Source organism: Aquarana catesbeiana, linkage group LG01 (genome assembly GCF_042186555.1).
Source record: "Aquarana catesbeiana isolate 2022-GZ linkage group LG01, ASM4218655v1, whole genome shotgun sequence".
Classification (NCBI taxonomy): domain Eukaryota; kingdom Metazoa; phylum Chordata; class Amphibia; order Anura; family Ranidae; genus Aquarana; species Aquarana catesbeiana.
The window spans coordinates 389170880-389242968 of record NC_133324.1 but is presented as its reverse complement, the minus strand read 5'-3'; positions in this window follow the sequence as shown (position 1 = coordinate 389242968).

Genomic DNA, 72089 nt, shown 5'->3' with positions numbered 1-72089 from the left:
ATTTGATTTACGTGTCTGATTTATAAACATTTTGCCTAAAAACTGCAGCTTACTGTATGATGCAATTATCATTATAATCTTTATTTTGAAGAATATAACATACAATACAGTAAGAAAAAGGGTCAAAGAGCTGCAATTACAGTACTGCTCCCCATGTAAATCTATCTAATACTGTGGGTTTTACTGTAACATTTCAGTAAGTTGATAATTTTTCCCCTCCCCTTTCTGTCAAATACCCCCTGCAGTACCTCTACATAGGGTACATGTACCCCAGGTTTGGAACCACTGGAATACTGGCCAGTAGTATATTGAACTTGTGTAGAACATAGAACATTCCTATGTAACTGTCTGTAACTGTAGTGTATGACTCTTCTGTATGACTGATTTGATGTTTTTCTTTTTTTTTTCTATTGTAGAGAATAATGGCATTGGAAGGAAACAAGACCTCTCTCATACTTGTGTATGTGGATGAGGCTGGCTTCAACCTGGCATAACTATGTGTGCTGCCATTTCTGAGAATGGTGTGGCCACTCACATCCCCAGCCTTGGCCCATACAATACACAGAAGCTCCTCATCTTCTTGGACTGCCTTCATTTGGATTTGATCCCTGAAAATGAGAGAGGTCTCATAGGCCCTCACCTACCACAATATATAATTGTGTGGGACAATGTGAATTTCCACCGTGGCCCACTTATCAGGGCCTGGTTCACTGCTCATCCAAGGATGGATATGGTGTTCCTACCACCTTACTCTCCTTTCCTCAATCCTATTGAGGATTTTTTCTCTGCTTGGAGGTGGAGAGTGTATGAGCATCGGGCTCAAGATCAGAGGTCCCTGCTCCATGCAATGGACGCTGCCTGTGAGGATATTACAGGAGATCAGTGTAGGGGATGGTTGCGACATGCACGCCGTTCCTTCCCTCATTGCATCGCAAGGAAGGATATACACTGCAATGTTAACAAGAATCTGTGGCCAGACAGACAGCAGCGTGTGGATGGGCAGGAGGGTGAGGACGGTGGCCAGTGAAGAGATGTTACAGTAGTTGTGAAACTCTAGCTTTATTTACAGCATTGTAGGCTAAATGTAATTTTCCTTGTTTTTTGTTTGTGTGTTTATATTTCCATATATTATGCTGTAAACATTTTCTTTTTACTCTGATGTATGGAAGTTACTTTGTGTGTGAATGATAATGGTTACAATACTGTAAAGTAATTTTTCCTTGGCAGTATGAGTGCAATGTGTGATGTCAAACCTTGGAGGCTACTCTTACCCTAAAATCTTTTCTTTTTTTTCAGCTTTATACACAATTGTATTCAGTTAGCTAGACAAAAACTGTACAGTAACCATTGTCAATGAAGGACTGGGCTAAGACTGAAAAGTGGACATGAGGGATATTCCAATGGTCCTCTGCCATAGAGACAAAACATCTAAACATTTTGACTTGCAGTGCTTACACAATGCCAAAGGACAAAGCATTTTGGGCACTGACTATTTGAATGAGAAAGACATTTATTTTTTACACATGAGTGAACTGTTTTGGGAAAGATGTGAGCTTTTGAAGGTGAACCATGGTGTTGTGTCGAACCATCCAGGTTATTTTGGCAAAAGCACCAAGAGAGTTGATAACATCTGGTCTGTTTCAAGAAACGAGCCAAAGCAATTGAGAAGAATCTTTGCCATTTTGGGGGCACTGACTCTTTATATGGGAAAGGAATATGGTTTTGAAGCATGAGTGAACAGTTTTGGGAGAGATATGAGCTTTTGCACCAGAGTTATAGTGTTGTGCTGAACTGTAAAACTGTTTTGCCTAATGATCTTAAAGTTTTGAAAATGCAATTTCTGTTTCAAGAAATGAGCCAAAACAATGGAGAAAAATTGTAATACACATACGGATATTATTGCCATCTGTGTACCTTTGGGTAGATTAGCCCTGACAGTTGTCACTGGGGCAGGAAATGAGGAGAAACCCCACCAATGACAAATGCTAAATGCTAAAAGAACATAAGGTAAGGGGAACTCTCCCTATAAGAATGCCCGTCCTGGGAACATCTGTGTGATTTTGGGGATTTTCACTTCCTGTCATGGGCGGGGGGGGGGGGTAGGAAAACACAGATAGCATTATAAATCAATATAAACTAGAAATCTATCAATTCCCTGATCTTTAAAAAAAATCACTGTAAGTGTGCATGAAGCTGATATGATACACCATTGCAGATATTACTCCATTGCACACGTATTCATTCTCACAAGCTCTTTATTGTTATCAGACCTTTTTATAAAATGAAAAACCCACATTAATGTGTGTCTTTAAGAGTGCTCAGAAAATTGAGTTTGGTGACAACAGTAAAAACATAACATGCAAGTAAACCATTTTACCATTTTCAGACCAGAATTTATTGCATTTGAAAACTTTGGTTAGTGGCCGTAGGGAGATTTTTTTAGAAATTGATCATAAAGCCAGTAGAAAAGTAGTGCCATTGCTCATAAACAACGAATCAAGCTTTATCTTTTATTTTTGTTATCCTTTTATATATAAAACTGCTTGTTTTCTGCACGTTATTTCATTGTTATTTCAGCACTCTGGTCAGCTCCACGGTATCACTATAATACAGTATACAAATGCTGTATTTTCATAATTTCCCACAGAGCACAGGTGTATGTATTATTGTGAATTAAAATACACTCTAAAAGGCTACTGAAACACAGGCTTAGCCATAAAAAGATATTACTGTTAGTAGAGAAGAAGCACCAGATTTTTTTTTTTGTTTCAAAGTTTTTATTGAAGAATTTTCACAATACATCTAATCAGACATAGAGCAAAATATCAATACATCTTATTCCAATCTTGAAATGCACTATTGAACTGCAATATTATCAACAATATGTCTATAAAATGCAGAAGAAATACAAACAATCAAGTACTAACCGCAACAGAGCTAGAGCCTGTAAAACTACCAGAGGTTTCTTCAAACTGAAAAGGTGCTGTCGCATCTCCTGGAGGGCTCTGTACTGGCTTACACCGAAAATTTCTCAGTGAGATCGGATATTCAGCCTCAGCACCCACACACCCCTTTCGGGATCTAACTGTGTGTGGGTGGAGGCTACGCATGCCTGACTTCAATAAGCCCTATTACCGGTCTCCTGAATGTGTTGTGTTTTATAGATAGTAGTTTAGTTAATTCGGTACCGTCTATATATTCACCTATGTTCTTGGCGTAATGGTAATGAACTAGAATGTCGTCTGCGATACCAATATTTGACTATGTGGGTTGGGGTGTGGGGGGGGGGTAGATGATGGGTCCGGATAGGGAGCTATGGTATTCTGCGGATTCTTTAAAATTAAGCCAGCATTTTATTGAATTTGGATAAAGTGTCTCTCACCTGGTGTATTATATCCTTCATCTCAGCTATCTTACCCACTTGACGGAGCAATTTGGATATGCTGGGGGGGAAGTAGACCTCCAGTGGGTGGGTATGCATAATTTTGCTGCGTTAATGAGGTGGGGGGTGAAGGACTTTTTGTATGCCCCTTGGGGGATGGAAGTGTGGTAGAGTAAGTATTGAGCTGGGTTAAAGTCCAGGGTATAGGTTGTGATGATCGAAGTGAGTCGGTGTATCTCTTTCCAATAGGGTTGGATTAGGGGGCATTCCCACCATATATGTAATAGTGTTCCCTGAGCCCTGTTGCATCTCCAACATAGTGCGGGGACACTGGGGTGGAATTTGTGTATTCTGTCGGGAGTCCTGTACCACCTAGAGAAAATTTTGTATCCGTTTTCCTATGTGGACATGTTCAAAGAGCCTTTTTGTATGTGTGTAAGGATTTGGTCCCAGTCTTTTTGAGTTAGGTCAGTGTCCAGTTCCTTTGCCCATTTTTGTCTGGCTGGATCGTCTTTAGCAGAGGTCTTATCAAATAGCAAGGCATACATATCTGATATGACATATCTTTGGGGCTCAGACCTGGTGCAAATGTTTTCGAAGGGCGTTTACTCCCTGTCCCATTGGGGGTCGGGGTGGAGTTGAGCAAGAAGTGTCTAATTTGGAGAAAGTTAAAAAAGGGTATGCCTATATCCGGTAATTTGGATGAGAGGGTTTGGAAGGAGACCAACTCCCCTTTGTCAAAGAGGGATCCAGCTCTGATGGAGCATTCTACTGGTCTGTCGATGTTGCGGAGGTGTGTTATACCCGGAGGAAGGTCCAGGTTTCGGTCTAATGGAGTCAGTGGCCCGGGTGAAGAGGCGATGTTCAGCTTTTTGCAAATAGTAGGAAAAATCTGTAAAGTGGGGCCGATTAGAGGGTGTGACGTACTCTGCTTCGGGGTCCCGTGTGGGCTTATTCATGGGAAATGGTGTATTGGCAAAGAGAAGAATGCCTCCTTGAGGCCAATCCAGGCTTTAATTCTGCTGTGAACGTGTCAATCCACAATTCTGGCCATATGGCATGCCCAGTGGTATTTTTGTATGTCAGGTAGACCAATACCTCCCATCAGTTTAGGTGTCACTAATTTCTCCCAGCGTATACGCAGATGTTTGTCAGCCCATAGGAATTTCAAACACAGGCGTTTGTAGGTGGCAAAAAAACAGGGGGGAAGCTTGATCAGTATCGTCTGCACAAGGTATAAAAGTCTGAGGAGTATATTAATTTTCAAAATAGCAGCCCTCCTGAACCATGAGAAGGTGCCCCTATTCCAGTCATGAAGGTCTTTTTGTATAGTGTTAAGAATGGGCAAGAAGTTTCTGGAGTAAAGATCCACTAATTTGACTGGCAAATGGATTCCCAGGTAGGTGATGGTATGCTTTTCCCAGCCGAAAGGAAAGTTAGCTTGACATTGTGTCATTACCGTGTCGGGCAAGGAGACATTTAGAGCCTTAGATTTAGCAAAATTAATTTGGAGGTTGGAGAGGGATTTGAAGAGGGAGAAATCTTTTAATAGATTGGGAATTGTGGTTATGGGGTCCGTGAGAAATAGAAGGATATCAACAGCGTATGCAGCTAATTTACATTGGTTGTTCTTGATCGAAATCCCTTTGATTGTCGGGTTGGATCTAAGCCTATGAAGCATGGGTTCCAGCGTGAGGATGAAAATGATGGGGGATAGGGGGCAGCCCTGTCGAGTTCCGTTCGACAAGGAGAAGGCGACCGTTGACCCTGATCCTCGCCGTTGGGGATGAGTATAGGGCAAGAATGTATTGGAGCATATGGTCTCGAAACCCCATTTTGCGTAATGCTTCTGTCATGTAGTCCAAGGCCACTCTGTCAAACGCCTTCTCCATGTCGAGGGAAAGGAAAAAGCCTGGTGTGTTGGATGAGGACATCCAGTGATGTATGCTGATAGCCTTCAGGGTGTTATCTCAGGCCTTGCGCCCGGGGATGAAGCCTACTTGGTCCAAAGAGATTAAGGAGGGGAGTAGAGGGAGTATGCAGTTTGCCAGTATTTTAGCATACAGCTTTATGTCAACGTTTATGAGCGATATAGGTCTATAATTCGAGACCAGGGTAGCATCTTTACCCTGTTTAGGTATCACTGTGATGTGAGCCTCAAGTGGGGAAAGTGGGCAATGCATTAAAAGTATTTAGGAAGTGTGGGACCAGCATGTCTGTGAAGGTTCTGTAGTAACTAGAGGGTAAGCCGCCTGGGCCTGGACTTTTGCCCGGCTTCATTTGTTTAAGTGCTTCGATGGTCTCTTCCCATGTGATCGGTTTCTCTAGATTTGCTGCCTTCTCATCAGAGATGGGTCGGGGGCTGTATTGGGTTAAGAAGTCCTCTATCAGTTTCTTCCGGTCCTGGGCTGGATCAGTCATCAGAGGGGTAGGTAAGTTGTAAAGATTGGAATAGAATTGTTTAAATTGATTTGCTATGCCAGTCGACGTCTCTATTTTGTTTCCCGCAGGATCCAAAATAGAATGGACAGTCGAGGAGGCTCGTTTGTTTTGAAGAGCTCTAGCTAGTAGTTTGCCAATTTTGTTTCCAAATTCGTAGTAAATTCTCTGTGTAAGGGCGTATTTACATCTGGTCGATTTCCCTAGTTCCTCAAGGAGGTCTTCCCTGGCCATCAACAATTCCTGAATAGTGTTCTCAGCTAGTGATTGTTTGTGCTTCTTTTCTAGAGAATGAATGCGCTCCGATAGTTTATCAATACAGGCTTGTCTAGCTTTCTGCCTTTTTGCGGCCATGGATATGAATTTACCATGGAAGACACACTTGTGCGCAGCCCATCGGGACATCGGGTGGGTATTGGAGGAGGCATTATCTTGAAAATAATGCTGTAGGCATGTGTTTATTTTCTGTATGTGCTCTGGGTCATTGAGCAGGGAGTTGTCCAGCCAACTCATTGGTTTCGCATACGTTGTCGGGAAAGTGATGGTGATGGAGATGGGGTGATGGTCCGACAGGATCATGGGGTCTATGGTAGCAGTTAGTAGGGAGTCCAGGTCTGTCTGGGTCAAAAAGAAGTAGTTAATCCTTGTGTATTAATGGTGTGGTGGAGAGTAGAAAGTGAAATCTTTAGTATTGGGGTGTAGCGTGCGCCAAGTGTCGTGCAGGATCAAGTTAGCAAGCTGTGTTTTGATCGCGCGAAGTGCTCTATATGTTATGGCAGAGGATCCCGAGGAGGAGTCAAGGGATGGGGTAAGGGCCAAATTGAAATCACCCCCAACATCCAGCAAGCCCTTGTAGAACAAAGTGAGGCGCTGTAAGGTATTGCGGAAGAAGGGTACTTGCTGCCTATTGGGGGCATAAATGTTAGCCAACGTAACGGGTTTGTTGTGTAATTTGCCCCTGAGAAAGATGTAGCATGCATTGGTATCGAGCATTGTGTCTTGAATCTGAAAGGGACAGTTTTTGGATATTAAAATGGGCACTCCCTTGGATTTGGAGGTACAGTATCGTTAGTCGCGTGAAATACCGTAGGATAGAAGGAGTTATGAAGTTTGGGGACACTGTCAGATCTGAAGTGGGTTTCTTGGAGAAACACCACATCGGCTTTGGCCTTTTTTAATAGAAGAAGCAGCTGTGATCTTTTTTCGGCGGTATTAAGTCCCCTAATATTTAGAGAGTATAGCTTGACCTGAGGGGGAGGGCCCCCGGTGCCGGGAGGAGGCATGATGTGATGAAAGTGTCACTACCTGTCTATGTAAAGAGTGTTGAGGTTTATAGGGGGATGGGGGGGAGGGAAGCAGGAAGGAAATGTGGACGGGGATACAGGGTAGGAGGAACCTACTCCTAATCTACGAACCGAGAAGGTGGGGGACCAGCCCTTTCTTCTGGAAGAAAGAAATCGGTGAGGTACAGATTGATGGTAGAGTGTGCCAACCCTAGGGAGGCCTACTCTAGTCCAAACTACTGTGTGGGGGTTGAGCGAGACCAATCTGGGATGATATAAACGAATGTCAAGGCAAACCGTCGCTGTCCAATCCAAAGACAAGTATATGTAGAGATGTAAGGGAAGCGTGCGGGTTGTGTTTATACTAATACCATAGTATTGCCTTTAATCATGTACTGTAGATCATGGGCCCCTAATAGCTGAACCGCACTCAAGCGACAAGCATCTGGAGTATACATTACTAGGGTGCCAGTGGTGATTGTATCTTCATGCTATCTGCGCAGGTCAAGTCAGCCGTCGGAAGGCAGTAGAAAAGAATAGCGACACTTATAATGTCAACCTCATTAATAATACAACAAAACTAAAACATTTCTAAAACATCTTTTTTCCCCTATGGCGGTAACAGGAAAACTTATAAACACACGGTTAACTATAGTGAGAACATCCCTACATTCTATTTCGCAAAAGGTTCGCAAAAGGTTCTGCAGGAAGTATATGTATCCGTGCCCATTAGTTAAGGTGGCTTTGATATATATTTGGCACAACTCGGTGGTGCCTGGGTTAGCAGTGCAGCCCCCAGGTTTCCGGTGTGAAAGCGGGTTTGAGTGCCCCCCACCTATGAGCTGTAGGGGAGCTCATTAGGATTCTCATTATGTGTTGAAATGGATTATTGGCCAGGAAAGGGGCACAAAATGCTATCTTCCAGTGTGGCTCAAAGAGCGCATCCTGCTGCAATACGGGACACTGAAAACTCTGTGACCATTATTCTGTGCACGCATGATGCGCTGGCAAGGCCCAATAAGCGGGTACTAGAGGCATACTTGCACGGGCCTGCTGGATTCCATGAGATGTAAAGAGACGACCCCAGTTAATCAGCACATATGTGCGGGGGAATTGAGGTGATAGTATTGGGCCCGTAGTGGAAGGAAGTATGGTGTGTGTATATGTAAGAGGGGTCCTCTCAATACCAGAGGTCCCCGGGGTGCGGTCACATGGTGTGGTGATAGCAAAGCGATTCCAGCAGGCCCTCAACAGTTTGTTTGTTATGTTTGCATTGTCCCAACCTAGATAGCGAGAAAAAAAAAGAAGCCCCCTTAAGGGGGGGGGTATGCAGACATGCCTTAGGCCCCTATGCTGACCTCCATGCAATATTGTTTAAGCTATAAGTAGAGCCTGAAGCAGAGTCCAATCTACACATGACCTGGAGACCTGTAAACGTAAAGTGTTAAACAAATATATACATTCTGCGCTGGTGTAACTAAGGGCAAACCTGTACTTAAACTTGCGGGGTGGTGTGATAAAGCGCTACAGGACACATTGCCATAGTGAGACGATGGGATCAAAGCATAGTCATCAGTTGTACGCGTCGCTTACTCTCTCAGAAGGCAGTAAAACAGTCAGCACACTCCCGGAACATTGGCAATCTATAGTGGATGTAACTATAACTGCAAGATATTGTTCCTCATGTCATAGGCAGGGGTAAAAAAAAATAAAAATAAAATAAAACCACAAAGGAAAAAGGGAGCAGTCTTGAGCAGGAAGATCAAGTCAGAGCACCAGAGCAAAAAAGCAAGGTGAAAAAGTAAACAGTGACAGGAACTTAGCTGTGGCAATGGCGATCTTCTTTTCAGTTTCCAGGAGATTGTCCGCGGTACGGCCCAAAGTCCTGTCTGGCTCTTCTTGATCATGGGGAATCAGTCGGACTGTTGCCGTTGTAGGAGCTTCTAGTGGAAGCATGAGACCTGGATCCCGAGGTGGACCTGTGTCTGCGGTACCTGGTGTTTTGGGCTTCCATCGGTTCCTCTCGTCGTTGTTCTCTACTGGGCGGTTGGCGGCAGTGAAATTCAGTGTACCAATTTGGAACCTCTATCACTGGGGTGTCCAGGGTTTCACAGAACGATTGTAGTTCTTCCGGTACCTGTAGTAATGCCGTGCGGCCTTGGTTGGTCGTGGAGAGGCCAAAGGGGAATTTCCACCTATAATGTATGCCCTTAGCGTGCAGGGTATCCAGCAACGGCTTTAGATCTCTCCTGTGTTGCAGCGTAATACCAGAGAGGTCCTGGTATATGTGGATGTCAGAGCTCCCATGTGAAAGTTGTATTCTATTTCTAGCCTTGCGGAGTATTTCTTCCTTTAGCTTGTAGTCCACTATGCAGCACACCACATCTCTGGGGGAGTCATTCTCTCTCCCTTTGGGCCTGAGCACGTGGTGGATATGCTCCATTTCTACTGGTGTCTGAGCTGGTCTATCCAGCAGGTTGTTAAACAAGCCAGTTACAGTGACTGCAGGCTGTTCAGAATCAACTGATTCTGGCAGACCCCTGACCCGCAAGTTATGGCACCTGCCTTTGTTGTCCAAATCCTCCACATGATGCTGGAGGTCTCTCAACTGCAGGGTATGTGTATCTATCTTATGGGTCCTTCGGTGGAGGACAGTTCCATGCTGGGCTGTCACCTGTTCTACCTCTTGTACCCTGTTAGCAATGGCGCAAATGTCCAGCCTCAGGTCAGCTATGGCTGCTGACAGGGTGTCCTTGATGTCTGTCGCCACCACTCTCAGGTCTAAGAGGCTCAGATGTTGCTGGTGGAGGGCGTCCTGATCCCCTGTCTCAGATGGGGGGATGATAGGCGGCACGCTCAGCAGTGATGGCGCTGAAGCCTGTGATGGAGCCTGGCGGGAAGCCGCCATGTTGCTTCTCTGAGTTCGGAACAACTCAAGAAGATTCTGGCTCAGACCGCTCTGCTGTCTCTGTGGACAGCGGGAGCGGGAGGCGAAGGAGTTCCACGATGCTGTGTCCATGTTTGGGGAGCGGTACAGGCGCTGTGGTGCTTCCATGAGAGCAGAGAGGATGGATAGCGGCGGGAGCACTTCTCTCAGGCGCCCATCTTCCCACGAGGTCAAGCCATACCCCCACCAGATTTATATTTAATCATTACATTATTAAAATAAGCCTGGATGAATTGAAAATGGTTAACCCCCAACCCCTATAAAAAATATATTTTTTCATTTTCTATTTCATTTTTATCCATATATCCTATTTTCTATGTTAGACTAGGCTGGCCTGATTAAAGTGACACTAAACAATATCAATTTTCCAAAATATTCCATACACACCCACTACTTAATGGCCCTGTAAATAGTTTTTGATTAAATAATTTCTTACTGTGTTTTTCTACCTCCTGGTAACATCCTCCTTGAGATCCCAAACGTCTCCTTTTCACCCTCATTTCCACTTGTTTGGAGTGAGCAATGCATTTTAGTTGCCGTCATGTGCACTGTTCTATGCACATTACAAATCCTATAGTCGCATATAAGAAGAAACCAAGTATTCCTACCCGGATTCAAAAAGTAGCTACTTTTGCAACAAGAAGTCTGAATCAAGCACATTGTGGGCTGGCGTCACATGACCGCTGTGACGTCAACGTGATTCAATCTAGGGGAAGATTGCAGTAGCATTACTGTACACACTATTTTGATTTTCCATTATCCCCCGGGGGCTATTCACAGGAAATTTGCTTCATTATTTTTGACTCTTCCATGTTGGATATGGAGGGACATTTGTTTCATTTTTCATGCGATTTTGTCACTTAGCATTTTTTCTGGGAATACGACCTTCTGTGATTCTTTGTTGGGAGGGGGGTTTTTTGTTTATTTGTTTTTGTAGCGTTGTTTATGTGTTGTCTTGTCTTTCTATGTGTTCAATACATCAAATTCTTTCCGGGTCATCTCTCCTATGGATAGAACCTGGGAAATATGATGTGTGAAGTTGTTTGCACCTTTCATGCTTGTTAAATTTGGAAGGCTTTGCCTCTAGTGACATTAGCGTATTTAATAAATTTTGTACTTTTATGGAACCAACTTGATTCAGACTTATTGTTGCAAAAGTAGCTACTTTTTGAATCCGGGTAGGAATACTTGGTTTCTTCTTATATGCGAGTCTAGTCTTTATAGCTACAGCAACAGCACCTTAATCAGGTGTTTTATATTAAAGATTTCACAATAACTATAGTGGGGTTTTTTGGTTCAGCGGGATTAGCTTTTTTGTTTTCTTCTTTTTGTTTATACAAATCCTATAGTCCCTAGTACATAGACACCCTCTTATAGAAAGTCACATTGAAGCAACATAAAAAGGAATTTAGAGAATTGTAGGAGGCTGAAAGCAACAGAGGGTACTTTTTTGAGCTAAGAATACATTCTTGAATAGAATGCTTTCTTTTAAAACCAGAGTTTAGTGTCACTTTAAAGTTGATTTCCAGGCACATATAAAACATACAAATGAATACAGCTTTGTATCCATAAATATGTAATTCAATACATAGTTTTAATGCAGTTATTACGATTACCAGAATTTGACTTGGTATCAGTCTATTGCAATCAAATGTACAAAAGATCTCAGACTAGGAGGAGGAGAAGCAGCACAGCAATCAATTGTACTGCTACTGCAGTGCTCCTTTATTTCCTTTCACTGTCCAGTCAGCAGACTGCAGATGAAGAGAGGACATCACTGTATCCCTTCTACAGTCTTTAATTATAACAGCAAAAGTGATATCATCTGTTGGCTTTGCTTTTAAAAGAGAATTAGGGCTTCAAAAACAAACATACACATTCACCTAGATGGCTGCAGCAAATATTCAGCTGCATCTGTCCCCTGCCACCTCCAAGACCAAGAACTGAGCGATCAAACATTGCTGATCGCTCAGCTCTCAGTCTTCAGCCTGCGAAGAGCTAATGACTGTCAGTCACCAGCTCACTGCTCTGCCCCTTTAGCGCTCACTTGAGTGCTAGGCTGTGCAAGGGCAGGAACAGCTGACTCAGGCTCTCAGCAGGTCGCTAAGACCCTGAGCCAGCTGCTGGTCCAGGCCTCTGGGTGGATCTCGACCATATGGTCGGGATCTTTTTAGAGGCTGGACTGGCTTTGTGATGTAAGCTAAAGCCCACTGTCGGCTGAAAATGGGTCACAGGAGTGCAGAACGAACTGCACTCCTGCAATCCATAGAAGAAGTATCGACAAAATAGCTTTGGCTATACTTCTCTTTTAAGGATGGAAAATCTGTATCTCCATTAGACATGTGTGGTTCATTTTGTTCTGAATTAAAATTCGGACGAATTTACATTATTAGGAAATTTGGATATAGCCGAATACCCGAATTACAATATAAACTAATTTTATCAAATTCTCCGAATAACGAAACAAAATATGCCCGAATTTTGGAAATTCTGACTGAAATTCAATTAGAATTTTACATCGCTCTTCAGTCAAATTGTAACTGTACACATATTACTGAAATCAAAGACTGTGTGTGTTATTCGAGTACCATTTCGAAATAATGCTGTTTTCGTTAAGCCAAAGGTGATTTAACCTCTTGCCGACCATCCGCCGCAGTTTTACTGCGGCAGAATGGCACTGCTGGGCAAAATGACGTTACCTTACGTCACTTCACCTTTTGGCCACTAGGTGCGTGCCCGCAGTGTGTGCGCGGAGCCAATGCGAGTGCCCGGCTGTCATCGCGCCTTCCGGGCTCCCGCGATCACTTGTGACAGAGCAAGAACCGGGATCTGTGTGTGTAAACACACAGATCCCGGTTCTTTCAGGGGAGAGGAGAGAGATTGTGTGTTCATACTATATATGAACACTGATCTATCTCTCTCTACTTTCTCTTTTAAAAGAAACCAAAAAAATTAAATTTTATTGAAAATTTAGGCAAAAATGTATTCTAATACATGTCTTTGGTAAAAAAAAATCCTGAGAAGTGTATGATCATTGGTTTGTGTGAAAGTTATAGAGTCTACAAGCCATGCTACGCATTATTGAAAATGTATCAATCCTAATGCACTGATGGCCTATCTCATTTCTTGAGACCCTAAAATGTCAGGACAGTACAATATTCCCCCAAATTACCCCTTTTTGGAAAGAAGACAGTCTGAGGTATTTAGTAAGAGGCATAGTGAATTTTTTGAAGTTGAAATTTTTTCCCCACAATGCTTTGGAAAATTAAGAAATATATATTTTTTTTTCTTCACTAAATTGTCATATTTACAAGTTATTTCTCACACACGGTGCAGGCATAATTGCAATTACACCCCAAAATACATTCTGCTATTCGTCCTGAGTATGGCGATACCCTATGTGTGAGACTTTTCCACAGCCTGGCCACATACAGAGGCCCAACATCCATGTAGCACCATCAGGTGTTCTAAAGGCATAAATTACACATTTCATTTCCTGAATACTTATCGCATTTTTGAAGGCCCTGGAGCACCAGAACAATGGAATTACCCACAAAATGACCGCATTTTGGAAAGAAAACACCCTAATATATATTCTGTGAGGCATAATGAGTCTTTTGAACATGTCATTTCTTTCCAAAAGTTTTTGGAAAATGTGGAAAGAATATTAAAACTTATTTTTTCTCACAAAGTTGTCAATTTAGAGGATCTTTCTAACACATAGCATGTACATAGCCAAAATGACACCCCAAAATACATTCTGCTACTCGTCCTGAGTATGGCGATACCCCATGTGTGAGACTTTTCTACAGCCTGGCCACATACAGAAGCCCAACATCCATGTGGCACCATCAGGCGTTCAAAAGGCATAAATTACACATTTCAGTACCTATCACATTTTTGAAGGCCCTGGAGCACCAGGACAATGGAATTACCCACAAAATGACCCCATTTTGGAAAGAAAACACCCCAATGTATATTCTATGAGGCATAATGAGTCTTTTGAATACGTAATTTCTTTCCACAAGTTTTTGGAATATGTGGAAAGAAAATGAAAACCTATTTTTTTTTCACACAGTTGTCAATTTTATTTCATAGCATAGCATGTACATAGCCAAAATGACACCCCAAAATGCATTCTGCTACTCATCCTGAGTATGGCGATACCCCACGTGTGAGACTTTTCCACTACCTGGCCACATACAGAGGCCCAAGATGCAAGTAGCACCTCCAGGCTTCTAACACATATCATGTACACACCAAGAATTACACCCCAAAATACATTTTGCTGAACAAAGGGTAAAAAAAAAGCTCACCTGTGGTTTTAGCAGGCAGGAATACCTTTCCAGAGCAGTCAAAGCATTTGCCTAGATAGCCAAAGGAAATGTCCAGGAATTGTCCAGGCAGCAGACAGATATGGAAAAGTGTGAACATGGTTCAGTACAGTCCAAGGTTTAGCAGACAGTTCATGTGGCAGGCAAAGGCATGGCCAGTTCATGTGACAGGCAAAGGCATGGCCAGTTAAGGTGGCAGGCAGAGGCATGACCAGTTCAGGTGGCAGCAGGCAGCACTTTGTACATTGGGCCTTGGTCAGGTAAGACCAGAGGACAGGGGTAGAGGCTTCTTCCCACCCAAATCTCTACGAAGCCTCCGAGTCTCCAGACCCTAATTTAAAAACTAAACTAAACTAAAAACCCAGAGAAAAATGTTTTCTCCACTCGGAAAACCTTTTCTGGAGCCCCTCACATATGTGAGACCCCTGTGCTGTACAGTGGCAGGGCAAATGATCAGTTCAGAAGGCAGGCAAAAAGCATGGTTATTTAACAGGCCGAGGTCAATTCACGTTGCAGGCAGAAACATGTTTGGCAGAGGCATAGTCGTTAACAGTCCGGGTCAATTCACATTGAAGGCAGAAACATGTTTGGCAGAGGCATAGTCGTTAACAGTCCGGATCATTCACAGAAATGGCAGATAGTGGAAACTGGAAAAAAATCATCTTCACTTTATTAATAGTGTAGTGAAGTATGATAGCTCCGATAGCACGTATCAATACAGAGGCCTGGCTGGGAGGAACATTGGGGACAGCAGTATCGGCTGTCACGGCGAATTCCTCTACTTGAACACACAACATTTTTTGGGGGGTTTGCGACCTGTTTGGGTAAGAGGGAGGATTTTGGGAAAGTGCCTTTCATGGAGTCTGGCTAATGAATCAGAGCGAATTAGTTGAGGGGCTTGGCCATGGGGTTAGAGAAGGGCTGTGACAACGTCTTCTTGGAATTTTAGATAGGTTAGGGAACTTAGAAGAAATAATATATGAATTTAACAGGGCTAGTTGCATCAAATAAATGGCGACTTTCTTGTACCAAAACAGTGATCTTCTGGTGGCCAAGTAGGGCTGCATCATCTGGTCGTTCATATCCACCCCCCCATGTATAGGTTGTACTCATGCACACATTTTGGCTTCTGTATGGGGCTTCTTCTTCTCTGCGGTTCCACCAAGGTGTCCTCATGTACTCTCCACTTCACCGCTAGTACCTCTTCAGTCCGCATACTGGCCATTTCACCCTGTCTCAATTTCTTAGCCACCAATCTCTGTGAGAAGCCTTTGCGGTTGGTCTGTGCTGTCCCACAGGCCACAGTGTTCTTTTGGTATATCTGTAACCCGTGGCCCTGTCACACGCCTTATAAAATTTAACCCCACGTCTGGCTCTTTAAATGGGGAGGTATTGTTTTATTCTGAGTCTTCCGGTGAAGTGTACTAGGGATTCATCAACACAAATATTTATATCAGGGGTAAACATTTGCTTGAAGCTGGCGCAAAAAAAATTGATTAGGGGCCGAATTTTTAACAATTTATCATAACTGGGATGATTTTGAGGGAGGCATTGGACATTGTTGTTGAAGTATAAAAATCTCATAATCATCTCATAATGGGTTCTGGCCATCAATGACGAATAGACCAGCACGTGGTGGATAGGTTGGGTAGACCAGTAGGAATGGAGTTCATTTTTTTTGTCAGCCCCATGTTGAGGGTTAGGCCAAGGTGAGGGGTTCCATGGTGAGGGGTTTCCGAACAAAAGGACAGGCATATGAAGAACTTGGATTGTTGGCTATATGTTGGCTGGCGTATAGATTACATTGCTACACAATGTAGGTTAGGAGATCATTGGTAAAAAATAAATGAAAATAATTAAGTGGGGTTACATTTTCCGTCTGTATCTGAGGGCCTGGCTGGGCTGTAAAAAGGGGAATTACAGGTTCTACTGACGTATCGGGCAGCCATGTTGGCTACAGTAGAACATCTGGGAGGCTAGTATGGGCACTGCCTTGTTGATGGGATGCTCCATTGCTAGCATCTGGCCTATCCTTTAGGAAGGTTGCAGAACTGCTGGTGGATGCCTGCCTATCCTGGAGTGCTGCGCTGCTGGTGGATGCTCTGGAGTGCTGTGCTGCTGATGGATGCCTGCATATCATCCTGGAGTGCTGCGCTGCTGGTGGATGCCCTGGAGTGCTGCGCTGCTGGTGGATGTCTCCACCTGCTCATTTCTCCTGATTCTCCTTGTTAGCATTCTATCTTCCTCGGTTTTCATCTCGGAGCCACTGCTTTCCACTGGCTCATAGTCGCTATCCGAGTCTGACAGAGAGAGTTCCCTGCTACTCTCGTCCGACTTACTCTGGAGTATTTGGAGAGCCTCCTCTGCGCTGTAAGATCTTTTCATCATGTTGGCGGGCAGATGTGCCAGATGGCGGGTGGTAGATGTGTCAAATGGCGGGCAGCAGATATCTCAGATGGCGAGCGGCAGATGTGCCAGATGGTGGGCGACCTTGCCAGATGGTGGGTGGCTAGATGTGCCTGATGTTGGCGGCAGATGTGCCAGATGTTGGCGGGTGGCAGATGTGTCAGATGTTGGGCGGCAGATGTGGCTGATGGTGGGCGGCAGATGTGCCTGATGGTGGGTGGCAGATGTGCCTGATGGTGGGCGGCAGATATGCCTGATATTGGGCGGCTGTGCCTGATGTTGGCAGGCAGATGTGCCTGATGATGGCGGCAGATGTGCCTGATGATGGTGGGCGGCTGATGTGGATGCCCTGGAGTGCTGCGCTGCTGGTGGATGTCTCCACCTGCTCATTTCTCCTGATTCTCCTTGTTAGCATTCTATCTTCCTCGGTTTTCATCTCGGAGCCACTGCTTTCCACTGGCTCATAGTCGCTATCCGAGTCTGACAGAGAGAGTTCCCTGCTACTCTCGTCCGACTTACTCTGGAGTATTTGGAGAGCCTCCTCTGCGCTGTAAGATCTTTTCATCATGTTGGCGGGCAGATGTGCCAGATGACGGGTGGTAGATGTGTCAAACGGCGGGCAGCAGATATCTCAGATGGCGAGCGGCAGATGTGTCAGATGGTGGGTGACCTTGCCAGATGGTGGGTGGCTAGATGTGCCTGATGTTGGCGGCAGATGTGCCAGATGTTGGCGGGTGGCAGATGTGTCAGATGGCAGGCAGCAAATGTGTCAGATGTTGGGCGGCAGATGTGGCTGATGGTGGGCGGCAGATGTGCCTGATGGTGGGTGGCAGATGTGCCTGATGGTGGGCGGCAGATATGACTGATATTGGGTGGCTGTGCCTGATGTTGGCAGGCAGATGTGCCTGATGGTTGGCAGGCAGATGTGCCTGATGATGGCGGCAGATGTGCCTGATGATGGTGGGCGGCTGATGTGCCAGCTGTTGGCAGGCTGATGTGCCAGCTGTTGGCGGGCTGATGTGCCCGCTGTTGGCGGACAGATGTGCCAGCTGTTGACAGGCTGATGTGCCAGTTGTTGGTGGGCTGATGTGCCCGCTGTTGGTGGACAGATGTGCCAGTTGAAAAAGACAAAAAGAGGGTGGGACTTTATATGAGGCACACTGTTACATAACATAATATGAACCAATCAAAGTAAATATAGGTATTTATTGATTACAAAAAGGCATACATGACATAGTAACATAGTAAAATTCATAAAATTGCATAATATATAGTGGGTAACATACATATCTTATATAGCAATCAATATATAATACATATTAAGATTACAATAAAAACTCAATAGACCTAGAAATGCAAGCCTGATTGTAATGTTAGCATAAAACTCAGTAATAATAGATTGGTGCATAATAATAATTTTGATAGTAGTCAGGTAGAATGGTAGAACATGGGGGAATGTGACGTTGCATCATAGGAAAGCTCTACGCGTTTCGTGGTTAGTATACCACTCGTCAGGAGCAGATGCAGGGTTTGGGCTATATCTAGGATAGATAACCAAGATTGATAGAGTAAAAATATTATATATAAAAAAGAAAAATATACAAAATAGGAAGGAAAGAGGGGGAGCAGACAAGGATCCCAACCACTCTTACCTGGTCGTGTAGACTAATAGATTTGTATATGGTAACCATAATGGAATAATACTAGATATGGCGTTAACCCCGGAAACTGAGGTAGTGTAACCCTGAGGCAAGGCATTGGCACCAGCAGCCATAGAAAAGACATGTGGATAAGGATCTCCAGTACTAAAGTATTAGTGTATGGTAGAATAAAATAGTATGCTGTAGTTGATTCCAAAAAATTCCTGTAGAGATAAACATGGGAACAGTAAGCTAATGGCCACTAAGTGCTGGAGAAAGAAAACACCTGAGTGAGTAAAGTACTCAGTGAAGTGAAAGGAAAAAAGGAGAAAGGTTGGTGAGGACCGTGTGTGAAACAATTGCCATAAAGGTGATGGTGACTGAGCATTGTAGCCCATAGAATAGGAATATGTGAGAAGGGGTGAAGAGGTATGGTGAAACCATATAAGGTTAGGTGTATATAAGTGACGGTTGTTGACGGGCAGATGTTCACTGTATGACAGGTGTTTTCACTGTTTTGTGTTTTGGGGACACTGTGTTTTGGAGACACTAGCTGGGTGATCAGTGGGTAAACAGCAGACAAACAGCTATAAAACTCACTTATCCTCCCGGCTGCAGCACAGATCTCTCTTCCTCTCCTCACTGACAGGCTCTGTGTAAGGAGAGGAAGAGATGAGAGCAGTTACAACCGCTCTCTATTTACATTACATGATGACTGTGATTGGACACAGTCGTCATGTGATCAGGCGGGCCAATCACAGGGCCCTCCTGTGTTGTACATCTCTACTGTCTCTGGGAGGCACAGGCAGATTGGGATCGCGCTGCTGCGCGGGCACATGGCGGCGCGATCCCCTGTCAGATTCCACCTCTCCCCCTGTTTACATTACGATGGCTGTGATTAGACACAGCCATCATGCGGATCAGGAGGGCAAATCACATTGCCCTCCTGCCATTCCGAGATGCAGCGTGTCCGGGTAAAACAAGCGCATTGGGATCGCGTCGCTGCATGGGAGCAATCCCGCTCCTTCTGAAGGACGTTCGGGAACGTCCACTCAGAAGGAGGGAGCTCCCACCCGGCCACTGCACATAAACGGCCGTGGTTAAAGAGTCATTGTAATTATTTGATGAAGATTTTTCTTTTGTTTGGAATCTATAAAAAAAAATGAATGTTTTCGATTGGACCGATTCGAAATGTATCGATTCAAACGTTTTGAATCTAAAAAAAAACGGTAAATTCGAAAAATTTCAAATACGAATTGAACAAATCAACTGAATTTAACTGAACAAAATAATTAGATTAATGAAACGAAACAAAACAATTTTTATTGTCATGCACATGTCTAAACTCGATTGGAACATTTGCTCTCTATTCCATTTCCAGTGACTAACAGCAAAAGTGCTTACCATTATAAACAGAGAAAGTGAATATTACAACTGGGGCACAGACAGTGAAAAGAAAAAAACTTGACAGAGGTTATAACCCTTTCCTACTGTGATAAATAAAAATATGTGTCTTTAGACACACCTACATGTATTAAATGAATAATTCAAAAGATAACAATTGCATGCCACCAAGCCCTCTACATTTATAGCTCCAAAAATAATTAAAAAAAAGTTTAATTCTCCAGACTGACAGAACTAAGCTACAAATGTTTTGACAGGTAGAACAGTCCTCATATACTGTATGTATTTAGCTGTATATCTGGAGTTCTGCATTAATGTACTTGTTTCTGCAAAGATAACAACTTGCAAATAACAGGCAACTTTCTAGGCCCCTTTCACACAGGGCGAGTCCGCCAGCTCTGCAGGAGATCGCTCTGTTGATCTCCACTGAGCTGGCACATGACATCTTTGCTCACTGAGTGGGGAGGGATCTGTCAGAGCCCTGCTGATTCCTATGGGGAGATCGGACGAAAATGGACAGCATGTCTGTTTTCATCAAGTCTCACCCGATCCGTCAGATGGATGGCTGAACTATCGCCATACGTCTGATTTGAGCGGATCGGGTGGCAGGCAGGTGTCAGCAGACACATCTACGCTGACACCCGCCTGCCTATTGGAGGCAATGGGTGACCCGCTCGGATACACCTGAAAAAGGGACAGACGGATCCGAGCTGGCTTATCGTGTGAAAGGGGCCTTCTCTCTGTGTTTCCTTTGTAAAAAAAAAAAAAAAGCTGACAGATCAGAAAGTGAAATTCGAGGCTGTTTATATTTCCATAGTATTTTATTGATGAAAATTCAAGAATAAATGAACAAGTATAACCGTAGTTTTATGGGCCAGAAGTCCTAAGGATATACAAGGATTTTGTAGCAATCACCAAGAGGAAACATATATACCAATTGTAGGAGAACAATAGTACATAACAGTGACTATATGAGTATGTTAAATAATTGGATCATTTGTAATTAGGATGTGAGTTTTGTTTCTCTGAAATCGGGGGTTTCCGGATCTCTGAGGGGACAAAACTCACATTAGATTTTATTGTGCTGTGATTTGAGTTAGTTTCTAAAAATAGGCTGTAATGACTATTAGTATTTCTGTGGGGAGATATGTTGGATATGTTTTCAGTGTGGTATGTGTCAGATAGTGTAAGTTACTTGTGTTTTAGAAATGGGCTCAGGGCTGACAGTCCTGCTGGCATCCTTGGTTAGGTTCATTGGTTGTGTGTAAGAGAATATGGGGGTTTGGGGAGGGATGATTATAAGTAATATAGGTGTAGGGGGGTATGAAGGAGTGTGGTATAGGGGAAAGGGGTATAAAGATGGGGGAAAGTATGGCTGTGAAATGGGAGAGTGGAATAGGCCGAGACAGGGGGGCAAAGGCCTCCTACCTGACCCTTAACTTCGGCCCATCCATCCTCGACCCTTCCGTATGCCTGATGTTTAGCAAGGTGTTATGGGGTCGATGGGAGCATGAGATAGAGGGTCATTTTAGGTATTGCGTGGGTTCATAATTTGGATGTATTCGGAAGTGGTCTTGAAGTGGGACCAACAGGCCCAGAGGGTGTTGTGCTTGGAGATATTTTCATGGGAGATGGCTATGAGCTCCTCCATTTCGGCAATTTTATTGAGCCTCAGGAACCATTCTTTAGTTGAGGGGGCATTGGATTTGCCCCATAGGACCAGCATACATAGCTTAGCTGCATTCAGCATGTGCATCGCTAAGGATTTGAAATAAGAGCATCTGGGTAGTGTGGTATGGTGCAGCAAGAGTTGCGCAGGGGAAAAGTCTAAGGCAAGGGTGGTTACCTTTTGATGTTATGTTGAGAGGAGAATGGGAGGAGAAAAGCAAGGGCTACTCCAATTGAGCTCTACATCCCCATAAGGGGATTATTGGACTATAGCGGTACACAATTAGAACATGAAACATAAATAAAATTTCAATTTATTAAATTACAAAATAGTAAACACATGTATACAGTGTACAACAAAACAATTTGGGGATTGTTGCAGCAAGAGACATACATTAAGGTAACACTAAGTACAGCCCACATATAAATAGACATGTGCACACTGAAATATTTCGTTTCGGAATTTCGTTTTCGTCCGAAAAATAAATTTATTTAGTTACTCCCGAAGTGTGTACTTAGTTCTAGCTATTTTACTGCTCCTCCTCGTTGGTTACAATCAGCCAATAACATTCATCATCATCATTATTTTTATTTATCTTTTCTCCCCTACGTCGAATCTTTTCTCTCCTACGTCAAATCTTTTCTCTCTATGTCGAATCTTTTCTCTCTATGTAGAGTAATCTTGGACTAATAGAGTTAAGGTTAGGCACATTCGACCACAGGTTTGATGGACACAGATTGTTATTGTGATCATCATGTCGAATCTCCTATCTATATCGAACTGTTGTAGCAACGAAAACGAAAATAAAGCATTTGTTTATGTCGGATCTTTCATTTTTTGGATTCTGCACTTTCGTTATCGTTTCTTAAAACGATAACGAAAATACCTGAAATTCGGATGAAAATGCATTCGGACGAAAACGAATGCACATGTCTACATATAAACTTGAAGGCACAATGATGTACTAAAGGACGTTTGACCTCAACAGTTTCGCGGCCAGGTCCGCTTCTTCAGAAGGCGTCCAAATATAACATCTAATAAAATAAATAATCACAATTATGTTCAAAGAAAACAGAATATAGTAGTACATGGTAATAAAACATAATATTGGAGTGGTTGCATGTTGTAAAGACACACTCACCAATAGCTGCCCCAGTAGGCAGGGAACGGCAATATTGAGACGCCCGAGTCGGGTGTTCCCCCTGGGGGCTAACACGGGGGGCTGAATGAGGTGGACTAGTATATAAAAAATAATATATGTTGGTTCGGAAAATAAATTGTATTGGGACATACACCACCCAAGTGCATGGGGATAGAGGATGTTATGTTGTTGACTTCATTCCAGAATTTTTGGATAATGGGACAGGACCAGATGTGAATAAGAGAGCCAGGTTCAGAGTTGCATCTCCAGCATAAGTTTGATGTTGATGGTGCGAATTTGTTAATGAGGGTTGGGACTCTGTACCATCGAATGAGGACCTTGTAGCCATTTTCTTGGACTGACATGTTTATTGAGCCCTTGAGAGTATTTTCGAATATTTGTCCCCACTGGTCATCCATAATATCTAAGAAGAGTTCTTTCTCCCAAAGGTGGCATGTTTTGTGTTTTGTAGGGTGGTTAGCAAAAAGTAGGGAGTAAATGATGGACACTAGCTGCCCTTGCGGAGTGGCTTCAGAGCATAATGATTCTATGGGAGTGAGTTGTCTGGTCCAGTGTAACCTGTGTTTCGGGTCTAAGAGAAAGTGTTGTAATTGTTGGTATGTCCATAGTGGAAATTTCCAGTCTTTTATTTGTGAGGCTAGATTTTCACGGGTTAGGAAAGTACCTCCTTGGAAGAAATGTTTAGACAGGATATGTTTGTGTAACCAGGAGGATGATAAAAATTGCATGGACATCCTGGGAGGGAAATCAGGATTGGAGCGGAGTGAAGGGTTAGTGTGTGGGTGTGGCGCTGTCCTAATTCATAGAATACTTGGTAGATCGTGTGTAGCCAAATCCCATATGTAAAGTCGCATATAAAGTATAGACCAAAATTGCAAATAAACAATTCAACGAAAATAAAACCAAACATAAAACAGCAAAGTGACCCCCTTTGGAGTGTATAGGTGTAACGTTGTCCTAGTGGAGAAAAAAGTGGAAAAAATGGAAAAAAATGGAAACAATGGAAGAAATCGCACAAAGGACTGCTGCCTCCACAGATGTGATTTCCACCAAGGTGGAAAAAACAGAAGGTAAGTGAAGGTAAAGGTAAGTGAAACAGAAGCCCTTGCAGGGTGGATTGGTCTGCAATACGTATAGAGTCTCAGGAAGATTTCATTTTTAATATTGCGGCTCTTCCAAACTAGGAAAAAAAGGGGTTGTCCCATCTTTGTAGATCTTGTTTGATGGAGGTCAGGATTGGGGAAAAATTCAGTGCGTACAGATCAGAGAGAAAGGTTGAGAGTTGAAACCCTAAATAGGTGATTGCTTTGGTTTTCCAGGTGAAGGGGACATTGTTTTGACAATAGGACACTGTTTCTGTTGGTAGGGAGACGTTTAGGGCATATGATTTGTCAAAATTGATTTTGAGGTCGGAAATGTTCTGGAAGTGTGTAAAATCTTTCAGTAAATTTGGGAGGGTGATATGGGGTTCTGAGAGAGAAAGTAGGATCTTGTCCGCAAAAGCTGTAACTTTAAATTTGTGTCTAGAGGTCCTTTGATGTTTGGGTTATTTCAGAGACAGATGAGAAATGGTTCCAGAGTGTGTACATAAAGAAGTGGTGAAAGGGGGCAACCCTGGCGAGTTCCGTTTCTGACAGGGAAGGAATTTGACAGGTGGCCATTGACTTTCACTCGTGAGGTAGGGCTTGTGTAGAGCACCAGAATCAGGTTGAGTATGTTGTCCCTGAGACCAATTGACCGAGAGGGTCTCAGTCATGTAGTCCCAGGCCATCCTGTCGAATGCATTCTCCTCATCTAGTGAAAGAAAGAAGCCCTTTTGCTTGTTTGAGATTAAATAGGAATGAATGTTGATGGCTTTGATAGTATTGTCTCTGGCTTCTTGGCCAGGGATGAAGCCAACTTGGTCTGTAGATATTAACGGTGGAATGAGTGGGAGAAGGCGATTGGACAGAATTTTTGCAAGGAGTTTGGTGTCCATGTTGAGGAGAGAAATGGGGTGGTAGTTGGAGACTAAAGTGTGATCTTTCCTTTCTTTTGGTAACACAGTTATGTGGGCTTCTAGAAGACAGTGTGGAGGGGTTTTTGTTGATGTGAGAAAATTGAAAGCGGATAAAAGGGGATAGTAAGGGTGTTTTTAAATGTTTTGTAGTATACATCGGAGAAGCCACCCGGGCCCGGGCTCTTTCCCGCTTTCATTTGTTTGATCGCTTGTGAAAGTTCCTCTCCCGAAATAGGGATTTTGAGGGATTGGGCTATATTTTGAGGTATTGGTTTGGGGAATACTGTTTCAGGAAGTCTCTGATGAGTGTGGTCCTTGGTGTCGGGGTATTTTGGGGTAGTTTTGGCTGTGGGAGATTGTATAGACTGTGGTAGTATTGCTCAAAGCACGAGGCTATATCTGTGTTACTTGTGGTATATGAGCCATCAGGTTTCTTGATTTGTCTTATCACATGGCCTGCTTTTTTAGCCTGCAAAGCTCTGATCAAAAGCACTCCACTTTTGTTACCATGTTCGTAAAATAATTTACGTGGCAAATTTGCATCATGTTCTTTGGTTTAGTTTTTCCAGTAAGAGAGATCTCACCCATGTGAGTTCCTGTATGGCTTGTACAGCTTGTGTCTTTTTATGTGTGGCTTCTAAATTTTTAATTTGGATTATTAATCCTGGAATGTAGTCTTGTCTCTGTCGATTGCATTGGGGGGTGAGTGCTAGAATTTCCCCTCTAATTGTGCATATGTGTGCTTCCCATTGCATTATGGGATGTGTGTCAGGGGTGTTGTTTATTTGGAAGAGAGTAGAGGCATGAGTGTAGGTGATCTAAGTTATCTTGGTCTGTCAGTAATGAGGAATCTAGACACCAGATTTTTGATCTTTCAATTGTTTCTGGGAAGGTGAGCGAAATGGAGATGGAGTGGTGGTCTGAGAGAAACATGGGTTCAATCAAGGCTTTTGTTAAAAAGCAAATCCTGTTGGGTTATGAAAAAATAGTAAGTTCGAGGGCAGGAGGCGGAGCCTAGCAGAGCAGACATGCATTGTTAGAGCTCCACACCGCTGAGGAGAGAAGAGAAGGACAAAGCGGAGCCTGCAGGCTCAAAAGGTATCCATTTGAACCTTTTTGCCCCAGGGAACAAACTGTGAAAGTTTGGGCAGGAAATATGGTACTGGGAGGAAGCCGTGGCAGAAATAAAAATCACCTCACAAAGAGCTCACAGGCACTCACTGCAGCTGAAGCAGCTCCAGTCACCTCACAAGATACAGCATCAGGGCGCTCTCACAGACAGAAAATGTCACAGCAAGACTCTCCATTTGAGTCAGATACAGAACAAATCCTCTCACAAACTTCTCCACAAGCCTCCTCAGTATCCCCAGTAATATTATTACAATTTGAAAAGATGCTTCATAAGGCTTTAAAACAAACCTCAGACCAAATAACAAACAGCCTAACCAAAGAAATAAGAGAGCTGGGAAACCGCACCGCAGCCTTAGAAATAAAAATGGATGAAATTGAAATTACAACCCAAGAAAATATAACAGAATTGGAACAATTAAAAAAAGAGAATTTAATACTTCAAACTAAGCTCGAAGATTACGAAAATAGAGCCAGACGTTCAAACTTGCGCATAAGGGGAATACCTGAAACTGTGACAGACCTGCAATCTACTATTACTGCTCTATTACAAGAACTAAAGCCAGATATCCCTATTGAACGTTTAGAACTGGACAGAGTACACAGAGCCCTCACAGCCAAAAAGAAAGATGGACCCCCACGTGATATAATCACAAAATTTCATTATTACAGAACAAAAGAACAAATACTAATTGCTGCAAGAGAAAAAAAGGAACTTAATTTTCAAGGACACAATTATCAAATTTTTGCTGACCTATCCCAACTTACTATTACTAAAAGACGATCCATGAAACCCCAACTAATGGAACTGCAATGCCACAACATTATGTATCAATGGGGCTTCCCCTTTTCAGTCAGATTTAACTACCAAGGTACAATTTACAGAAGCAGATCAGCAGATGAACTACAACAAACCCTTTTAAAATTAAATCTGACAGAACCCACAAGCAGCAACACTCCCACACGCAGAAGATTGGCATCATCTTCACCTTCAGGCAGCACCCAGAAAATTTCAGAACAAAATGGGAATCATCATTCTCACAAAAGAGGCCGTTATGCCACATCATCCATGGACCAAGAAGATTCAATGGACTGACATCCTAATTCCTGATATCTCTTCATTTATTATACTAAGAGATGGTTCTCTATAAAAAACCTATATTTATAACTGAATGTAACTGCATTCTGATAGTCACACACTGTGTGGTATCATGTTACATTCCAGTTATATTTCTTATTACTTCTGATTCATATAGCCTTAGAATATATAAGTGAAATAAGGAAATTCTTGTTCAGTTATATATTATCAAGTAATAACAATAGATTTATTACTTTTTAGGACAAATATATTTAATAATCCAGAAGTAATGGAAGCTTTTTCTTTCTTTTCTTAAAACAAATATATTATTACCTAACTAGTTCCTAGAATTATGTTTTTGTTTATTCTAATCTGAAGCAATACAACCTCTATTTTATGAGTTAACATATCTAAACAGTTACATATGAATAAAATATGTAATTGTTTACTCTAAAAGGGTTAAAATCCCAAAATAATTCAAACTATCTTCATCAATACCAAAGTTATTAACAGTACCTTTCTAACTGAATTATTTAGCCTAGGGCAAGACTAACCATATACAACCACCCTGGAATAAATAATTTCAACAAAAACTATATTCTGCACTCCAATTAATGAAACATCATTTTGATGTCTTTTGACATAGCACTTCTCTCCTGTAAGCGGAAGATCCGTGTACCCCCATTAGCCCTCCTCATTCTCCCAACCATATTATGTGGGAGTGTGACGAAGGCACTTATTCCCCTGAGAGAGATATTTATTCTCTTTCACGGGTAAATTGTGATTACTTGCAAAAAATAATTTATACAATGTATCATCTAATCTCATATGTTTTTTGTTTACTCTTTACTCCAGAATTCACTGGTTTCTTTTCTATCTATTCATCTCTTCAGTCCACACAGGTTGATCTGCGCCGTCAGCTCTGCATAACAAAAAGTAAGTCAAAACTATTTGATCTATTGCCATGGCACCACTGAATATACTTTCCCTGAATGTTCAGGGAATAAATGTCCCTCAAAAAAGGACCAAAGCCTTCCGTACTTTCCATAACAAGAAGGCTCACATAGTATGCCTCCAAGAAACACACTTCACCAAAGATTCTACTCCAAAATATATTTCTCCTTTTTATCAACAAATTTACACGGCTTCTGCCTGTACCAAGCAAAGGGGAACTCTAATTGCATTTCACCGATCCACACCATTCACCTTATCATCAGAAATTAAAGACCCAGAAGGTAGATACCTGATACTCATGGGTTATATAATGGATACAGCAATCACAGTGATTTCCTACTACGCTCCTAACAAACAACCTACACCATTCCTCTCACATATATTACAAGTGATTAATACACACAAAATAGGAACAGTGATAATGTGTGGGGATTCGAACCAGGTCCTCCTCCCATTTCTAGATAAATCACCTTTTACACCATCCAAAATAACCTCTAGATTACCTTTTTCTCAACTTCTTTCCAAATACAATCTGGTAGATTCATGGAGAGAAAGTAACCCAATGAAAAAGAAATTCACTTATTTCTCGCACCCTCATCAAACCTTCACCAGAATAGATCATATTTTTCTAACAATAGGAATGATACCAGAAATTATTGCATCAGATATAATTCCGATTCCGTGGTCTGACCATAATGCAGTATACACTACTATAGCCTCAGCCATACCAAAAGCGCATGACCCAACGTGGTACTTACCGGACATAATGCTCAAACACCCACTACATCAGATGGCCATTGAACAAGCTTTAAAGGAATACATATCAATTAATAATACAACAGACATTTCCCCAATAACACTGTGGGAAGCTCATAAGCCTGTCTTGCGTGGTACAATACAAAGACAAATGGCACTATTTAAACGGGAACGCAAAAATCTAGCAAAAAAACTAGAACTCAATTTTAATGCAGCCTACATATCATTTCAAGATAATCCATCTCAGAGTACAAAATCTCATCTGGAAAAATCTAGATTGGAATACGATCTATTTCTCACTGAGTCAGTTGATAAATCCCTCAAACGCTCCAAACACAATTTCTACATGAATACAAACAAACCAGGTACATATTTGGCTCGGGCATTAAATTCAACTAACAAATCTTTCAAACCAATACGTTTGAAATTATCAAAAAATGTTTACACTTGTAATCCAGTTAAAATAGTCCATAAATTTCACTCACATCTCGCAACTTTGTACAAGACGAACAATGAATTTAATCCTACAGAGGCTGAATCCTTCTTCTCAAAAATAACCTTACCTGAGTTATCTCAGAATCAAAAAAGCAGTTTGGATGAGCCTATAACTATAGATGAAGTTGCTAACGCCATAAAAGACCTAAAACTTAACAAAAGACCAGGCCCAGACGGCTACTCGGCTTTATACTATAAAACATTCTCAGAAATACTCTCTCCCATTCTCACTGAAACTTTTAACAAACTTCTAGATGGACATTCTTTTCGGCAAGAAACACTAATGGCAATTGTTTGTATGATCCCAAAACCCCTTTCTGATGATACTTCCTGTGTGAATTATCGGCCTATCTCTCTGTTAAACCTCGATATTAAATTATTAGCAAAAATAATAGCAAAACGCCTCAATAGCATTATAGGAAAATTAATACATAGAGATCAAGTAGGCTTCATGCCAAATAGACAGGCAGGCGATAATATACGCAGGGCAGTGTTATTGGCACATATTGCTAAAAAACGGAAAATCCCTTTATGTTTTCTATCTCTCGATATTAAGAGGGCATTTGACACAGTATCCTGGCAATATATGCAATATTCATTACAAAAATGGTGTTTTGGACCCCACTTTTTAACATGGATCAAAGCATTATATAATAAACCCAAAGCCTATATAAAATATGCTGGATACAAATCTGAAGCCTTTAATATCGAAAGAGGTACCCGACAGGGTTGCCCATTATCTCCCTTATTATTTGCCCTTATACTCGAACCCATGGCCCAATACATCAGAACAAACCAAACTATAACTGGCATTGAAATAGGAGGTATTACACACAAATTATGTATATTTGCAGACGATATATTACTTTTTCTATCATCACCACAGGTCTCTGGTCCTAACTTAATACCAGCTCTTGATGGATTTGCAGCCCTATCCGGCCTTATGATTAATCCTAAGAAATGCCTAGTGCTTAATATTTCACTCACAAACATGGAATTGATCCCGGCTAGGGCTGCACTCCCATTCACATGGGCAGAAAAATCAATCCCATATCTTGGAATTCATTTAACAGCATCTCATTCTGACTTATTCTCAACCAATTATCCTCCTGTATTAAGACAGATCACAAATCTAATAAAACAATGGTCGCAACTTCCTTTATCCTGGATAGGGAAGATTAATGCAATCAAAATGACTATTCTACCCAAATTGCTTTATCTATTCAGAGTCCTCCCTATTCCAATTCCTTCCTATTTTTTGAGAATAGTACAAAAAAGAGCAACTTTGTTTATATGGGGCTCTTCTAAACCACGTATACCTATACACACACTACATCTTCCCAAAAATAAAGGAGGCCTGGGATACCCTAATTTTACTAACTACTACAGAGCAGCACATTTGGCCAGTCTGTCCAAATACCATGCAAAACAGGAAATCCCATTATGGGTATTTATAGAGGCTTCAGAAAATGACCCTCTATTAATATCAAATTTATTATGGCTTGATCCTAAAGACCGCTTTAAAATTCATAATCCCATAACTAAACACTTCTTATCTCTCTGGGATAAACTAAAAAACAAATATCAGTTACAATCTCCACACAATCCTCTCCTTTCTTTTATCAGAAATCCGGCCTTTTATCCGGCATGGATCTACCCAAATTCTTTTAAAGCTTGGACAACATCAGGCATTCAGACACTAAATGACTTCATAGCATCTAAATCATTCCTTTCATTCCCATCGCTTAGAGAAAAATATGATCTACCAAACTCTGAGATATTCAGATATCTCCAAATCAAAAATTTCTATACACCATTCCTAAAGGGGGATACACCATTATCCCAATTATCCATTTTTGAATCAATCTGTACAAAAGATCCATTTGCTAAAGGTACAATTTCATCACTTTATAATCAATTATATGGAGTAGCAAATCTTAATAGACCCTCTTACGTTCAGAGGTGGGAGGAGGACCTGGGACGAACTTTAGAAGACACGGACTGGTCTAACATATGGCTCACATCTAAGTCATCCTCACCCAACATCTTAGCACTGGAGACAAATTATAAAGTCCTAACTCGCTGGTACCTTGTACCCGCTAGAGTGGCAAAATATTCACCTAATACCTCAGCTCTTTGTTTTCGAGGATGCCCAGAAATAGGCACATATTTACACATATGGTGGACATGCCCAGTAATCCAAACCTTCTGGAAGGAAGTCTTCGTGATTGCATCTAAAATATTTAAAAAAATAATACAACCAGATCCATATTTAACTTTACTTAATCTAAAACCGGAATGGTTAACACTCTCTCAATTCAAACTTATGATCCAACTAATAACGGCTGCAAAACAAACAGTGGCCAAGGCATGGAAATCTCCTACATTGGTACTAGCAGAAACAATTCACAGAATGAATAATACAATGTCCCATGCTAAGATGGTAGCCATCGATCAAAATCAAATTCCAAAATTTGAAAAACTTTGGCATCCTTGGATAAAACAACAGTTTCTGTCAAACTTCAATGACTCTGTCCTGTTGCCATGGTAACAGATTAAATGACTTACAGAGACACCCATTCTAAGGCTTCAAAGAGAACTAAAAAGAATAATAAACTGACGAGCGGGACAACCTTGTGGACCATACCTCTACCTTTCAACCCTTTTTCTTCTTTCTCTTTCCTTTTCTCCACCTTACGATTAAAGCTCATTATCAGAATTTATTTGACCTATATACACTCTACTTGTAAACAATATGTATAGTAGGTATAAATCATTTAAATACCTACAAAAGTAACTAAGGAAATGATATATATATCTTTAATTTAGGTTTACGTGAACCCAATGTTTAATATTTGAAATTTCATGATATTTACCTATATAAACCCTACTGTAAAACGATGAGCTTACTTTATAGATCCTTGTAAACTTACGTTATGTATCTTTATAACATTGTATACTCAATAAACTTCTTTTGACAAGGAAAAAATAGTAAGTTCTGGAATATCTGTCGTGGGGAACTGAGAAGTATGAGTAGCCTTTTTCTTTCGGGTGTAGTGTGCGCCACATGTCATGTAAGAGTAAGTCGTGAATTCGAGAATGAATCTGGTGTAAGGCTCAGTAGGGAATGGATGAGGAGCCCATGGATGAATCTATAATGGGGTTGAGGGGGACATTGAAGTTGCCCCTAATATCATATCCCAGATTGAAATGAAGATAGAAGGGAGGAGATTTTACGGAAAAAGGGAACTTGCTTCACATTTGGAGAGTAAGTGTTGGCGAGGGTGATTGGTCTATTCTGTAGGAGGCCTTTGATAAAGAGATAACGGCCTTCGGGTTTCTGCCAGAGATTCCGTTATCTCAATAGGACAATGTTTCGCTATTCAGATAGATAATCCCTTTGACTTGGCCAGAGGGTTTGACGCGTGAAAGGCTTTAGAATAGTGAATGTTGTCAAGTTTCGGTAGACAGTTTGTTCTGAAGTGGGTTTTTTGCAGATAAATAATATCTGCTTTGTGGTTTTTCATCAATGAAAGAACTTGTGAACATTTTTCAGGGATGTTTAGACCTTTGGTGTTTAGAGAGAGAAGTTTCACCTTAAAGGGGGTTGTCGAAGTTTTTGGTGGCATTATTTTGTGTGGGGTCTGAAGCGAGATGTTGTCAATTGGGATGTGGAGGGGTAGTGCGTATTAAGTATAAGTCCTGTAAGGGGGGAGGAGGGGGAGGGAGGGAAGAAGGATGAGATGAGAGAGAAAGGAAGGAAAATGTGATAAGTAAGTGGGTGTGTTGGATTTGAGGTGGTGTTGTGGATGAGAGAACAAATGTATTGAAGAAAATGAGGGGGGACAATACCGGAGGTTGAGATAGTCCAGCTACTCTACCTGGTGCCACAAGGGTTTCCGGATGCAGTCAGCAGAGATTCTAATAATCTGCTGGGTGGGGAAGTGGAAGGTTCGGTCGAGACTTATCTAGTCCTGCTATGGAGGACTAAAGATCCTATGTCAGAGGATAAGTGTAATAAATTGTGGAAAGGAGAGGAGATATATACAAGGAGTATAGTGTTATGTTGGTGTTGCAGTATGGCAGCTCAATGTATTTAATTGAAAGTGATCACTAGGTAAGTTACTTAGCAAGAGAAAACAAGGCATAAACCAAGATAAAATGTCACTTATTAAGAGAATACAAGGAATAAACCATAGTAGAACTTCAACGGTTAATTTGTTGAGCATCACATATAGTACCATTCTATATCTCTTGTGGTTGAAAATGTGTTAATGTTGAGACAGGTCACAAACCCTGTGTGTGGGGGTTAGGCTCATGGAATGCCGACTTATTAGTGTGTCAGTGAAGTAAGGGTAGGTAGGTTGGAAGTGTTGATGTTAAGGTTCCAGAAGAGTTGTGGATAAATGTGTAGAATACAGCAACTGCTGTAACAGTAGGTTAGTCCAGGATCAGAGAAAGGCTATTCAAGTCGTGTATAGTCAGGTTTTGGATACATGATTGTGATAGTGAGCATAGTGGTGAAGAATTATGTCATGATTCTGACTATCCGAGAGTATGTGTAAGTATATATATAATATATACAGTATATTGTGCCTGTGTCCCCTCTTGTCAAGATCTTCTAAGTGTCTGTTCATCTCTCTGAGTTGGAAAGAGTGGTGGTCAGATACTTGTTGAACTTGAGCTATGGCGTTCTCCTGCCTGCTTGTAGTATCTTCCACCCTCTGTAATCGCACTGCCACTGCTTGTATGTCGAGCCGAAGGTCTCCTATGGCAGCTGACAGGGTGTTTTTAATGTCTGATGCAATGTTTTGCAAGACATAGGGACTGTGCTGTGTTGGCTGTGGGTAATGCTGTATACGCGGGGAGATTATATCTATCATGGTCTGGGCTGCAGCTAGCAGACCACATGGAGTGGGAAGAAGCCTGTGAGGATCGCTGCGTGTCCTGCTGCTGTGTCCTGAATAGCGCGGGTATATTGTCGCTCAGCTGGGTCTCTCCATCCTGAGGGGATTGGGATCTTGTTGCAGATGAGCTCCTGTCTCCCTTACCTATCTTATTCGGAGTCTGCTCCTCTTTTGGGCTGTTAAGTGTCCTCGTCGAGCGGGATCCAGATGATTAAGTGGCCATTCTCTTCCGGAGCCAAGACACGCCCCCTCCCAGCTGTTTATATTGTAAAGAAACACATTCAAATATAGCTAAAATATTGTAAAGTATTTATGCAATCAAAACTAGAAATACACACATTTGAATGTTTATGACTGACAGCAAAAAGAGTCTTGGTTCTGCATGAACCTATTTCAGTTTTGCTATGTTTTACTGAGATTTAGAAATGTATATGCCTGGCTAATTAATACTTCTAGCTTGTTCACATTTATCAAAGATACTACTTCAAACTTCATGTATTTGCTAATTTTTACGTTTAACTTTTTGAAAATTCTATTTTGATTCAATAGGCAAATATACTGTGCATTTTTACTGAATTGTGAAGTTCTCAGAGCAGTTCATTCACTGAAAAGTTCATGGAACTGTGAAACTTTTAAGACATAATCACCTCAATTGAATTTTTCTTTTGTGCCAAGTGCACAAGCATATACTGTAGGTACTCCAGATGCAGCTTTATATTACTATTCTGTGCATTTTTTTCAGGGGCTTGTGACAATTTTCTTTGATCTATACTTTTTTGCTAGTTTAAGGTATAAGTTTAGGTAAAATTCTCAAGAAAAAAAAATCTGCACCAGGGATGTCACTTACATTTGAAAAATGTCCCTTGAGCTGGTGCCAGCTGTCATGGTGGAAATCCAAAGTTTTCTGCCTCACTCCCATACCCAACAGTCGTAATCTCCCTGTGCTGTGGGGGTTAATACCAGCACTGGACCAGTAACAGGCACTCATCAAGTGTAATGATTATTCCCTCCCTTTCTGTCACCCTACTCCATAAATAGAAGCAGCAATTTAACTTCCATGAATGAAAAGCTAGCTATCTACTCATCAAGAGTACAGACTATGCCCACTCTTTCCATCCCCTCCCCCAATCATAAAGCTGTACTATAGCTTCAATGAATTAAATTTTTCTATGAATGGAAAAGGCAAAACTTTAATTTATCTGCCTGTCCTCCATTCGTAGAAAAATTCATTTATTGAAGCTATAGTACAGTTTCTATGATTGCGGAAGGGGATGGAAAGGGTGGGCATAGTCTGCACTCTTGATGAGTAGATATTACAGGTCCAGCTCTGGTATTAACCCCTACAGCACCATAAGATTACCACTTGGGGGTAAAGGAGGGGGACATAGTACTTCAGATTTCCACTATGACAGCTGACACCAGCCCAAGGGACACTTCACTCTTTTAAAAAAATGTTTTTTTTTTTTAACTTATCTAACCTGGGTTTTATATCTTACACACAACACAAAAAAAACGTGTATAAGTTCGAAAAAGGAAAATGTCTACACAGATATCTTTTAATATTTACGCTACACAAAAAGAATGCCAGCATGAAAAACAAATGTTAAAATGGGCCTATGATGTTGTTTTTTTTTTTTTTATCATTTTTATTGAGCATGTCACAAAAGGAAAAAAGCTAAGTTTGAGCAAACTGAAGTACATGATTACATGTCATCTGAAACAAAGGGTCTTAAACAGGTACATCAATGTAACATAAATGCCTCCTACAAATGTCAATGGTTGCAAAATGCCAGTAGGTAAGGAAAAAGGTAAACCTCCCCCCTCCCCAATACAACCCTCATAGGATCAAACTGTGTCTTGGGGTGAAGGGTCATCCGGGTTGCCAATCAAGGACACCCTGGGGGTTATTTACCAAAGGAAAGTGAAAGTGCACTTGGAAGTGCAGTCTCTGTAGATCCGAGTGGGAAATGCAAGGAGAATAAAAAACAGCATTTTAGCTTGCACATGATTGGATGATAAAATCAGCAGAGCTTACACTCATTTCAGATCTACCCCTTAGATTTAGAGTGACTGCACTTCCAAGTGCACTTTCAGTGCACTTGCAGTGCAAAGTGGATTTGCCTTTCGTAAATAACCCCCCCGTGCTAAACTTAAGAGTTGATAGCATTGGGTCAGGAAAAACCCTAAGGGAGCACCCATGGAAAGGTAGGAGCATATCTATAGTCAGTAAAAATAAACAATTGGTCAAGAAATCAATGTAGCTATGAACTAAAAACTGGGGACACCATCTAGGTCAATCACTAAAGTGGAAGGGACTGTGAGCATCAGTGTGAGATACCTTGTGATGCTTCGGGAAGGCCCAAGCTTAACCAACCAGAAAATACAGGGGGGGAACAAACCTCCGAAATTGGAGGCAGGAATGATCACCTAGATAAAAGGAGCATTCATTGTTGCAAGGTGTAGGATGGCCCTATGATGTTAATTGAAATTCTGTTGCATATAGGATGACATTGAGCCATATGACAAAAAAGAAAAACAACATTCATTTTCAACTCTGTGGGCACAATTCACTAAAGTTTATTGCATGTGTTATGACGGTCACATGACCACTTAATGCAAGCAATAATGAAAATGTAAATTCACTATCGCTCGCATGCATTACTTAGCGGAATGAACGATTGAACAATGAAAAACGATTGTTAAATACTGCATAAAAAAGCATTTAAGTCAATTCACTAAAGGAAATAAATAAATAAATGCATGCAGTAATTAAGTACTGGTCAAAGCTTGTGATAACTATGTGATGACTATTCAGTAACTATGGCAATGTCAGACCGCCCGGTGATTGGTTTAAAAAATAGGCGGGAAAGTGCAAGCTGGAGGTGTGTGGAGTGTCAGAGGAGTGTGGAGTGTGAGGAGTTATTCTGGAGCCTGTCAGACAAGATATCTAATTGAACTGGAGCACTTTGGATCCAGTCTCCTGCAATTTAAGGCAGTGCAGAAGAGGAGGAGGAGGAGAAGATGTCAAGTGGTCCTTTTGAAGGAAAGAGCCTTCAAGGAGCCCACACTGCTGGATGAATTCTCTGAAGCTGAGACCCTGCAGAAGTTCAGGTTATCAAAGCAACTGATAATGGAGCTCTATTTCCAACTGATTTGGTACCTTGAGCCCTCTACACAGAGAAGTCATGCCATACCAGCCATGACTAAGTTGCTGGGTGTCTTACATTTTTTTGGAAAGGCATCATACTAAATGGTCGCTGTTGAGATTGTGGGAATTTCCCAGTCCTCTTTTTCCCGTCTCCTCATCCAAACCCTAATTGGAGTCCATGCAATAGCACCAAAATACATTTGATTCCCTAATTCTCATCAGGAATGGGATGAAATTAAAAAATATTTTTACACTATTGCAGAATACCCAAAGTGCTCAGTGCAATTGACTGTACCCATTTGCACCATCATTTAAGGAACATATATACAGGAACAGGAAAGGATGTGATGTTTCATGCGGTATTTTGTAAAAGATAATGCATGCGAGTTTTAAGCAGAGTTTCTCTGTGAATTGAACAGTTTTTTTTTTTAAACATTGTGCGATATATTACTGCATTAGAGGTAACATATCGCTTAGTGAATTGTGCCCTGTATCACAAAAAATAAAAGTTGCAACTAATTAATTTCTCCAGGCAATAATACATTTACCTGTTCGTATGCTTTTCATACATACGTTTCTTCATGAACACACACCCAGTAAAAAATAATAGGGGGGTTTACTTGGGTTTCTGATCTTATGAACCCAAAAACAATGGAACTTTCTATACCTGCTGCAGTTATGCTCCAGCATAAAAGAGATAAGCAGATTGGTTGTTATGATTACTAAACATATTTACTTATGAAAACCTCCAGCTAGAAAATAATAAGTCAACTAGGTATCTTCTGGCTATATTTCCCAACTTTCTGACAGAAGAAAAGAAAGATGTTTTAGTTAGATAGCAGAAGTAACAGTCATCATTCTACATAAGAAAGCAAGACAGAAATTATTAATGATGAAATCTAAACTTCTAAATCATCCTAGCAAAAAAACCAGCAACAATGCTGATCAAACTTGTTCAGAGAGATTAATGCAAGTTTCTGTTCCTTATTTTTTAAATAGGCCTTGTCATATGGTGCAAAGAGGCAACACCAGTGAAAAAAAAGGATTCCTTTATTATGTGTCCTGGCAATTTGGCCTATCCCCAGAGAACAAAACAAAAGCAAAAAAAAAAAAAAAATCTATATATCATACTTAAAGTATTTGAAGAAAAAAGCCCATTAATCATAAAGCTTCTCTGACCACTTTCAAATTTGAAGCCTTTGTTCTTTCAATATATAAAAGTAAGTTTTGCTGTTGACAAAAAAGTTTTCTACAGCAAATACGATTATATACCTTATGTACTAAAGTGGCATATCTTTTAACAGCTGTTGTGAGTGTGGTATGGAACCTTAATAATACATACAGGGAATTTGAATTGTTAAGATCTTAGTGTTTCCTGAGTTTGTCAATCTATGAGGGATTCTTACCAATGTATAAATATCTTCCAATAAAATGAATAAGTAAATAATTTTTATTAATTTACAAGTATAATTGTACAATTTCATACAGAACCGGGATTTCTGGTGATTAATATTTCATACACCCTACCAACGACATCAACACGGCAATAAAACTATTTTCCCTAATATTGGCAAATAACCTCAGGCTGGGCCCAAATGTCTATGTTAAATAAAAATTGCGGTCATTGCGCCTTAAGTTCAAAAACACAATGGGGGTTATTTACGAAAGGCAAATCCACTTTGCACTACAAGTGCAAACTACAAGTGCAAAATGCACTTGAAACTACATTGAAAGTGCACTTGGAAGTGCAGTCACTGTAGATCCGAGGGGGACATACAAGGATAATAAGAAACAGCATTTTAGCTTGCACGTGATTGAATGATAAAATCAGCAGAGCTTCCCCTCATTTCAGATCTACCCCTCAGATTTACAGCGACTGCACTTCCAAGTGCACTTTCAGTGCAATTGCAAGTGCACTTTGCACTTGTAGTTTGCACTTGTAGTGCAAAGTGGATTTACCTTTCGTAAATAACCCCAATATCTCTTGTCACTCGGGAAGACAATCCTCTGAATTTCTCCAGCCATAAGAAATACAAAGTATGTTTAGCGGAGTCAACAGATAGATATTAACAATTTGAAAGAAAGATTAATTAACAGAGCTACCAGATTGAATGGGGTGATAAATAATTTCTCTGGGACCACAGTAGCCAAATTTATTGAAATACAGGTTGATTTTGATTTCACCCACAAACGGCTTCAACACCCAAGGCCAATAATATGGGACAATTAATAAATACTAAACTACCCTTCACACAGTATTGGATAAGATAAAATGTAAACAGTTAGATACAATTCCTATGATTTAAGGAAGAGAAAAATATTATCAATAATTATATGGTCAGTATCTCCCCACTGTTTAAAGGAAAGAATGTATATTTGATCCGTCCTAGCAGCAATGTCCAGCAAGATAGAGAGTGGTCGCTTATCATCAAATTTGTGTTCTTCCAGGGGGTGTATGTCGCCGTGTGGGTCTATGGTCCTCCCTCTCTTCAATCATGTGTGTGTCTCCTTTTGTATAGTGCAAATTCCTCGATGGTTACCTCCCTCACTTTATGTTTACCATCTCTTAATTGGTTGGTTACAAACATGGAAGGTAACTGGCCTGATTCTCACCCGCCCATCTGTGATCATGGTAAAGGTGTACTCTGAATATGATATCTAGTGCTATTATGAAATGTATTTTAACATGTTTCATGTTAATATAATATGGCGATTGCTGGCCTTTTGCCCTGTCATTTGCTGTGTACCTTTCTGGCTAAAAGAAATCTCTACCTAACCAAATATATTGAGATGGAATCAAACATCACCTTTTAACCATAACAGACTGGTGCCAAATCCTTGTCAAATACTTAAATTACTACAGTACACATTGATTTTTACAAAACGCGTTGCAACATTGTAATTTAACATATTATATATCCATATCTATATAGATACATATATGTATGTAGACATACTCTTAGTTCTGTTTCAACTTGGACTGGTGTTCTTTTGGTGTATAATTAACTGGGCGTCTTCTGTCAACACTGGGTTCTTTTTAAGGAGCCGATCTCACCCTTTGAAACAATGGGGTTATCTACCCTGGCTTTCCTTTAATCAAAGGTTCTGCTATCTGGATCTCAAAACACTAGTTTGACCATTGTCAGTTGGTTTTGTGTTAAGTGGCACCATTGTTCAGGTTACTCTGCTTCAACATAATGTTTGTAGATTGACCTCAACACTCCACTGGAAAGGATAATTTAATCAACCTTTTCTGTTGGGTGGGGGGACGCTCTCCTGTAATGACGACTCCTTGGCTGAGTGTTTCATGAATTATGAAAATGTTATGTATCCCGACCGTGACACAGCCCATCACTTTTCTACTCCACTTCATAACATAGGCTATAGTACATTTCTACCATACTATTAAAGTGACACTGTTAGGCACACTTTAGGCTGAACAGATCACTCAAAGTGGAAGTAAAGGCCAATATACTTAAAGTTTAAAATAATTCTTCCCATTTTCTCATACCAATTCAGCCTACATTTCGTAAAATAGCTCTGTGTACATAGCTTTTTTATCTCCTTTGATGCAGTCACATGATTTCTAAGCTGCAACTCCACTGTGTCATGGAGTGGTCCAACAATGTTGTTGAACTCCCAGAGCCATGATGTCACCCGCCAGCTTCCATTACCCTTCCCCAATTAACAGCGCTCCCCCCCATTAGCTGCAGCAGCCACTCACTGACACAGGGGAGCCAGGGCTTAGAGATCACAGCATAGCACAAATATGTATGAAGTGTGGACAGTGTCACTTTAAAAAAACAAAAGAGCAAGTGAAGTGAACTGGATAGGACACCGCAGGTAAAACTATTTATTAACAATAATAAAAATGTGTAGAGTTAAGAAGATTTGTTTTGCACTGGTGGGTCTTTAGGAGCCATCAGCTTGGTGTGGTGCATTGAGAAAAATCAGATGGCTGCACACTCACACTATTTAATTCTGGCTGTATTCAAACTTCATAAGAACAGAAAGATGAGCATACAGGCAGGGGAGGAACAAATTGGTTGACGCATTTCACGCGATGAACATGCTTTATCAAAACCACATTGTATTTGTTCAACTTACAAAACCTACTTATACATTTACGTATACATTTACATCTATTTAACTGTGATTTTTTTTTTCATACAGTTAAAGTAAAATGTGTGTCCATCCAAAATAGTTTTTTGGTAGATAAGAGTAAAAACTTGACAGGGGTTCTGATCCTTACCCACTTTATACAAAACCAAAACAAAAGCTAGGGCTAGACATACACATTAAACTGATGTCATGTAGAGATTAGCACTTCTGCCTAGCAGCACTAGGATCAACGGTTCTGATCCCAACCACTGAAACTACCTGCTTGGAGTTTGCATGTTCTCCCTGTGCCTGGGTGGGTTTCCTTTGGGTACTCTGGTTTACTCCCACACTCCAAAGACATAGATAGGTTCCTGTCTAAATTGGCTCTACTGTGTGAATGTGAGTAATGGCCTGTACATATGATCAGAATATCATACAAAAAATACCGCTTTCGAATCGATCGTATGATAATCTGGTTGTTAGTAAACAGCTTTTGAGAGCTGATCATGACATGTCATCTGATATTACCGATAGGACAAGCACAAAAAATGTTCTTGTATGATACCAGCTCATACAATTTAGTACAGTTATCATTTGAAAATACAATACAAATACACTACAACACGTTTCAACACTTCCGTATTTGTATTCATTCGTACAAGAATTTTCGCAACTTTAGTAAACTCTTAATTTTCAATATGAGATTAGCATGCAAAAAAAAAAAAACAGACGATCATTGGTCTGATAATCTCATTGTGTGTACCAGGCATTAGGGACCTTAGACTGTAAGCTCCTCGAGGGCAGAGACTGATGTGAATGTACTATATATATGTGAAGTGCTGCATAAAATTGACAGCTCTATATAAATACCTGCAATACATTTTCCGGGTTCACTGTGCATATGTTACTTTACTGACACCCCATGAAGAGTAGGCTCAGTAGCAAAAGGGTAGATTTACTAAAACTGGAGAGTGCAAAATCTGGTGCAGCTCTGCATAGAAACCAACCAGCTTCCAATCTTGTTTTTTGTGAAAGCTTAATTGAACAAGCTAAAGTTAGAAGCTGATTGGCTATCATGCACAGCAGCACCAGATTTTGCACACCCAGGTTTTAGTAAATCAACCACAAAGATTGTTTGGTGCAGCAAGTTGCACTTTATCAGTGGAATGGTCTTCTTGGAACAAGAACTGATGTGAATTGTTCAGTGTACTTAGTAAAGTACTCCATAAAATGTTGGTACTAAAACAAAATAAACAACAATGACAAAGTAATTCATATTACAATAGTTAAAGCCACAGTTAGATCAAACCACAAAGTAATCACTTCAGGGCAATTTTAAGCATCTCATTTGCATACCAATTATCATAAGAAAGTGTGGATGCCTAAACAAATAATAATTAATATATGCAGAATGAAATAAGAATGATAATATGGGCACTTGTCAGTTGTTATCACAATTACTATATGCAAATATGTCACCTTTATTTAAATAACTAGATAAAAAATGTTAAATAGGGCTTTGCAAAAAATGTAACCAAAACAAACAACCCTCAACAAACAATTTAAAAACTTGACACCATCAAACTCTACTATCTAGGTATAATTTCATCTAGAATTAGAGCCAACAAGTGTACTAATAATATATAATTATATTGCAGCATCACTGCTAGATGATATGAAGGTCTTCTATGTATACACACCTGGCAACAGCCACACCTATGTGTTTCTGGAAGGGATAGGTTTGTTCAACAGTGCTTCCTTCCAGCTAGTCATAAACTCAGTTCAAACCAATAAAGGTGCATCGGCTACCTGTACTACATCTATATCCACAATACTTGTGGCCTTCCACATACAGTATGCCACCTCTATATTCTAAGAATATACAGTATATTTCCGTGGCAATTTAACACATGAACCTTGTTCCATACTTTATAATATGCCAAATACATTCTCTGTCATCTCTCTTCTAATCCTTATGGACCAAATGGATCTGACCAAGTGTAACAGACCATCAAAAGAAGCTCCTATAACTGACAATGAGGTTGATTTACTAAAACTGGAGATTGCAAAATCTGGTGCAGCTCTGCATAGAAACCAATCAGCTTCCAGGGTTTTTGTCAAAGCTTAATTGAACAAGCTGAAGTTAGAACTGATTATCTACTATTCTCAGCTGAACTAGACTTTGCACTCTCACTCTCAAGTCATGAGCTTTGCGCCTAAAGGTACAAAGATGTTAACAGCTGTGTGAAATTCATAGAAAATTGATACATTAAGATGGGGACTGAGTTGGTGATGTCAGGTGGTATAGAGAAGTGTATTTGCTGCGGTCTGGGTTCTAAAGGTACAGGTAAAAGTAAAGGCGACTAAGCAGCCCATTACCTTTTATCAACTCAGATCTAGAAAGCCTTCTCTCTCTTCACTATTTACAATTTTCTATATACAGGTAGTTTCATTGCCCTATTGTAAACTCTCTGTGATTGGCACCTTTTATATCTTTCATTTAGTAAAGATACACCTTATTTGTGTAAATGCCTATATGCTTCCTCGAAGACCACTGTTGGCCTTAAAACGAATGCTTCTCAAATAGTAATATTATGTCAGATGGATATGTAATAAATTAACATTCGTGGGATTTATAAACACCTGCTGCACATTATCAAATTAGATCATATTCCTTGACAACTTTCATAACTTCCAAATGCCCTAACATTTTTTTTTGCATCTTGAATGTGTGTTTCCCTTTTAAAATTAATCAGCTTTTGGTCCATGGGGGGCATCTTAGAGGACAGTGATATATCCAAAATGTTGCATATATTGGAGAATGGGAACACATTTTTAGTGTAGGTGTAAGGTTCTCCAACTGACAATTGTTATGAATGTTTTATTTACAAAGTTTTTTTTCTGGGGACACATAAAACAATTCAAATTCACTGCATTAGTTAGAAAGGACAACCATTTTTTTAAAAAAAGTGATATATTATCAGAAAATAAAATTAGAAGATGATTGATTGTATTAATGTTTTTTTTTCAAAAAACTTTTTGTCGAAAATGATGTCAGTACAAATAAGTGCAGATAAAAACCAATGAACCACAAGGTATTACAGTGTTGTATTACAGAATAAAGATAGAACAATAAGAAGACATTGTATATTAAGACATACAAAATCATACTTGGGGGGCACACCCAAAAAATGCGTTTACATTCAAGATAGTGCTGCTATAAGACCAACAAACAAAAAAAATAGATGACGGCGCACACATATAAAGATTATATTTAAATCCTGCAAGGCTATTTAAAAGCACCTGAACATATTCAAAAAATATGGGGATTTGGTCACACTATATGGTCATATAGTGCTAAGCCAACTTACTGCGTCAAAGTACCCCATTATCAGTGGGTCCTACACTAGTAATAGAATGAAAGATCCTGCATCTCAACCATTGGAGACAAATTCCTTTTTATGGGAGAACTGAAAGGACTCCTCCTATGAACTGGTGGACATTAATAAGAGGTAATGAAGGGGGGATGGGGTGCTCCCACCCAAGGAACCTGGTCAGAGTCCATACAATATACATAAAAAATCATACTTGGGGGCACACCCTAAAAATGTGATAACATTCAAGATGGTGCTACTATAAGACCAACAAACAGTACAAAATAGATAAAAGCGCACACATACAAAAAGTACAGTACATTTAAATGCCACAAGGCTATTTAAAAACACCTGAACATATTAAAAAAATATGGGGATTTTGGTCACACTGTATGGTCATATAGTGCTAAGCCCACTTACTGCATCAAAGTACCCCATTATCAGTGGGTCCTACACTAGTAATAGAATGAAAGATCCTGTGTCTCAACCATTTTTGTATGTGTGCGCTGTAATCTATTTTGTATTGTATAATGAGAAGCGCCAATTTCATAGTACAGAGAAGGTAAAAAAATGAAAGTAAGTGCAATTTCTCCATGTGGCAAATGTACCATATTACCACAAATAGCTTAATCGCGCCAAACGTAATGTGGTCAGGTTTGGTAGGAGTGGAAGATGAGAACAACAAAGAGAAAGGCATTCATTTTTACACTCCTGAAGCAAGAAGTGACAATAAACAAATGGGAGGGGAGGGCATATTCAAAATTGATAGGAGAAAGATAAGAGCAGCCCTCATACCCTTTTTATGGCCAGTAACTTGCATATAAGCCTTCAAAATGGGAACTTTTGATTTTTCAAGTTCGGGTCCATAGCCTTTATTGGAGTTTGCGGCTCGGGTCTGAACTTTTTCCATGTTTGGGAATTCTGGTGCAAACCAAAGCAGGGGTGTTTGGCACATCACTACAGTTTATCAGTGCAGCCCCAACAGTGTGCATCAGTGCTGCTTATCAGTGGCCACCAGTGCTACCAATCAGTGCCTCCTCATCAGTGTCACCTATCAGTTCTGCCTATCAGTGCCCATCAGTGCCTCCTACCAGTGCTCATCAATGCCATCTATCAGTGCCCATCAGTGCCACCTATCAGTGCCTATCAGTGCTGCCTATCAGTGCCCTTCAGGGCTGTTTAACGGTGCAGCTTTATCAGTGCCTCCTTATCAGTGTTCATCAGTGACACCTATCAGTGCCCATCAGTGCCGCCTATCAGTGCCCATCAGTGCAGCCTCATCAGTGCAGCCTCATCAGTGCTCACCAGTGCCACCTCATCAGTGCCCATCAGTGACCATCAATGCAGCCTATCAGTGCCCATCAGTGCAGCCTTATTAGCACACATCAGTGCACACATCAGTCCCACAATCTTTTTTTTTGGGGGGGGGGGGTTGTAGTTATATCATTTTGGGATGTGGTGCACAACTTATTCACCCACACAAGGTTATATATAGTTTAATTCAGCAAAGGTTCAGCAATTTTTATTCAACATTTAGCAAGCCCGGATTTATAGGCAAATCCCACTGAAGTCTATAGGGGCTAAATTTGTAGTTAAATCCTGGCCATTTGTATAGTTAATAGGCAAACTACTGTCAAATATACTGTATATACCACTGCAAAAAAAGAAAAATGGGAAGAGGGTCTTTGAGGGCAACATTGAAAAGTTGCAAATCCTTTAAATAACATGCTTGGGAGTGCCCTAAAGCTGTATGTGGAGCTACAGAACAGTACAATTTTCACAAATAGACTCAATGACAGCATATACTCACAACACCTATTTGGCTGCAGAATTTATTTTTTTCCAAATTATCTTGGCCTAATAAGGCAGTAGCATCACATCTGATTAATTTAAGTTCTAAAAAAGGCTTTTTTTTCCAGATAGTTTTATCAGTGAAAAGAAAAAAGCAGACAGAAGCATGGATTCAGCTTGGAACCGCATAAAATCTAGGCACCACAGTCCAGGCAGAGAGTGTGATACACTAACTTATCAATGCCAGTTGGAGCTCATTGAATCAGGGAAGTCCAAAACAGTGTTCCACACTGCCAAAACAAGCCGCTGTCAAGGTGATGTGAGCAGGAGGGGGCAATGACTCAGTGAGCACCAGTCGGCATTGATGAGTTTATATATGGCGCTATCTGCCTGGCAGTGGCGGCCGGTCCATAGGGGGTGCCTGGGCACCCGCCCCCCCTCCAGGCAGTGACAAAAAAAAGTAAAAAAAAAATTTTAAAGCTGGCTCTTTAAAAAAAATACAAAAAAAGGTCCTTAAGTGCACTGTGTTTGGACGCCGGACACAGTGCCATGCCAGACACAGTGCACTTATGAGAAGCGCCACGTCTATGCAATCACGAGATTGCAGACGTGGCGCTTCATTTGCGGGTGTTCAGCTTGCCTTGCGGTGCTTTCTGAAGCGCCGAGTAGCTTCCCCCCAGCGCTAGTATCTATTACTATGGCCGGGTGGTTTGATTGACATCTGAGTATGATGTCACTTCCTGTTTCTCTCTCCACTTGCACCCAGGAGAGAGGAAACAGGAAGTATGAGTGGAACAGACCTCTCCACAGAGAGAGGACAACACACAGCAAGGTAAGTAACCGGGGGAGGGGGGTTTGATAGTGACACATGCTGCTGCAATTTGGTGACACATGCTGCTTCAATTTGGTGGTGACACATGCTGCTGCAATTTGGTGGTGACACATGCTGCTGCAATTTGGTGGTGACACATGCTGCTGCAATTGGTGGTGCAACATGCTGCTGCAATTGGTGGTGACACATGCTGCTGCATTTGGTGGTGACACATGCTGCTGCAATTTGGTGGTGACACATGCTGCTGCAATTTGGTGGTGACACAGGCTGCTGCAATTTGGTGGTGACACATGCTGCAGCAATTGGTGGTGACACAGGCTGCTGCAATTGGTGGTGACACAGGCTGCTGCAATTTGGTGGTGACACAGGCTGCTGCAATTTGGTGACATATGCTGCAATTTGGTGGTGACACATGCTGCTGCAATTGGTGGTGACACATGCTGCTGCAATTTGGTGGTGACACATGCTGCTGCAATTGGTGGTGACACAGGCTGCTGCAATTGGTGGTGACACAGGCTGCTGCAATTTGGTGGTGACACAGGCTGCTGCAATTGGTGGTGACACATGCTGCTGCAATTTGGTGGTGACACATGCTGCTGCAATTGGTGGTGACACGTGCTGCTGCATTTGGTGGGACACAGGCTGCTGCATTTGGTGGTGACACAGGCTGCTGCAATTTGGTGGTGACACAGGCTCCTGCATTTGGTGGGACACAGGCTGCATTTTATGCACCTTAGAGCCACGCCCACTATTTCGCTGAAACCACGCCCATTTTCACCAAGTGGGAGGGGTCAAAAAGGAAGGGCGGGGTCTGGCCCCCCAATCCTAAAACTTCACCAGCCGCCACTGCTGCCTGGACTGTGTTGCCTTGCTTTCACGCTGTCCCAAGCTGATTCCTGACTGCTGTGATTTAAGTCTGCATTTGTTTTTATCCAGTAAAGATGTTCAGCTTTCCAATCAAATCCTACGCTCCTGTCTACTTTTTTCTTTTGAGTGCTAGCCACAACCAGCCCAGATCTATCAAAGGAACCTGCAGAGTCAGAGATTTTAAAAGTTCCTTGTGCTGTCTGCCACACTTTTAAAATGAAAGAGCTATAATAACCCTGCATCAACTGGCAGATAGAAATTGGCCAGTGGTATGCTGTAGCAGTCCTTCTCGCTGACACTGATGTATCTTTGTACCAAGCAGTATATTATGTTCAATATTATCTACTGTATCTTTTATACTCTATTTTATACCATACCTTTGTACCTAAATTTAAAAACAAAAACAAGATTGAGATAAATAATATAAGGTGGTTGTTGTTTTGCTTTAAATGATTTCTGAGGGTTATGAAAGTTTCATTGAATTATTGTGGTCCTATTCTTGTGCCAAAAAAATCCCACATTATACCTCAATAATTTATGGAGGTTTTTCATAGAGAGAAAAAAAGAGAATGAAGCAATAAAGTAAAAAAAAACACAACACTTTACAAATAGAAATCATATGTGCAAATGATATGTGCATCATATGTGCAAAAAAGGTAAACACAAATAAACAAATAAATACATAAATAAAATAAAATAAATGCACTATCAAACAAACACAGGATCTCACTAAAGAGTAGGTCTTTTTTTTTTTACGAAAATAAGCTAAATTGAGCGCAAATAATTTTGCCCAAAATCACTCCACTCATTTCTAGTTTTTAGTTGGTAACATTGATCTTGTCATGACTAGTGAATCAGTTGCTTATGACATTTGGTATCAATGGCTTCTTCTCCTGTTGGGTTTTGAGGGCAACTATAGCCTCGTACACATAATCAGATTTTCAGACGACCGTTCGTCTGTTTTTTGTTGCATGGTAGTCTCATGTTGAAAGCGAAGAGGTTACTCACCATACGAAAATTCTCGTACGACAGAATACAACTTCATAAGTGGCATCATGTGTTGAATAGTTTTGTATGTATTCTTTCATTTCTGAACTTGCGTAGTCTTGCTCTTACGTTTTCTTTTTTGGAAGAAAACCATACTAATCAAACGAAAATCAGACATTGAGTTCACGTACGACAAAAATTTTATAGTCTGCACATCCAGCTTTTGTCAGATGAAAAATCGGAATCGGCTGTCGAAAGCATCATACTAACGATCCAAAAAACAGCAAATCGTTCATCAGACAAAATTTTATTTCCGATTTTCGTATCGTGTGTATGGGGCTTAAGCATCACTAGACTTATTAAGCCAAAGAACAGCTAAAGGTGAAGATAACTTGTAGAACCCCCATCGTATCTAGACCAGAGCCTACTGTAATTACAGTGCTATTCCTTACTTTCCACTTCCAGAGTAAAATTCACAGCTTATTGATGCTTGCCTCAGGAGTGTAAATGGTTTAGTACAATTTGCTTTCAAAAGCAATAGCAGGCACAAAAATATTTTCTTACTGGGGTTGCACTAAAAAAAAAAAAAAATTTGCAGGTAGACAGTGGATTTTAAACTTACATAAAGAAATTTTCTTTTTTGCTTAAAGTTTTTCTTTTATACATAACACTTTGTCCATGCTTGGCATTTGATTTTAATACTATCCACTAAAATGATAACACTTTCTTCTCATTTGTATACTCCACTTGTGTTTATGGACTTTATGGACATGTAGACATCAAGAGAACAGCATCTAAATTTTTTTCTACATTCAAAAATAAAATATGTTTTTTTTTTTTGTCAGGTACATAAAAAAAGGCCCGGAAAGGCCTGATGTTCACATATTTCAATAGCTCATCCAAAATTGTGCAAAGTAAAACAAATCAGAGTTAGGCTGGCCATACACAATGCAAATGTCTTACCTGCAACCGAAAAAAATTTGCACAATTCCCCAATCAACACAGACAGTGCTTACAGGGGGATCAGCAATTGTCTGCTCCCTGGGGTGGGGAGGGGGGAGCAGTCCCCACCAGGACAAGACAGTGATTATTGCTAATGGCTATAGCAGCCGCTAACGATAATCGCAAGAGAATCCGGCAGGCTGGTTGTACTTAACGGTTCGAATTTCGACTCCTCCCTGTCTGCTTTGTCTAGATGGAGCATACAGAGCTTCAGTTATAGACAGAGCATTAAAGTTTCTGTTACACTCTCTCTCTTCTGCAAACCCCTAAAACTTTTTGATACATATATCCTGAATTTTTTTCTAAAAAAATTAAAAAAAGACTTTATATGCCAAGTAAAAATATTAAATGAAAAAGTTTAAATTGTTTTAACATGTTAAAGGGAATTATAATGATCTGGGATCAATTGTAGTTCATTTTGTTGTTTGCTTTTCAATTCAATTTTGTATTTTTACTTTGTTCATAAAATCTTTTATTTAAAAAAAACGTTATTAATTTAGACAGAACAGCAAAATGCCAAGCTATGAAAAATGCCACCTATGGACTCTCACCTTGGCAAGATGTGAAAGGGCAGCTTCAGTTCAGTTAGTTAGGGATTAGACTGTTATGCACTTGACACTATAATGTTCTATAAGCAATTTAGGCAAAGCTCTTAAACTGTTTGTAAGCCTGATCTTAAGTTATTCAAAGGGCTGCATGGTAGATTTTGGCACATTAGGAGAACATGGCCTGTAACGAACAATAGGGGTATGAAAAATCAGGCAAAGACTCCGCACTTAGGACAGACAGAAGGTATGCAGCCTCCCCTAGTAGACCCCCTAAGGGGCTAATACATATATGAAATCAAAAAATTGGGTAAATGGGGTTCCCTAGTTAAGGGGGTAAAATATTCTGTATAGACACCATCAGTGCTTGTGTAAGGAAAAAGCAAAAAAGTGAACAAGTGATAATCCACTAATAATAGTGGAATATATATATAATAATAATATATTACACGACTGTATTCAATCAGAGCAGTAACTACTATATACGTGATAATAGTAGTGGCTGGTCACATCCATTAACAGTACTACAGTTAACCATAAGAATAATATGTCAAAAGTGATATAAATCAATAGTGTATCAACTCATGAATCATAGTTACCTTGGGTTCAAAAATTGCACCAATCATATATCAAAATGTGTGCATAATACCAGGTCCAGCAGTAAAACTATATATTAAAATTGTGCATCATAATAAGTCCAGCAGTAAAGTATCCCAAAGAACTCATCCAAAAAAACAATAACAAAAAAAATGAAAAAGAAAAATAGTGACGCTCCAAAATAGCAAAAGTGTTCAAATAATCTGGTGACTCTTGTGCTCAAGCTGAACAGGTGACTCTTGTGCTCCCCCTATGGGTCCCCACTCACCAGCTCCTCATACCCCTGCAGGGGTGGTAGGCATGTATGGATAGTCGTGAATAGTCCCTCTTGGTAGCTCTGTCACTGGCCCGTGCTTCCACCCACTACTCCAAAACAGGAAATCAAAAAATGATCATCCGCTCAGCGCAGCCTCCGCCACCATATCCGGGAAATAATCCAACAGCTCTTCAAGGCTTAAATGCTCATTGGAAGAGATAAGACTCCCATAGTGTAGTAGTTTAAGAAAAGTACTTTTATTAAAAATAACTCTAAAAACAAAAGTAAGCTAAAAAACACTACAGCGTATGGTCAATGTGTTAACAGGAAGAGCCGTCTCGCAGCGTGCGTTCCAGGCTCCGTTTCCCTACCGGAATGACGTAAGTGCGTAGCCCCACCTTACGCATTTCGTCATCAACGTTTTCAAACGCGGCGCCATCTTGCTACACCTCACAGCTTATGAAGCGGGCGGACATGCAAGATCCTCCCCCTCCTGATAACTTAGAAGGCATTCTGGGTGTCAAAAATGAACCAAACCTTCCCCATATAGCGGCCACCATAAAGAGTAAAGGAGATAAAAGGAAACGCCAATCTGGAAAAGACCTAGTCCCATTATTTGTCAAAAAGGGACCAGTGCATCTCCGCTCACCTTAACATATATGTTACCTACCTACCTACAGGGGAAAAGGGGAACATCTATGCAAAGCCAGATATTACCCTACATATAATGGGCCTACAAGTATAAGGCAATACAGTAAAAAGTTCTTCAAATAGGTAAAGGAAATTCCCCATAAACAATCATATTCAAATTGGGTAAATGCTAAAAAGGAAAGTGAACTAAAGGTATACTAAAAAATATATAAGGATGTATATGACAAGAAAAATGCTCAAGGTGAATGCTACTAGCTCCATATATATTACCAAGGGTTGACCTACCCAATACGTTCCTACATATAATATCCTAATAATAAATCAATGTCAGTATCCTCCAAATATATATAAATTATAAATAAATTGCCAAGCTCAGATACTATATTGTAAACCTTATACATAAAAAATTAGAAACGTATAAGAAGGTGAATTATTTCATTGTTGCCTTGGTAATCTGCAAGATAGGTACCACATTAAGCACATTAATCCCTGTGGTGGGGGCACCCATAACCCTATAATTTTGTATACCCAGGCATCTAAAGCCATAATTCCCATAACATAGGTATGGGTGAAGCATTAAAAAATATATGGTATAAAATATATCCCGATTGTCCATCCATCCTAATAGGGAAATTATATAGTCTAGTAAGGGATATCCTTAAATTGGGGTGAGTGCAGAAGTGTCAGTTAATACATTCCTCTAGAGGTCCTCCTATAGTCTAGCTATATCAGTTTCAACCCAGACACCCTTGCATTAGAGAATGGGCATATGCTGGAATACAGATAAAAAGTCCCATCTATAAAGGGCTAAGAGCCCACAAAATCCAGAGTTCATGGTGGTGCCCAACGGCTTTAAAAGGGTTGCCAGTGGTCCCCTCATTTGGGAGGGGCATTATAAAACCCCCTAAAGCTAAAGGGGGCAAATTGAGGATATTCATATTGGTACTTCCTACTTGGCTCTATGGGTTGGCTATAAAGCAATTGAGGTCTATGTCCAAGTTCAAGCCCCTAGGGGCAAGAGATCCCCGGCCGGTATATCCACCCTGTCTCATTAGGAATGAGACAGGGTGGATATATCGGCTGATTTAGGTCTGCTAATATATATGTTAAGGCGAGCGGAGATGCACTGGTCCGTTTTTGACATATAGTGGGACTAGGTCTTTTCCAGATGGGCGTTTCCTTTTATCCCCTTTACTCTCTATGGTGACCGCTATATGGGGGAGGGTTTGGTTCATTTTTGACGCCCAGAATGCCTTCTAAGTTATCAGGAGGGGGGAGGATCTTGCACGTCTGCCCGCTTCATAAGCTGTGAGGTGTAGCAAGATGGCACCACCTTTGAAAACGTTGATGATGAAATGCGTAAGACGGGGCTACGCACTTATGTCATTCCGGTACAGAAACTGGGAGCTTGGAACGCAGCTGGAGTGCATGCTGCGAGATGGCTCTTCCTGTTACCAAATTGACCAAGCGCTGTAGTGTTTTTTGGATTACTTTTGTTTTTTAGAGTTAGTTTTAATAAAAGTACTTTTCTTAGACTACTACACTATGGGAGTCTTATCTCTTCCAATAAGCATTTAAGCCTTGAAGAGATGTTGGATTATTTCCTGGATATGGTGGCGGAGGCTGCGCTGAGCGGATGATCGTTTTTGGACGTCCTGTTTTGGTGCAGTAGGTGGAAGCACGGGCCAGTGACAGAGCTACCAAGAGGGACTATCCACGACTATCCATACATGCCTACCACCCCTGCAGGGGTATGAGGAGCTGGTGAGTGGGGACCCATAGGGGGAGCACAAGAGTCACCTGTTCAGCTTGAGCACAAAAGTCACCAGATTATTTGAACACTTTTGCTATTTTGGAGCTTCACTATTTTTCTTTTTTCCTTTTTTTTAATTTATTGGTTTTTTGGACGAGTTCTTTGGGACTGTTTACTGCTGGACTTATTATGATGCACAATTTTGATATATAATTTTACTGTTGGACCTGGTATTATGCACACATTTTGATATATGATTGGTGCAATTTTTGAACCCACGGTAACTATGATTCATGAGTTGATACACTATTGATTTGTATCACTTTTGACATATTATTCTTATGGTTAACTGTAGTACTGTTAATGGATGTGACCAGCCACTACTATTATCACATATATAGTAGTTACTGCTCTGATTGGATACAGTTGTGTAATATAGAGGGCTATTATTAGTGGATTATCACTTGTTCACTTCTTTGCTTTTTCCTTACACAAGCACTGATGGTGTCTATATAGAATATTTTACCTACTTAACTAGGGAGCGCCATTTACCCAATTTTTTTTATTTCAAATAGGTGTATGAAGCAAGACTACTACAGAGGGTTAACTCAGCAGGAAAGCTGGAGAGCAGTTGCCATGGGTAACCAAGAATTGGTGAGGAGTGTATTAGCAGCTGGTCATGAGGCGTGGTACCTGGCATAGGTGACACGTCCTCCAGTAGCGGGGGGGTGGGGAGGAGCTCAGTGATCTGGCTCCCTACCTAGCAGATCTGGGACCAAATGCATGGTAAGGAGACTCTATGTACCAAGCCACATGGTAAAGGAGAGCTGAAGTGAATGCACACATGAGGTCTGTGCTAAGTCTGTGCTCAGCTTCAGTTCAGTTAGTTGGGGATTAGACTGTTATGCACTTGACGTTATAATGAGGTCTGTGCTAGATCTGTGCACAGGTTCAGTTAGTTAGGGATTAGACTGTTATGCACTTGACGCTATAATGTTTTATAAGCAATTTAGGTAAAGCTCTTAAACTGTAAGCCTGATCTTAAGCTATTCAAAGGGCTGCATGGTAGATTTTGGCACATCAGGAGAACAGGGCCTGTAATGAACAATAGGGGTATGAAGCAAGCCACATGGTAAAGGAGAGCTGAAGTGAATGCGCACAAGAGGTCTGTGCTAGGTGCACAGAGGGACCCCATTTTGTCACTGGGAGTGAGGTAGCAGAGGTGCTCTGGACTGGTGGAGTGGGCATCTGCTAGACAGTGTCCCTCCCAAATACAACATACAATGAGCAGGGTGCGTAGTGACATGGGACAGCACTTTTACAGAGGCACTCTGTGTAATTAACTACTCCACATAGTGCATGGCTCATCTCTAAGCTGGGGTACCACCATAATGTTGGACTTCTGCATGAACGCGGCCCCGCCTAGTTCCAGACATTGATGAACACATACACAGAGAAGGTACCCCCCGTGTGCAGGGTGAGTAGGCCCCTCCTACACACCCAGCCTCATACATATATAATCAGAACTGTTACTGTTGCTAGTCAAGTAATGTAGTGTACCTCATTTAATGCAACAAGTGCAACCAGGAATCAATACAACTCTGATGGCATGACTGAACTCTTCTAAACACCTTTATTTAGCCACCGTGTACAAAATGTTCCCACCCAGGGACTGCCCTTTCTTGACACATTTCTGCCTGATAGGCCTAATTATAAGGGATGTCACAATGGTAAAACAGGACAGAAATAATGATAAAAAAAATAATTAATGAATCTACACAGACACACCATAAAAGAACACAAGGAAGGCGATTACTGCACACCTGTGAGACATTATGTCTCACAAACCAGACCTCATTATGGAAGATATGAATTAATTATTAAAGAGAACTTTAAAAATATTCAAGAAAAGAAAACCTTTAAATTACAAATAATTATTTTGTTTGACAAAACAAATAGTAGATTAAATGTGGACCACGGATTTTTAAATCACTATCAAATAGTTTTGACCATTCGCAACTCTGTGACCCTTCCTCCTTCCTCCTCTTAGCCCACTTCTCTACTCCTTATTTGACTAACCTTCTCACTTCTATGTGTGTGTGTTTTTCCAGAGATTGTTGTCTTTACAAACTTTTGCAAAGTTTTTATATTTTGGTATTGCTTGGACCAAGAAAAAGGCTATAGACCCCAAAAGCATGTCCTCAAAATGTCACTGTTAGCGCCAATAAAAAATATCACAGAGAGTACTCAATGGTGTTGTTGTGCATTAATACAACTACAATCACCTTAAGCTGTATTTACTTTGCAATTCCAACTTGAGAGCCCCAGAAATCTCAAAACCTGCAGGGCTCTGTTATTCTGAAATTCAGGAAACTTGATTGCACCTCCCCTCATTTATCCTACCTTAATATTAATTCTTGAACCTGATCATCATATTTAAGAATTAATAGTAGGGTAGTAGAAATAAGAGGAAGCAAGGCAACCAAAACTTTTTTTTGCTCTAAGCCTATATTTGCCCTGGGTTTTGCAGGTCCCAGGGAACTCCATAAGACACTGCCATGATATCAGGAAATATGTTCAGCATTCCTTCACTATATGTCAAAAATACATGTATATATTTTAGTCATTTAGTTAGAGCTAACGTATTCTGAAACACGTAGAACTTGCCCCGGAGAAGCTTACATACTGTAATACCTACTGTAGTACACGCACAGAAGATCACATGCAAAAAAGGAAGAACAGTTACGGTTGCCAATACACTACTCCTTTAATCAACTAGAAATGTTTATTTTTACGTATAAGACTAATAATGGCTAATTTAAGCAGAAGTAAATCTATTATTATGTTATATTGTCAGATATATGTATGTTGACTGACATAAAATTATTGGCATCTACTATGCAGTAGATGAAAGATTTTTATTGTATTAATTCGACATACACAATGTGCCAATACATTATTTCAGGGGGAAGACCATGTGGCTGGTATAGTGCTTTGGTGTGAATCATTCTCCTGGTCAATACATTCTAAATTGAAAGTCTGTCAAAAAAATCATAGGAGCAAATTTATATGGTGACATTTCAGGTCATTTTACTTTTTCAGATAAAAGTATTATTTTCTCTAATTGGGACAGACAGTACTTTTTCAAATTAGAGGTATTACACATCCCCAAAGTTTTACTTTTCCCCAAAACTATGCATTTTCTATTAACTGAAAATACCATAATTATGAATGAACACAAGTGAATTGTTTCATAACAAAAAAAAAAAAAAAAATGCACATAAATCGCATGCAAAAAAAAAAAAAAAGAATCGCATGCAAAAAAAATGAGTGGAACATTCAGTAAACAAAAACGATTAAGTAGAGTCCATTTAGTCATAGATTGAAATGAACTGTAGGTCTTGTGGGTGTAGAAAATGGTTGGATAGAGGGAGAAAGACACCCTTCCTTCAAGTGATATAAAGATTATCTCCGTAGGGAGCGTGATGTTAAAATAGAGAGAAGATCCTCCACCTCAAGTAAGGTAAGCCCCTTACCAGATCCAAAGATCTCCTGTCACAGAGATCATGCACACATGTGGCTGTGTCCCCCAGCCACTGGGTCTCTGTCAGTGCGCAGATCGGAAGCCACCTCTCCAGGAAATCAATCCAAACGTGATTTATCCGCTCACAGACCATGGATAAATAGGAAAGAAATGCTCCATAGCGTAATACAGTTAAAATCCACTTTAATTTATAAAAGAAAAGCACTTACAATTTGTGCAGTAAAGATCGCTTATAAAAACATGTAGCGCCGGCCGGCTTCAGCTGCTGCCCGTTTCTTCCGGGTTCAGCGTGGTATGGTGGTGACGTCAGGGAGGAGCGGCGTGCTGACGTCACCACCATACCACGCTGAACCCGGAAGAAACGGGCAGCAGCTGAAGCCGGCCGGCGCTACATGTTTTTATAAGCGATCTTTACTGCACAAATTGTAAGTGCTTTTCTTTTATAAATTAAAGTGGATTTTAACTGTATTACGCTATGGAGCATTTCTTTCCTATTTATCCATGGTCTGTGAGCGGATAAATCACGTTTGGATTGATTTCCTGGAGAGGTGGCTTCCGATCTGCGCACTGACAGAGACCCAGTGGCTGGGGGACACAGCCACATGTGTGCATGATCTCTGTGACAGGAGATCTTTGGATCTGGTAAGGGGCTTACCTTACTTGAGGTGGAGGATCTTCTCTCTATTTTAACATCACGCTCCCTACGGAGATAATCTTTATATCACTTGAAGGAAGGGTGTCTTTCTCCCTCTATCCAACCATTTTCTACACCCACAAGACCTACAGTTCATTTCAATCTATGACTAAATGGACTCTACTTAATCGTTTTTGTTTACTGAATGTTCCACTCATTTTTTTTGCATGCGATTCTTTTTTTTTTTGCATGCGATTTATGTGCATTTTTTTTTTTTTTTTTTTGTTATGAAACAATTCACTTGTGTTCATTCATAATTATGGTATTTTCAGTTAATATGATCATGTATTTGCACTAGCAGCGCAGCCTTTAAATTGTATAGCTAGTAAGGTGGAGGTTGTTTCACATCTAAGGTTGCAGCAGCATTTTACATTTCAATTTTCGGTTTGAGATATTTGTCTTTTCATCACACACATGTGGGGATCATTTCCACTTATGGGATAGCGCAGTATTTTTTACGATATGCATTTTCTATAACAGTAAAGGCTCTAAATAACACAATACTTCCAATACAAAATACATAAAAGCTGTAATTAATATCACTGTAAATTTTTCAATTACGTAGATTTGTAAAGATTTCTAAATGCAGCACTTTGTGCATAGTCAAGGCCAGATATCTCCCTTATGGTTAAAAGCTTATGAATTATGGTAATATATAATTTTTTTGAATATCTGCTCTCTGACATTTCCTCTTACTCCTCCCCCACATATTTAAGAAACTTTAAGCTTTTCAAATGACTTCTGCAGATGAAAAAGCTTTGTGCTTTCAAACTGACCCGTGCATTCACAAACACGCTTTCTGCTATTGTGGATTTTTCTTTTGTAGTATGAAGGACTCTTAAATTGCTTATGTGTGATAGCTGTCAACAATGTAAAAGGAAATATTGTGCTACATTTTACAGAAATGAAAGCTATATTTTAGAGTCATTTAGAGGATGTGTTTAGACCTTTATTGATTGTATCCTATTAGTTGTATTAACAGTCAGGATACAAAAAAAAAAAAAAACAGCATTTTAAAGTCAAATATGTGATTGTGTGACACTCCCTGAGTTGTAATTTAATTGTTTTATTCATTTATGTAGCAGGGAAATATAATTAACATGACAGGTCATAGACATAAGGAACATTTATTTTTGCTGGATTGTTTCCCGACATCTTAATTGACAGGAACATAAAAGGTATACATACAGTGGGGACAGAAAGTTTTCAGACCCACTTACATTTTTCACTCTTTTTGTTATATGGCAGCCATTTGCTAGAATCATTTAAGTTCATTTTTTTCCTCATTAATGTACACACAGCACCCCATTTTGACAGAAAAACACAGAATTGTTGACATTTTTGCAGATTTATTAAAAAAGAAAAACTGAAATATCACATGGTCCTAAGTATTCAGACCCTTTGCTGTGACACTCATATATTTAACTCAGGTGCTGTCAATTTCTTCTGCTCATCCTTGAGATGGTTCTACACCTTCATTTGAGTCCAGCTGTGTTTGATTATACCGATTGGACTTGATTAGGAAAGCCACACACTTGTCTATATAAGACCTTACAGCTCACAGTGCATGTCAGAGAAAATGAGAATCATGAGGTCAAAGGAACTGCCTGAGCTCAGGAGCTCAGAGACAGAATTGTGGCAAGGCACAGATCTGGCCAAGGTTACAAAAAATTTCTGCTGCACTTAAGGTTCCTAAGAGCACAGTGGCCTCCATAATCCTTAAATGGAAGATGTTTGGGATGACCAAAACCCTTCCTAGAGCTGTCCGTCCGGCCAAACTGAGCTATCGGGGGAGAAGAGCCTTGGTGAGATAGGTAAAGGAGAACCCAAAGATCACTGTGGCTGAGCTCCAGAGATGCAGTCAGGAGATGGGAGAAAGTTGTAGAAAGTCAACCATCATGGCAGCCCTCCACCAGTCAGGGCTTTATGGCAGAGTGGCCCGACGGAAGCCTCTCCTCAGTGCAAGACACATGAAAGCCCACATGGAGTTTGCTAAAAAAACACCTGAAGGACTAAAAGATGGTGAGAAATAAGATAGATGAGACCAAGATAGAACTTTTTGGTCTTAATTCTAAGCGGTATGTGTGGAGAAAACCAGGCACTGCTCATCACCTGTCCAATACAGTCCCAACAGTGAAGCATGGTGGTGGCAGCATCATGCTCTGGGGGTGTTTTTCAGCTGCAGGGACAGGACGATTGGTTGCAATCAAGGGAAAAATGAATGCGTCCAAGTTCAGGGATATCCTGAACGAAAACCTTCTTCAGAGTGCTCAGGACCTTAGACTGGGTCAAAGGTTTACTTTCCAACAAGACAATGACCCTAAGCACACAGCTAAAATAACAAAGGAATGGATTCACAACAACTCTTCTTGAATGGCCCAGCCAGAGCCCTGACTTAAACCCAATTAAGCATCTCTATAGAGGCCTAAAAATGGCTGTCCACCAACGTTTACCATCCAACCTGACAGAACTGGAGAGGATCTGCAAGGAGGAATGGCAGAGGATCCCCAAATCCAGGTGTGAAAAACTTGTTGCATCTTTCCCAAAAAGACTCATGGCTGTATTAGATCAAAAGCGTGCTTCTACTAAGTACTGAGCAAAGGGTCTGAATACTTAGGACCTTGTGATATTTCAGTTTTTCTTTTTTAATAACTCTGCCAAAATGTCAACAATTCTGTGTTTTTATGTCAATATGGGGTGCTGTGTGTACATTAATGAGGAAAAAAAAATGAACTTAACCACTTGCCGACCGCTGCACGACTATATACGTCGGCAGAATGGCACGGGCAGGCAAAAGGACTTACAGGTACGTCCTTGCCTGCCCGCGGGTGGGGGGTCCGATCGGACCCCCCCGGTGCCTGCGGCGGTCGGCAAATCTCCCCCGGCGATCGGTGGTGAGGGGGAGGCCATCCATTCGTGGCCCCCCCCTCGCGATCGCTCCCAGCCAATGGGATCATTTCCCTGCCTCTGTATTGTACACAGAGGCAGAGGAAATGATGTCATCTCTCCTCGGCTCGGTATTTTCCGTTCCGGGCCGAGGAGAGAAGACTGTAATGTGAGTGCACCAACACACTACACACACAGTAGAACATGCCAGGCACACAAAACACCCCGATCCCCCCCCGATCGCCCCCCGATCCCCCCCAATCACCCCCCCGTCACAAACTGACACCAAGCAGGTTTTCTTTTTTTTTTTTTTCTGATTACTGTATTGGTGTCAGTTTGTGACAGTTACAGTGTTAGGGCAGTGAGTGTTAGGCCCCCTTTAGGTCTAACACTCAGTTTTAACCCCTTGATCACCCCCCGTCACCAGTGTCGCTAAGCGATCATTTTTCTGATCGCTGTATTTGTGTCGCTGGTGACGCTAGTTAGGGACGTAAATATTTAGGTTCGCCGTCAGCGTTTTATAGCGACAGGGACCCCCATATACTATCTAATAAATGTTTTAACCCCTTGATTGCCCCCTAGTTAACCCTTTCACCACTGATCACCGTATAACCGTTACGGGTGACGCTGGTTAGTTCGTTTATTTTTTATAGTGTCAGGACACCCGCCGTTTATTACCGAATAAAGGTTTAGCCCCCTGATCGCCCGGCGGTGATATGCGTCGCCCCAGGCAGCGTCAGATTAGCGCCAGTACCGCTAACACCCACGCACGCAGCATACGCCTCCCTTAGTGGTATAGTATCTGATCGGATCAATATCTGATCCGTTCAGATCTATACTAGCGTCCCCAGCAGTTTAGGGTTCCCAAAAATGCAGTGTTAGCGGGATCAGCCCAGATACCTGCTAGCACCAGCGTTTTGCCCCTCCGCCCGGCCCAGCCCAGCCCACCCAAGTGCAGTATCGATCGATCACTGTCACTTACAAAACACTAAACGCATAACTGCAGCGTTCGCAGAGTCAGGCCTGATCCCTGCGATCGCTAACAGTTTTTTTGGTAGCATTTTGGTGAACTGGCAAGCACCAGCCCCAGGCAGCGTCAGGTTAGTGCCAGTAGCGCTAACACCCATGCACGCACCGTACACCTCCCTTAGTGGTATAGTATCTGAACTGATCAATATCTGATCTGATCCGTTCAGATCTATACTGGCGTCCCCAGCAGTTTAGGGTTCCCAAAAACGCAGTGTTAGTGGGATCAGCCCAGATACCTGCTAGCACCTGCGTTTTGCCCCTCCGCCCGGCCCAGCCCAGCCCACCCAAGTGCAGTATCGATCGATCACTGTCACTTACAAAACACTAAACGCATAACTGCAGCGTTCGCAGAGTCAGGCCTGATCCCTGCGATCGTTAACAGTTTTTTTGGTAGCGTTTTGGTGAACTGGCAAGCGCCAGCGGCCTAGTACACCCCGGTCGTAGTCAAACCAGCACTGCAGTAACACTTGGTGACGTGGTGAGTCCCATAAGTGCAGTTCAAGCTGGTGAGGTGGCAAGCACAAATAGTGTCCCGCTGCCACCAAAAAGACAAACACAGGCCCGTCGTGCCCATAATGCCCTTCCTGCTGCATTCGCCAATCCTAATTGGGAACCCACCACTTCTGCAGCGCCCGTACTTCCCCCATTCACATCCCCAACCAAATGCAGTCGGCTGCATGAGAGGCATTTTTATGTCCTCCCGAGGACCCCTACCCAACGAACCCCCCCAAAAAAGATGTTGTGTCTGCAGCAAACGCGGATATAGGCGTGACACCCGCTATTATTGTCCCTCCTGTCCTGACAATCCTGGTCTTTGCATTGGTGAATGTTTTAAACGCTACCATTCACTAGTTGAGTATTAGCGTAGGGTACAGCATTGCACAGACTAGGACACACTTTCACAGGGTCTCCCAAGATGCCATCGCATTTTGAGAGACCCGAACCTGGAACCGGTTACAGTTATAAAAGTTACAGTTACAAAAAAAAGTGTAAAAAAAAAAAAAACACAAACAAAAATATAAAATAAAAAATAATAGTTGTTGTTTTATTGTTCTCTCTCTATTCTCTCTCTCTCTATTCTCTCTATTGTTCTGCTCTTTTTTACTGTATTCTATTCTGCAATGTTTTATTGTTATTATGTTTTATCATGCTTGCTTTTCAGGTATGCAATTTTTTATACTTTACTGTTTACTGTGCTTTATTGTTAACCATTTTTTTGTCTTCAGGTACACCATTCACGACTTTGAGTGGTTATACCAGAATGATGCTTGCAGGTTTAGGTATCATCTTGGTATCATTCTTTTCAGCCAGCGGTCGGCTTTCATGTAAAAGCAATCCTAGTGGCTAATTAGCCTCTAGACTGCTTTTACAAGCAGTGGGAGAGAATGCCCCCCCCCACCGTCTTCCGTGTTTTTCTCTGGCTCTCCTGTCTCAACAGGGAACCTGAGAATGCAGCCGGTGATTCAGCCAGCTGACCATAGAGCTGATCAGAGACCAGAGTGGCTCCAAACATTTCTATGGCCTAAGAAACCGGAAGCTACGAGCATTTTATGACTTAGATTTTGCCGGATGTAAATAGCGCCATTGGGGAATTGGGGAAGCATTTTATCACACTGATCTTGGTGTGGTCAGATGCTTTGAGGGCAGAGGAGAAATCTAGGGTCTAATAGACCCCAATTTTTTCAAAAAAGAGTACCTGTCACTACCTATTGCTATCATAGGGGATATTTACATTCCCTGAGATAACAATAAAAATGATTAAAAAAAAAATGAAAGGAACAGTTTTAAAATAAGATAAAAAAGCAAAAAAAAAAAAGCAAAAAAAAATAAAGAAAAAAAAAAAAAAAAAAAAAGCACCCCTGTCCCCCCTGCTCTCGCGCTAAGGCGAACGCAAGCGTCGGTCTGGCGTCAAATGTAAACAGCAATTGCACCATGCATGTGAGGTATCACCGCGACGGTCAGATCGAGAGCAGTAATTTTAGCAGTAGACCTCCTCTGTAAATCTAAAGTGGTAACCTGTAAAGGCTTTTAAAGTCTTTTAAAAATGTATTTATTTTGTTGCCACTGCACGTTTGTGCACAATTGTAAAGCATGTCATGTTTGGTATCCATGTACTCGGCCTAAGATCATCTTTTTTATTTCATCAAACATTTGGGCAATATAGTGTGTTTTAGTGCATTAAAATGTAAAAAAGTGTGTTTTTTACCCAAAAAATGCGTTTGAAAAATCGCAGCGCAAATACTGTGTGAAAAAAAAAAATTAAACACCCACCATTTTAATCTGTAGGGCATTTGCTTTAAAAAAATATATAATGTGTGGGGGTTCAAAGTAATTTTCTTGCAAAAAAAAATAATTTTTTCATGTAATCAAAAAGTGTCAGAAAGGGCTTTGTCTTCAAGTGGTTAGAAGAGTGGGTGATGTGTGACATAAGCTTCTAAATGTTGTGCATAAAATGCCAGGACAGTTCAAACCCCCCCAAATGACCCCATTTTGGAAAGTAGACACCCCAAGCTATTTGCTGAGAGGCATGTCGAGTCCATGGAATATTTTATATTGTGACACAAGTTGCGGGAAAGAGACAAATTTTTTTTTTTTTTTTTTTTTTTTTGCACAAAGTTGTCACTAAATGATATATTGCTCAAACATGCCATGGGAATATGTGAAATTACACCCCAAAATACATTCTGTTGCTTCTCCTGAGTACGGGGATACCACATGTGTGAGACTTTTTGGGAGCCTAGCCGCGTATGGGACCCCGAAAACCAAGCACCGCCTTCAGGCTTTCTAAGGGCGTAAATTTTTGATTTCACTCTTCACTGCCTATCACAGTCTCGGAGGCCATGGAATGCCCAGGTGGCACAAAACCCCCCCAAATTACCCCATTTTGCAAAGTAGACACCGAAGCTATTTGCTCAGCGGTATAGTGAGTATTTTGCAGACCTCACTTTTTGTCACAAAGTTTTGAAAATTAAAAAAAGAAAAAAAAATTTTTTTTTTGTCTTTCTTCATTTTCAAAAACAAATGAGAGCTGCAAAATACTCACCATGCCTCTCAGCAAATAGCTTGGGGTGTCTACTTTCCAAAATGGGGTCATTTGGGGGGGGTTTGTGCCACCTGGGCATTCCATGACCTCCGAAACTGTGATAGGCAGTGAAGAGTGAAATCAAAAATGTACACCCTTAGAAATCCTGAAGGCGGTGATTGGATTTTGGGGTCCCGTACGCGGCTAGGCTCCTAAAAAGTCCCACACATGTGGTATCCCCGTACTCAAGAGAAGCAGCAGAATGTATTTTGGGGTGCAATTCCACATATGCCCATGACCTGTGTGAGCAATATATCATTTAGTGACAACTTTGTGCAAAAAAAAATAAATAAATAAATAAATTGTCACTTTCCCGCAACTTGTGTCAAAATATAAAATATTCCATGGACTCAACATGCCTCTCAGCAAATAGCTTGGGGTGTCTACTTTCCAAAATGGGGTCATTTGGGGGGGGTTTGTGCCATCTGGGCATTTTATGGCCTTCAAAACTGTGATAGGTAGTGAGGAGTAAAATCAAAAATGTACGCCCTTAGAAATCCTGAAGGCAGTGATTGGTTTTCGGGGCCCCGTATGCGGCTAGGCTCCCAAAAAGTCCCACACATGTGGTATCCCCATACTTAGGAGAAGCAGCTAAATGTATTTTGGGGTGCAATTCCACATATGCCCATGGCCTGTGTGAGCAATATATCATTTAGTGACAACTTTTTGTAATTTTTTTTTTTTTTGTCATTATTCAATCACTTGGGACAAAAAAAATGAATATTCAATGGGCTCAACATGCCTCTCAGCAATTTCCTTGGGGTGTCTACTTTCCAAAATGGTGTCATTTGTGGGGGTTTTGTACTGCCCTGCCATTTTAGCACCTCAAGAAACGACATAGGCAGTCATAAATTAAAGGCTCTGTAAATTCCAGAAAATGTACCCGTTTGTAGGCGCTATAACTTTTGCGCAAACCAATAAATATACACTTATTGACATTTTTTTACCAAAGACATGTGGCCAAATACATTTTGGCCTAAATGTATGACTAAAATTGAGTTTATTGGATTTTTTTAGAACAAAAAGTAGAAAATATCATTTTTTTTCAAAATTTTCGGTCTTTTTCCGTGTATAGCGCAAAAAATAAAAATGGCAGAGGTGATCAAATACCATCAAAAGAAAGCTCTATTTGTGGGAAGAAAAGGACGCAAATTTCGTTTGGTTACAGCATTGCATGACCGAGCAATTAGCAGTTAAAGCGATGCAGTGCCAAATTGTAAAAAGTGCTCTGGTCAGGAAGGGGGTAAATCCTTCCGGGGCTGAAGTGGTTAAATGATTTTAGCAAATGGCTGCAATATAACAAAGAGTGAAAAATTTAAGGGGGTCTGAATACTTTCCGTCCCCACTGTAGGTATACCTTTTATGTTCCTGTCAATTAAGATGTCGGGAAACAATTCAGCAAAAATAAATGTTCCTTATGTCTATGACCTGTCATCTTAATTATATTCCCCTGCTACATAAATAAATAAAACAATTAAATTACAACTCAGGGAGTGTCACACACTCACATATTTGACTTTGAAATGCTGTTTGATGGTTGACTTTCTACAACTTTCTCCCATCTCCCGACTGCATCTCTGGAGCTCAGCCACAGTGATCTTTGGATTCTTCTTTACCTCTCTCACCAAGGCTCTTCTCCCCCGATAGCTCAGTTTGGCCAGACAGCAAGCTCTAGGAAGGGTTCTGCTCATCCCTAACGTCTTCCATTTAAGGATTATGGAGGCCACTGTGCTCTTAGGAACCTTAAGTGCAGTCGAAATGTATTGGTAACCTTTGCCAGATCTGTGCCTTGCCACAATTCTGTCTCTGAGCTCTTCAGGCAGTTCCTTTGACCTCATTATTCTCATTTGCTCTGACATGCACTGTGAGCTGTAAGGTCTTATATAGACAGGTGTGTGGCTTTCCTAATCAAGTCCAATCAGTATAATCAAACACAACTGGATTCAAATGAAGGTGTAGAACCATCTCAAGGATGATCATAAGAAATGGACAGCACCCGAGTTAAATAAATGAATGTCACAGCAAAGGGTCTGAATACTTAGGACCATGGGATATTTCAGTTTTTCTTTTTTAATAAATCTGCAAAAATGTCAACAATTTGGTGTTTTTCTGTCAATATGGGGTGCTGTGTGTACATTAATGAGGAAAAAAATGAACTTAAATGATTTTAGCAAATGGCTGCAATATAACTTAAGGGGGTCTGAATACTTTCCGTCCCCACTGTATACCAGTATTGGTATGTGTTGCTAATGTGCAGAAGAACACAGAAAATATGGTTGCCAAATGCAATATGCAATATTCTGCTTGACAAATTATTGCCAGCATGCACCTGACGGAAGTAAAGCACTAAATACATAACCAAACAATTACAAAATATTTAATTTACCACTGTAGTGAGCTCTCATCTTGTTACCCTGCAGTGAGAGACCAGATCTGCATGTAGTTTGTTCCTGTAACAACACGCTGCAAAAAGCTGCACATGGGCATGGCAAAATACAAAAATCCAAAAATTCACCAGCACACTCTTCAGGTATTGAAACAGGAAAATCTGGATGCCGCACACCGGATAAAGTTAAAAAAATCTTCTTTATTGTAAAACATGGATCATCAAAAAATACAGGACAATCAGGCAGATAGTACAGACACAGCTGATGCGTTTCGCACTCTAATTCGAGCGCTTACTCATAGCTATGAGCTATGAGTAAGCGCTCGAATTAGAGTGCGAAACACGTCAGCTGTGTCTGTACTATCTGCCTGATTGTCCTGTATTTTTTGATGATCCAAGTTTTACAATAAAGAAGATTTTTTCAACTTTATCCGGTGTGCGGCATCCAGATTTTCCTGTTTCAAACCCTGCTTCACTTTGCATTTAGCCAGCACCTGGGACTCCCCTCCTCTGAAGGACTCACTAATACACACCTGAAAGCAAGTCTACCTGAGCGGTGATTCATTCTCTCTGTCTTGTCTACACTCTTCAGGTAGCCAGCAAAAAAAAAAATACATAAAAGATACATTTTTTACATTTATTAAAGTATTTGCAAATGTATGCAGCAAAAACATTTGCTTTGGCCTTGAGATGTTAAAACAATTTATTTTTTTTGTGCTGACTAACCGGAGAGTACAATACATATTTTAGTATTGTTTTGTATATTGCCCTAGCCATGTGCACCTTTCTGTTTTGATCATTTTTAATTGATCTGAGTGGTTGTCATTATTACTTGTTAGATGTGGTGCAGACACATGCTGGGGATCTTCAGTGGCAATGAGCAATACTGGACGCCCGGTGTGCCTTTAAGGAGGAAAAAGTTGCCTCCAGGTAAGCCTGTTCTCAGTTTCACTTTTGCTTTATATATATATGTCCCATTGATGGGAAAACAGATAGTTGTGAGTTAGGGTCCACACCTAGCACATTGTCTAGATTCAGCAGTGTGATTTGCAAATATAGCTTTTTTTTTTTAGCTGAATTTTTGTATTACTCTGCTCAGTAACCAGACCTGACTACAGAAATTTCTACCAAGATCCTGAAACATGGATATTAGTGGAGAAAAATTAGTATATGTGTTACAGAAATATCATTCTATTCTATTCTCACTACTTAGTGAGTGATTTACCCAGAACTAGCATGCAGCCATTGAAGTCTGTCCTACATTCCTTTTAGAGCAGCAACTTAGTGGAACCAAGGTCATTATAACTGCCCATAACCTGCATATTTAAAAAGCCTCTATATTTCAATCCTAACAGGTTATTCATAGATAGTTAGGAATTAAAGTGTAAAAAATCTATAGGCTTGTAAGGGGTAGAGTTGGTAAACCAGTTTTTTACATGTGTATCCAGCCTTACTTTAAGTCAAGCTAATCTTATATTGAACACTTTGGCCTTAGTTAATGCGGCTTATTCACAATGCTTATTTACTCCATTTGTTAAGCAACTGCGACAATCATTCCAACATTTTTGCATTTGAGCAGGTTTAAAAGAACACAAAACCAGAACAGTCTGACAGCAAACAGCTGGTGATGCGGACGTGAGGGATGCGCACGCCTGAGAGGAGGGGCTGTGTGCGAGCCCATGGAGGAGTGCCGGGTGACCATCTGGGAGCCGAGCGGGGTGAGAGTCCGTGGCGCACCGGCGGATGAAGGCTGTTGAGAGGGATCACACTAGCCTCCCAGTCTCCGACAGTACAGCGGCACAGCGGCACAGTGGCACAGCGCTCCACGCTGAGGGAAAGGGACCGGAGGCTGCTGAACGAGACGGGCGGTAAGCGGGCGGTAAGCGGGCAGTAAGCGGGCGGAGCCTACGGCGAATCCTCCGAAGCCGTAGTCTGCAGCTGATCCCTCCCTCCCTATCCTCTCCTGTCCCCCCCCCCGCCTCTCTCAGCATCCCAGCTTGGTGGTTTTCATCTGGCTCCACTGTTTAATAGCTGAGAATGCATGAATGCAGTGTAGCAAGTTCTGCCCACAGCGTCTGAAAATAAAGGGAGCGCAAGTCGGAAGCAGCATGTTAACAAGGATCAGGTAACACCAACTGATAATGCGACAAGAAGAATGAACGCTTCTCCAAGGTAATAGATATTTGATTTGTATAGCCCTTACGGTGTGGTGCAGGCTGAAAAGGTATTATTTTCATTTTACATAACGAAGAGTACAAACCAGCATGTGAATAAGCAATATTACATACAGGGCTAACTTGTAAATGTTAACTGTAAATCAGTGCCTCCAGTGGAGTTGATTGCACCCTAGCAGGGGAAAGAAGACTGTGAACTCGATTATTAGGACTGACAAGTTTATTTTCAAAGTGTTGACCGACAAGGGTGGACAGCTTGTCTCTTAGTCCTCAGGAAGTAACTGGTAGTGGAGATATGATAAATAGCTATTGAAGGGAATGACACTGGACTGAAGGAGCAATTTCTTCAATTTAGCACCAGAGGCAACAATAAAGACAGGTACTCCCATAAAGCCTTCCCAGGAAAAGCCCATCTGAGGGATCAGAAATAAGAAGTATGAGAGGGGGGACACAGAGAACAACTGAATTTAAGTCCCCCAGAGAAAGTTTAAATACAAGCTCAATCCAGAAGTATCTAAAAGAAAAGAATCCCCAAAGTCCAGGAGAGGAGAAAAAACAGGAGAACATAAAAGGGAAAAAAGAGGGGACAAAGTCAGGGGCCCAGGGAGATAAGCCCAGAGAAGGTATTGGAATTGGAACGGTACTCAACCCAACCACTCCCCAAGACCAAGGCAGTATGGCACAAATGGCAACTGAATTAGAAATGTTGGAAATGTTTTCTAAACTTGAAAACTCTATCAAAAGTGAGATCGCCAACGTAAGAGGGGATATGGGCCACTTGTTGAAGAGGGTAGAAGAGGTCGAGGAAAAAACAGGACATCAAGCCAAGGAGATTGGGGAGTTAAAGGCACAAGTTAGTAAGCTACAGCTGGCTCATAGGGAACTCCTCTATAGGTTAGAGTACCAAGAGAATCATAACAGACGTCAAAACTTAAGGATCCGGGCCCTACCAGAACAGCAGGGGGAAGACTTGAAGATAAAAATGAAAAAATATTCACCCCACTTTTGGGTAGAAGCGAAGAATATGAGCTAAAGATAGATCAAGTCCACAGAGTAAGGAAACCCCGGGTCTGAAAGAAGAGACACCCTGAGATGTTATAATAAAACTTCATCAATATGAAGATAAAGCTAAAATATGGAACAACTTAAGAAGAGCTCCCCCATTACAGTATGAGGGAACAAACCTCCAGGCATTCACGGACTTATCTGCCGGAACTTTAGCTCGGAGGCGACAGCTGAAGCCTCTTCTAGAACAGCTGAGGGTTGCTAATATTAAATATAACTGGGGGTTTCCAGCATCTCTGGTAGCACAGAAGGAGGGAAGGACAGTTCGATTGAAATTTTTAGAAGAACTCCCAGACTTTTGTAAAAACCTCGAGATTCCAATGCCAAATATATCGGGTAGACAAGAACGGAGGGGAGTGAGGGTGGAGGGTGATCACTGGCAGAGAGCTTGAAGGCGTGCATAAGTTTACTTAGGCTGGGTGGGGGGTTGTAGGAGAATGGGGGAACCTGGAAAGCCTGAGGGTCACCGGGGTGCCGGATTTTCTCTCTGTGGGCTTGGTCTTGCCCCTTGTTCTCTCTTACAGGGGAGGAGGGGATGAGAGATAAGGACAACAGGGGTCGTGGTCAGAGCCTCACCCTAAGATTTGAGGTCCACCAGAAGAGATCTAAGGGTGGAATAAAAGCCTGAGCAGGGTCGGGGGGAGGAGGGGAGGAAGGGAGGTGGCTGGGTATGAGAGGTGGGATAAGGGGGGGCTGGGTTGGGGGGATGGGGGGCGGTGGGATGGGGGGAGGGGGGCTTAGGGAGGGCATGTGATAAGGGGGGATCCTCTGGTATTTTGTAAACAAATATGACTGTCCCATTGAAAGCCAAATAAAGGGCCACTAACTTTAGGAAAAATAGAAGAAGAGACAACACTAACCTTCATGACCTATAATGTTAGGGGCCTAAATACTCCCAATAAGAGACACAAGATCCTGGAAGAACTCAGGTGACATGGGGCAGGGGTGGTCTTCTTACAAGAGACTCACCTGTCCCATGAGTCTAATGTCAAATTACACTTGGTTCATTTCCCAACATGGTACTATGGGGATACTATCACAAAGAGAGCTAGAGGTGTAGCGATAGGGTTTGCAAAAGGTATTAGATTTGAATTAGTGGATAGGCTGACAGACCCTGAGGGGAGATTCCTCTTCCTAAAAGGTAAACTAGGTAGAATGGAGTGTACAATGGCATATATATATGCGCTGAATAGGAACCCGATTAAATATTTAATAGACATTCTAGGAAAGCTGACGGATTTCAAGAGCGGGGACGTGATTCGGATAGGTGATACGAACTTCTGTATGGACCCCAGTCTGGATAGTACGTCCCGTGTACAGGTAACGTCCAGTTGAAAAGGAT